General features: G+C 44.2%; 4 protein-coding genes across 5 annotated transcripts; all 4 read left to right on the forward strand.

The window, feature by feature from the left end:
* The first annotated feature begins 35,066 nt into the window (after positions 1-35,066).
* LOC125510059 (transcription factor RF2a) lies at positions 35,067-39,302 on the forward strand. Of its 2 annotated transcripts, none has more exons than XM_048675146.2 (5): positions 35,067-35,193; positions 35,414-36,028; positions 36,455-36,587; positions 38,067-38,151; positions 38,569-39,302. In XM_048675146.2, the coding sequence occupies exons 2-5, from the start codon at positions 35,487-35,489 to the stop codon at positions 38,940-38,942; spliced, it is 1,134 nt and encodes a 377-aa protein (XP_048531103.1). In that variant the 5' UTR covers positions 35,067-35,193; positions 35,414-35,486; the 3' UTR covers positions 38,943-39,302. The 2 variants fall into 2 exon arrangements, with proteins under 2 accessions (XP_048531103.1, XP_048531104.1); XM_048675147.2 differs by having other exon boundaries at positions 35,183-35,324.
* Positions 39,303-43,068: 3,766 nt separating this feature from the next.
* LOC125510060 (histone H4) lies at positions 43,069-43,643 on the forward strand. Its single transcript, XM_048675148.2, has one exon. The coding sequence runs from the start codon at positions 43,162-43,164 to the stop codon at positions 43,471-43,473; it is 312 nt and encodes a 103-aa protein (XP_048531105.1). The 5' UTR covers positions 43,069-43,161; the 3' UTR covers positions 43,474-43,643.
* A 4,244-nt stretch (positions 43,644-47,887) lies between these two features.
* On the forward strand, positions 47,888-48,401 carry LOC147972208 (uncharacterized). The gene has a single exon (XM_087521360.1). It carries the CDS (start codon positions 47,946-47,948, stop codon positions 48,393-48,395), a length of 450 nt encoding a protein of 149 aa, XP_087377486.1. The 5' UTR covers positions 47,888-47,945; the 3' UTR covers positions 48,396-48,401.
* Positions 48,402-48,886: 485 nt separating this feature from the next.
* Positions 48,887-49,517, forward strand: LOC147972209 (uncharacterized). The gene is made up of 2 exons (XM_087521361.1): positions 48,887-49,201; positions 49,343-49,517. Exons 1-2 carry the CDS (start codon positions 48,894-48,896, stop codon positions 49,416-49,418), a joined length of 384 nt encoding a protein of 127 aa, XP_087377487.1. The 5' UTR covers positions 48,887-48,893; the 3' UTR covers positions 49,419-49,517.
* Positions 49,518-72,089: the final 22,572 nt, after the last annotated feature.

The raw sequence follows: 72,089 nt of genomic DNA on the forward strand, positions 1-72,089 counted from the left end.
TGTTCTATTTATATGAGTAATATCTTTTATGGTCATGCACCCTTAAGGAGTGGTCTATTTTTATTGAATCTCGATAGTAGTGACACACATATTCATAGTGTTGAAGCCAAAAGATGCAGAGTTGATAATGATAGTGCAACTTATTTGTGGCACTGCCGTTTAGGTCATATCGGTGTAAAGCGCATGAAGAAACTCCATACTGATGGACTTTTGGAACCACTTGATTATGAATCACTTGGTACTTGCGAACTGTGCCTCATGGGCAAGATGACTAAAACACCGTTCTCCGGTACTATGGAGAGAGCAACAGATTTGTTGGAAATCATACATACAGATGTATGTGGTCCGATGAATATTGAGGCTCGTGGCGGATATCGTTATTTTCTCACCTTCACAGATGACTTAAGCAGATATGGGTATATCTACTTAATGAAACATAAGTCTGAAACGTTTGAAAAGTTCAAAGAATTTCAGAGTGAAGTTGAAATCATCGTAACAAGAAAATAAAGTTTCTACGATCTGATCGTGGAGGAGAATATTTGAGTTACGAGTTTGGTGTACATTTAAAACAATGCAGAATAGTTTCGCAACTCACGCCACCCGGAACACCACAGCGTAATGGTGTGTCCGAACGTCGTAATCGTACTTTACTAGATATGGTGCGATCTATGATGTCTCTTACTGATTTACCGCTATCGTTTTGGGGTTATGCTTTGGAGACGGCCGCATTCACGTTAAATAGGGCACCATCAAAATCCGTTGAGACGACGCCTTATGAACTATGGTTTGGCAAGAAACCAAAGTTGTCGTTTCTGAAAGTTTGGGGCTGCGATGCTTATGTGAAAAATCTTCAACCTAATAAGCTCGAACCCAAATCGGAGAAATGTGTCTTCATAGGATATCCAAAGGAGACTATTGGATACACCTTCTATCACAGATCCGAAGGCAAGACTTTTGTTGCTAAGTTCGGAAACTTTCTGGAGAAGGAGTTTCTCTCGAAAGAAGTGAGTGGGAGGAAAGTAGAACTTGACGAGGTAACTGTACCTGCTCCCTTATTGGAAAGTAGTGCATCACAGAAAACTGTTTCTGTGACACCTACACCAGTTAGTGAGGAAGCTAATGATGATGATCATGAAACTTCAGAACAAGATACTACTGAACCTCGTAGATCAACCAGAGTGAGATCCGCGCCAGAGTGGTACGGTAATCCTGTTCTAGAAGTCATGCTACTAGATCATGATGAACCTAAGAACTATGAAGAAGCGATGGTGAGCCCAGATTCCGCAAAATGGCTTGAAGCCATGAAATCTGAGATGGGATCCATGTATGAGAACAAAGTATGGACTTTGGTTGACTTGCCCGATGATCGGCAAGCAATTGAGAATAAATGGATCTTCAAGAAGAAGACTGACGCTGACGGTAATATTACTGTCTACAAAGCTCGACTTGTCGCAAAAGGTTTTCGGCAAGTTCAAGGGATTGACTATGATGAGACCTTCTCACCCGTAGCGATGCTTAAGTCTGTCCGAATCATGTTAGCAATTGCCGCATTTTATGATTATGAAATTTGGCAGATGGATGTCAAAACTGCATTCCTGAATGGATTTCTGGAAGAAGAGTTGTATATGATGCAACCAGAAGGTTTTCTCGATCCAAAGTGAGCTAACAAAGTGTGCAAGCTCTAGCGATCCATTTATGGACTGGTGCAAGCCTCTCGGAGTTGGAATAAACGCTTTGATAGTGTGATCAAAGCATTTGGTTTTATACAAACTTTTGGAGAAGTCTGTATTTACAAGAAAGTTAGTGGGAGCTCTGTAGCATTTCTGATATTATATGTGGATGACATATTACTAATTGGAAATGATATAGAATTTCAGGATAGCATAAAGGGATACTTGAATAAGAGTTTTTCAATGAAAGACCTCGATGAAGCTGCTTACATATTAGGCATTAAGATCTATAGAGATAGATCAAGACGCTTAATTGGACTTTCACAAAGCACATACCTTGACAAAGTTTTGAAGAAGTTCAAAATGGATCAAGCAAAGAAAGGGTTCTTGCCTGTGTTACAAGGTGTGAAGTTGAGTAAGACTCAATGCCCGACCACTGCAGAAGATAGAGAGAAAATGAAAGATGTTCCCTATGCTTCAGCCATAGGCTCTATCATGTATGCAATGCTGTGTACTAGACCTAATGTGTGCCTTGCTATAAGTCTAGCAGGGAGGTACCAAAGTGATCCAGGAGTGGATCATTGGACAGCGGTCAAGAACATCCTGAAATACCTGAAAAGGACTAAGGATATGTTTCTCATATATGGAGGTGACAAAGAGCTCATCGTAAAAGGTTACGTTGATGCAAGCTTTGACACTGATCCGGACGATTCTAAATCGCAAACCGGATACGTGTTTACATTAAACGGTGGAGCTGTTAGTTGGTGCAGTTCTAAACAAAGCGTTGTGGCGGGATCTACATGTGAAGCGGAGTACATAGCTGCTTCGGAAGCAGCAAATGAAGGAGTCTGGATGAAGGAGTTCATATCCGATCTAGGTGTCATACCTAGTGCATCGGGTCCAATGAAAATCTTTTGTGACAATATTGGTGCAATTGCCTTGGCAAAGGAATCCAGATTTCACAAGAGAACCAAGCACATCAAGAGACGCTTCAATTCCATCCGGGATCTAGTACCAGGTGGGAGACATAGAGATTTGCAAGATACATACGGATCTGAATGTTTCAGACCCGTTGACTAAGCCTCTTCCACGAGCAAAACATGATCAGCACCAAGGCTCCATGGGTGTTAGAATCATTACTGTGTAATCTAGATTATTGACTCTAGTGCAAGTGGGAGACTGAAGGAAATATGCCCTAGAGGCAATAATAAAGTTATTATTTATTAACTTATATCATGATAAATGTTTATTATTCATGCTAGAATTGTATTAACCGGAAACATAATACATGTGTGAATACATAGACAAACAGAGTGTCACTAGTATGCCTCTACTTGACTAGCTCGTTAATCAAAGGTGGTTATGTTTCCTAACCATGAACAAAGAGTTGTTATTTGATTAACGGGATCACATCATTAGGTGAATGATCCGATTGACATGACCCATTCCATTAGCTTAGCACCCGATCGTTTAGTATGTTGCTATTGCTTTCTTCATGACTTATACATGTTCCTATGACTATGAGATTATGCAACTCCCGTTTGCCAGAGGAACACTTTGTGTGCTACCAAACGTCACAACGTAAATGGGTGATTATAAAGGTACTCTACAGGTGTCTCCAAAGGTACATGTTGGGTTGGCGTATTTCGAGATTAGGATTTTTCACTCTGATTGTCGGAGAGGTATCTCTGGGCCCTCTCGGTAATGCACATCACATAAGCCTTGCAAGCATTGCAACTAATGAGTTAGTTGCGAGATGATGTATTATGGAACGAGTAAAGAGACTTGCCGGTAACGAGATTGAACTAGGTATTGAGATACCGATGATCGAATCTCGGGCAAGTAACATACCGATGACAAAGGGAACAACGTATGTTGTTATGCGGTCTGACCGATAAAGATCTTCGTAGAATATGTAGGAGCCAATATGAGCATCCAGGTTCCGCTATTGGTTATTGACCGGAGACGTGTCTCGGTCATGTATACATTGTTCTCGAACCCGTAGGGTCCGCACGCTTAAGGTTTTGATGACAGTTATATTATGAGTTTATGAGTTTTGATGTACCGAAGTTAGTTCGGAGTCCCGGATGTGATCACGGACATGACGAGGAGTCTCGAAATGGTCGAGACATAAAGATTGATATATTGGACGGCTATATTTGGACACGGGAAGTGTTCCGGGTGATTTCGGAGAAAATCGGAGAGCCGGAGGGTTACCGGAACCCCCCCCCCCCGGGAGAAATAATGGGCCATATGGGTCTTAGTGGAGAGAGAGAGGGGCAGCCAAAGGTGGGCCACGCGCCTCCTCCCCCCTGGTCCGAATTGGACTAGAAGAGGGGGGCGGCGCCCCCCTTTCCTTCTCCCTCCCCACTTCTTTCCCCCTCCTAGTAGGAGTCCTACTCCTACTAGGAGGAGGACTCCTCCTTGGCGCGCCATAGGGGCCGGCCGGCCTCCTCCCCTTGATCCTTTATATACGGGGGCAGGGGGCACCCCTAGACACACAAGTTGATCCACGTGATCATATTCTTAGCCGTGTGCGGTGCCCCCTTCCACCATAATCCTCGATAATATTGTAGCGGTGCTTAGGCGAAGCCCTGCGACGATAGTACATCAAGATCGTCACCACGCCGTCGTGCTGACGGAACTCTTCCCCGACACTTTGCTGGATCGGAGTCCGGGGATCGTCATCGAGCTGAACGTGTGCTAAAACTCGGAGGTGCCGTAGTTTCGGTGCTTGATCGGTCGGGCCGTGAAGACGTACGACTACATCAACCGCGTTGTGCTAACGCTTACGCTGTCGGTCTACAAGGGTACGTAGATCACACTCTCCCCTCTCGTTGCTATGCATCACCATGATCTTGCGTGTGCGTAGGAATTTTTTTGAAATTACTACGTTACCCAACATATATTTGGTAGACCCTTCTTGAATATTGTTAGTGCTAAGATAGACTGCAAAAAGGATATTGTTTCTGTTGGTTTAGGGGATATGTCTCATGATTTTAATTTTGCTAAATTCCATAGACAACCCCATGATAAAGAATTGCCTAGTAAAGATGAAATTATTGGTCTTGCTTCTATTGTCGTGCCTCCTAATGATCCTTTAGAACAATATTTGCTATACCATGAAAATGATATGTTTATGAATGAAAGAAGGGAAATAGATGAAGTATTCTTTAAACAGGGACCTATTCTGAACCACAATTTGCCTGTTGAAATTCTAGGGGATCCCCCTCCACCCAAGGGTGATCCCGTGTTTGAGCTTAAACCATTACCTAATACTCATAAATATGCTTATCTTGATGAGAAAGAGATATATCTTGTTATTATTAGTGCTAACCTTTTAGAGCATGAAGAAGAGAAATTATTGAAAACTCTGAAGAAGCACCGTGCTGCTATTGGATATACTCTTGATGATCTTAAGGGCATTAGTTCCACTCTATGCCAGCACAAAATAAAATTGGAGAAAGATGCTAAACCGGTTGTAGATCACCAACGATGGTTAAGTCCTAAGATGAAAGAAGTGGTAAGAAAAGAAATACTAAAGCTTCTGGAGGCAGGTATAATTTATCCCATTGCTGATAGTCAGTGGGTAAGTCCTGTCCATTGTGTCCCTAAGAAGGGAGGTATTTCTGTTGTTCCTAATGATAAAGATGAATTGCTCCCACAAAGAATTGTTACAGGTTATAGAATGGTAATTGATTTTTGAAACTAAATAAGGCTACTAAAAAGGATCATTACCCTTTACCTTTTATTGATCAAATGCTAGAAAGATTATCCAAACATACACATTTTTGCTTTCTAGATGGTTATTCTGGTTTCTCTCAAATACTTGTGTCAAAAGAGGATCAAGAAAAGACCACCTTTACTTGCCCTTTCGGTACCTTTGCTTATAGACGTATGCCTTTTGGTTTATGTAATGCACCTGCTACCCTTCAAAGATGTATGACTGCTATATTCTCTGACTTTTGTGAAAATATTGTTGAGGTTTTCATGGATGATTTTTTCGTATATGGAACTTCTTTTGATGATTTCTTAAGCAACCTTGATCGAGTTTTGCAGAGATGTGAAGAAACTAATCTTGTCTTGAATTGGGAGAAGTGCCACTTTATGGTTAATGAAGGTATTGTCTTGGGGCATAAAATTTTTGAAAGAGATATTGAAGTTGATAAATCTAAAGTTGATTCTATTGAAAAGATGTCGTGTCCTAAAGACATTAAAGGTATAAAAATTTTCCTTGGTCATGCCGGGTTTTATAGGAGGTTCATTAAAGAATTCTCAAAAATTTCTGGGCCTCTGACTATCTCTTACAAAAATATGTTCCTTTTGTCTTTGATGATGATTGTGTAGAAGCATTTGAAATACTTAAGAAAGCCTTGATTTCTGCACCAATTGTTCAGCCTCCTGATTGCAATTTACCCTTTGAAATTATGTGTGATGCTAGTGATTATGCTGTAGGTGTTGTTCTAGGACAAAGAGTTGATAAGAAATTAAATGTTATCCAATATGCTAGTAAAACTCTAGACAGTGCCCAGAGAAATTATGCTACTACTGAAAAAGAATTTTTAGCAGTTGTATTTGCTTGTGATAAGTTCAGACCTTATATTGTTGATTCTAAAGTAACTGTTCACACCGATCATGCTGCTATTAAATACCTTATGGAAAAGAAGGATGCTAAACCTAGACTTATTAGATGGGTTCTCCTACTACAAGAATTTGATTTGCATATTATTGATAGAAAGGGAGCTGAGAACCCCATTGCAGACAACTTGTCCAGGTTAGAGAATGTTCTTGACTACCCACTACCTATAGATGATAGCTTTCCTGGTGAACAATTAGTTGTCATAAATGCTTCTCGTACTGCTCCATGGTATGCTGATTATGCCAATTACATTGTTGCTAAATTTATACCACCTAGTTTCACATACCAGCAAAAGAAAAAGTTTTTCTATGATTTAAGACATTACTTCTAGGATGACCCACACCTTTATAAAGAAGGACTAGATGGTGTTATTAGACGTTGTGTACCTAAGCATGAACATGAATAGATCTTACGCAAGTGTCACTCTGAGGCTTACGGAGGACACCATGCTGGAGATAGAACTGCACATAAGGTATTGCAATCTAGTTTTTATTGGCCCACTCTCTTCAAGGATGCCCGTAAGTTTATCTTGTCTTGTGATGAATGTCAAAAAATTGGTAATATTAGTAGACGTCAAGAAATTCCTATGAATTATTCACTTGTTATTGAACCATTTGATGTTTGGGGCTTTGATTATATGGGACCGTTTCCTTACTCTAATGGGTATACACATATCTTAGTTGCTATTGATTACGTTACTAAGTGGGTAGAAGCTATTCCAACTAGTAGTGCTGATCATAACACGTCTATTAAGATGCTTAAAGAAGTTATTTTTCCGAGGTTTGGAGTCCCTAGATACTTAATGACTGATGGTGGTTCACATTTTATTCATGGTGCTTTTCGTAAAATGCTTGCTAAGTATGATGTTAATCATAGAATTGCATCTCCATATCACCCACAGTCTAGTGGTCAAGTAGAACTGAGTAATAGAGAGCTTAAATTAATTTTGCAAAAGACTGTTAATAGATCTAGAAAGAATTGGTCCAAGAAACTTGATGATGCATTATGGGCTTATAGAACTGCATATAAAAATCTTATGGGTATGTCTGCGTACAAAATGGTCTATGGAAAAGCATGTCACTTACCTCTTGAACTAGAACATAAGGCATATTGGGCCATTAAAGAGATCAATTATGACTTCAAACTTACTGGTGAGGAGAGACTATTTGACATTAGCTCACTTGATGAATGAAGAACTCAGGCCTATGAGAATGCCAAACTATTTAAAGAAAAAGTTAAAAGATGGCATGACAAAAGGATACAAAAACGTGAGTTTAATGTAGGTGATTATGTATTGTTATACAACTCTCGTTTAAGATTTTTTGCAGGAAAACTCCTCTCTAAATGGGAAGGTCCTTACTTTATCGAGGAGGTCTATTGTTCCGGTGCCATAGAAATCAACAACTTCGAAGGCACAAATCCGAGAGTGGTGAATGGTCAAAGAATCAAATTTTATATCTTAGGTAATCCTATAAATGTTGAAACTAATGTTATTGAAATCGTAACCCCGGAGGAGTATATAAGGGACACCTTCCAGAACGTTTCAGCCTCCGAAAAGGAAGAGGTATGTGGTACGGTAAGTAAACCAACTCCAAAACAGTTTTAATAGCAATTTTTCTCCATTTTGGAATATTTAAGAAAATAGGAAAATAAGAAGTAGTCCGGGAAGGACACGAGGCTTCCACGAGGGTGGAGGGCGCGCCCCCTGCCTCGTGGGCACCTAGTGCCCCCTCCGGACTCCGTTTTCTTGCACGATACTTCTTTTGGTCGGTAAAAATTCATTATATAATCTCCCGAAGGTTTTGACCACTATACCACGCAAATATCCTCTGTTTTTGTTTCGAGCTATTTCTACAGCAGATTTGGAGCAAGATGTCTGTTGAGGAGCGTAGTAATTTCAAAAAAATTTCTACGTACACGCAAGATCATGGTGATGCATAGCAACGAGAGGGGAGAGTGTTGTCTACGTACCCTCATAGATCGAAAGAGGAAGAGTTAGCACAACGCGGTTGATGTAGTCGTACGTCTTCACGATCCGACCGATCATGTACCAAACGCACGACACCTCCGAGTTCAGCACACGTTCAGCCCGATGGCGTCCCTCGAACTCCGATCCAGCCGAGTGTTGAGGGAGAGTTTCGTCAGCACGACGGCGTGGTGACGATGTTGATGTTCTACTGATGCAGGGCTTCGCCTAAGCACCGCTATAGTATTATCAAGGTGGACTATGGTGGAGGGGAGCACCGCACACGGCTAAAAAATCAACTTGATCAATTGTTGTGTCTATGGGGTGAGGAGGAGGCGCGCCCAAGGGGGGGCAATCCTACTCCAAGTAGGTTTTGCCCCCCTTTCCTATTCCAACTAGGAGAAGGGGGAAGGAGGAGGTGGAGAGAAGGAAGGAGAAGGGGGGCCGCACCCCCTCCCCTTTCCCAATTCGGATTGGGGCAAGGGGGGCCGCGCTCCACCTCCCGCTGCCTCTCCTCTTCCTCCAGTTTGGGCCCATGAGGCCCAATAACCCCGGGGGGTTCCGGTAACCCCCCGGTACTCCGGTATATATCCGATAACCCCCGGAACCATTCCGGTGTCCGAATATAGTCGTCCAATATATCAATCTTCATGTCTCGACCATTTCGAGACTCCTCGTCATGTCCGTGATCACATCCGGGACTCCGAACAACCTTCGGTACATCAAAACTCATAAACTCATAATATAATCGTCATCGAAACGTTAAGCGTGCGGACCCTACGGGTTCGAGAACTATGTAGACATGACCGAGACACGTCTCCGGTCAATAAACAATAGCGGAACCTGGATGCTCATATTGGCTCCCACATATTCTACGAAGATCTTTATCGGTCAGACCGCATAACAACATACGTTGTTCCCTTTGTCATCGGTATGTTACTTGCCCGAGATTCGATCGTCGGTATCTCAATACCTAGTTCAATCTCGTTACCGGCAAGTCTCTTTACTCGTTCTGTAATACATCATCCCGCAACTAACTCATTAGTTGCAATGCTTGCAAGGCTTAAGTGATGTGCATTACCGAGAGGGCCCAGAGATACCTCTCCAACAATCGGAGTGACAAATCCTAATCTCGAAATACGCCAACCCAACAAGTACCTTTGGAGACACCTGTAGAGCACCTTTATAATCACCCAGTTACGTTGTGACGTTTGGTAGCACACAAAGTGTTCCTCCGGTAAACGGGAGTTGCATAATCTCATAGTCATAGGAACATGTATAAGTCATGAATAAAGCAATAGCAACAAACTAAACAATCAAGTGCTAAGCTAACGGAATGGGTCAAGTCAATCACATTATTCTCCTAATGATGTGATCCCGTTAATCAAATGACAACTCATGTCTATGGTTAGGAAACATAACCATCTTTGATCAACGAGCTAGTCAAGTAGAGGCATACTAGTGACACTCTGTTTGTCTATGTATTCACACATGTATTATGTTTCCGGTTAATACAATTCTAGCATGAATAATAAACATTTATCATGATATAAGGAAATAAATAATAACTTTATTATTGCCTCTAGGGCATATTTCCTTCAGTCTCCCACTTCACTAGAGTCAATAATCTAGATTACACTGTAATGATTCTAACACCCATGGAGCCTTGGTGCTGATCATGTTTTGCTCGTGGAAGAGGCTTAGTCAACGGGTCTGCCACATTCAGATCCGTATGTATCTTGCAAATTTCTATGTCTCCCACCTGGACTAAATCCCGGATGGAATTGAAGCGTCTCTTGATGTGCTTGGTTCTCTTGTGAAATCTGGATTCCTTCTCTAAGGTTATTGCTCCAGTATTGTCACAAAAGATTTTCATTGGACCCTATGCACTAGGTATGACACCTAGATCAGATATGAACTCCTTCGTCCAGACTCCTTCATTTGATGCTTCCGAAGCAGCTATGTACTCCGCTTCACATGTAGATCCCGCCACAACGCTTTGCTTAGAACTGCACCAATTGACAGCTCCTCCATTTAATGTAAACACGTATCTGGTTTGCGATTTAGAATCGTCCGAATCAGTGTCAAAGCTTGCATCAACGTAACCGTTTATGATGAGCTCTTTGTCACCTCCATAAACGAGAAACATATCCTTAGTCCTTTTCAGGTACTTCAGGATGTTCTTGACCGCTGTCCAGTGATCCACTCCTGGATTACTTTGGTACCTCCCTGCTAGACTTATAGCAAGGCACACATCAGGTCTGGTACACAACATTGCATACAAGATAGAGCCTACGGCTGAAGCATAGGGAACATCTTTCATTTTCTCTCTATCTTCTGCAGTGGTCGGGCATTGAGTTTTACTCAACTTCACACCTTGTAACACAGGCAAGAACCCTTTCTTTGCTTGATCCATTTTGAACTTCTTCAAAACTTTGTCAAGGTATGTGCTTTGTGAAAGTCCAATTAAGCGTCTTGATCTATCTCTATAGATCTTAATGCCCAATATATAAGCAGCTTCACCGAGGTCTTTCACTGAAAAACTCTTATTCAAGTATCCCTTTATGCTATCCAGAAATTCTATATCATTTCCAATCAACAATATGTCATCCACATATAATATTAGAAATGCTACAGAGCTCCCACTCACTTTCTTGTAAATACAGGCTTCTCCAAAAGTCTGTACAAAACCAAATGCTTTGATCACACTATCAAAGCGTTTATTCCAACTCCGAGAGGCTTGCACCAGTCCATAAATGGATCGCTGGAGCTTGCACACTTTGTTAGCTTCCTTTGGATCATCAAAACCTTCCGGTTGCATCATATACAACTCTTCTTCCAGAAATCCATTCAGGAATGCACTTTTGACATCCATCTACCAAATTTCATAATCATAAAATGCGGCAATTGCTAACATGATTCGGACAGACTCAAGCATCGCTACGGGTGAGAAGGTCTCATCGTAGTCAATCCCTTGAACTTGTCGAAAACCTTTCGCAACAAGTCGAGCTTTATAGACAGTAACATTACCGTCAGTGTCAGTCTTCTTCTTGAAGATCCATTTATTCTCAATTGCTTGCCGATCATCAGGCAAGTCAACCAAAGTCCACACTTTGTTCTCATACATGGATCCCATCTCAGATTTCATGGCCTCAAGCCATTTTGCGGAATCTGGGCTTACCATCGCTTCTTCATAGTTCGTAGGTTCATCATGGTCTAGTAACATGACTTCTAGAACAGTATTACCGTACCACTCTGGCGCGAATCTTACTCTAGTTGATCTACGAGGTTCCGTAATAACTTGATCTGAAGTTTCATGATCATCATCATTAACTTCCTCACTAATTGGTATAGTCATCACAGGAACCGGTTTATGTGATGAGCTACTTTCTAATAAGGGAGCAGGTACAGTTACCTCATCAGGTTCTACTTTCCTCCCACTCACTTCTTTCGAGAGAAACTCCTTCTCTAGAAAGGATACATTCTTAGCAACGAATGTCTTGCCTTCGGATCTGTGATAGAAGGTGTACCCAACAGTCTCCTTTGGGTATCCTATGAAGACACGTTTCTCCGATTTGGGTTCGAGCTTATCAGGTTGAAGTTTTTTCACATAAGCATCGCAGCCCCAAACTTTAAGAAACGACAACTTTGGTTTCTTGCCAAACCACAGTTCATAAGGCGTCGTCTCAACGGATTTCGATGGTGCCCTATTTAACGTGAATGCGGCCGCCTCTAAAGCATAACCCCGAAATGATAGCGGTAAATCAGTAAGAGACATCATAGATCGCACCATATCTAGTAAAGTACGATTACGATGTTCGGACACACCATTACGCTGTGATGTTCCGGGTGGCGTGAGTTGCGAAACTATTTCGCATTGTTTCAAATGTAGACCAAACTCGTAACTCAAATATTCTCCTCCATGATCAGATCCTAGAAACTTTATTTTCTTGTTACGATGATTTTCAACTTCACTCTGAAATTCTTTGAACTTTTCAAATGTTTTAGACTTATGTTTCATTAAGTAGATATACCCATATCTGCTTAAATCATCTGTGAAGGTGAGAAAATAATGATATCCGCCACGAGCCTCAACATTCATCGGACCACATACATCTGTATGTATGATTTCCAACAAATCTGTTGCTCTCTCCATAGTATCGGAGAACGGCGTTTTAGTCATCTTGCCCATGAGGCACGGTTCGCAAGTACCAAGTGATTCATAATTAAGTGGTTCCAAGAGTCCATCAGTATGGAGTTTCTTCATGCGCTTTACACCGATATGACCTAAACGGCAGTGCCACAAATAAGTTGCACTATCATTATCAACTCTGCATCTTTTGGCTTCAACATTATGAATATGTGTATCACTACTATCGAGATTCATCAAAAATAGACCACTCTTCAAGGGTGCATGACCATAAAAGATATTACTCATATAAATAGAACAACCATTATTCTCTGATTTAAATGAATAACCGTCTCGCATCGAACAAGATCCAGATATAATGTTCATGCTCAACGCTGGCACCAAATAACAATTATTTAGGTCTAATACTAATCCCGAAGGTAGATGTAGAGGTAGCGTGCCGACCGCGATCACATCGACTTTGGAACCATTTCCCACGCGCATCATCACCTCGTCCTTTGCTAGTGTTCGCTTAATCCGTAGTCCCTGTTTCGAGTTGCAAATATTAGCAACAGAACCATTATCAAATACCCAGGTGCTACTGCGAGCTCTAGTAAGGTACACATCAATAACATGTATATCACATATACCTTTATTCACCTTGCCATCCTTCTTATCCGCCAAATATTTGGGGCAGTTCCGCTTCCAGTGACCAGTCTGCTTGCAGTAGAAGCACTCAGTTTCAGGCTTAGGTCCAGACTTGGGTTTCTTCTCCTGAGCAGCAACTTGCTTGCTGTTCTTCTTGAAGTTCCCCTTCTTCTTCCCTTTGCCCTTTTTCTTGAAATTAGTGGTCTTATTGACCATCAACACTTGATGCTCCTTCTTGATTTCTACCTCCGCAGCCTTTAGCGTCGCGAAGAGCTCGGGAATAGTCTTATTCATCCCTTGCATATTATAGTTCATCACAAAGCTTTTGTAGCTTGGTGGCAATGATTGAAGAACTCTGTCAATGACACTATCAACAGGAAGATTAACTCCTAGTTGAGTTTAGTGATTATGATACCCAGACATTTTGAGTATATGCTCACTGACAGAACTGTTCTCCTCCATCTTGCAGCTATAGAACTTATTGGAGACTTCATATCTCTCAATCCGGGCATTTGCTTGAAATATTAACTTCAACTCCTGGAACATCTCATATGCTCCATGACGTTCAAAACGCCGTTGAAGTCCCGATTCTAAGCTGTAAAGCATGGCACACTGAACTATCGAGTAGTCATCAGCTTTGCTCTGCCAGACGTTCATAACATCTGGTGTTGCTCCTGCAGCAGGCATGGCACCTAGCGGTGCTTCCAGGACGTAATTATTTTGTGCAGCAATGAGGATAATCCTCAAGGTACGGACCCAGTCCGTGTAATTGCTACCATCATCTTTCAACTTTGCTTTCTCAAGGAACGCATTAAAATTCAATGGAACAACAGCACGGGCCATCTATCTACAATCAACATAGACAAGCAAGATACTATCAGGTACTAAGTTCATGATAAATTTAAGTTCAATTAATCATATTACTTAAGAACTCCCACTTATAAAGACATCCCTCTAATCTTCTAAGTGATCACGTGATCCAAATCAACTAAACCATAACCGATCATCACGTGAAATGGAGTAGTTTTGAATGGTGAACATCACTATGTTGATCATATCTACTATATGATTCATGCTCGACCTTTTGGTCTCAGTGTTCCGAGGCCATATCTGCATATGCTAGGCTCGTCAAGTTTAACCCGAGTATTCCGCGTGTGCAAAACTGGCTTGCACCCGTTGTAGATGGACATAGAGCTTATCACACCCGATCATCACGTGGTGTCCGGGCACGACGAACTTTGGCAACGGTGCATACTCAGGGAGAACACTTTTATCTTGAAATTTAGTGAGAGATCATCTTATAATGCTACCGTCAATCAAAGCAAGATAAGATGCATAAAAGATAAACATCACATGCAATCAATATAAGTGATATGATATGGCCATCATCATCTTGTGCTTGTGATCTCCATCTCCGAAGCACCGTCATGATCACCATCGTCACCGGCGCGACACCTTGATCTCCATCGTAGAATCATTGTCGTATCGCCAATCTTATGCTTCTACGACTATTGCTACCGCTTAGTGATAAAGTAAAGCATTACAGGGCGATTGCATTGCATACAATAAAGCGACAACCATATGGCTCGTGCCAGTTGCCGATAACTTGGTTACAAAACATGATCATCTCATACAATAAAATTTAGCATCATGTCTTGACCATATCACATCACAACATGCCCTGCAAAAACAAGTTAGACGTCCTCTACTTTGTTGTTGCAAGTTTTACGTGGCTGCTACGGGCTGAGCAAGAACCGTTCTTACCTACGCATCAAAACCACAACGATAGTTTGTCAAGTTGGTGTTGTTTTAACCGTCGCAAGGACCGGGCGTAGGCACACTTGGTTCAACTAAAGTTGGAGAAACTGACACCTGCCAGCCACCTGTGTGCAAAGCACGTCGGTAAAACCAGTCACGCGTAAGCGTACGCGTAATGTCGGTCCGGGCTGCTTCATCCAACAATACTACCAAACCAAAGTATGACATGCTGGTAAGCAGTATGACTTATATCGCCCACAACTCACTTGTGTTCTACTCGTGCATATGACATCAACGCATAAAACCTGGCTCAGATGCCACTGTTGGGGAACGTAGTAATTTCAAAAAAATTCCTACGCACACGCAAGATCATGGTGATGCATAGCAACGAGAGGGGAGAGTGTTGTCTACGTACCCTCGTAGACCGAAAGCGGAAGCATTAGCACAACGCGGTTGATGTAGTCGTACGTCTTCACGATCCGACCGATCAAGTACCGAACGCACGGCACCTCCGAGTTCAGCACACGTTCAGCCCGATGACGTCCCTCGAACTCCGATCCAGCCGAGTGTTGAGGGAGAGTTTCGTCAGCACGACGGCGTGGTGACGATGTTGATGTTCTACCGATGCAGGGCTTCGCCTAAGCACCGCTACAGTATTATCGAGGTGGACTATGGTGGAGGGGGGCACCGCACACGGCTAAAAAATCAACTTGATCAATTGTTGTGTCTATGGGGTGCCCCCTCCTCCGTATATAAAGGGGGGAGGAGGAGGGGGCCGGCCAAGAGGAGGAGGCGCACCCAAGGGGGGGCAATCCTACTCCAAGTAGGTTTTGCCCCCCTTTCCTATTCCAACTAGGAGAAGGGGGAAGGAGAAGGGGGGTCGCGCCCCCTCCCCTTTCCCAATTCAGATTGGGGCAAGGGGGGCCATGCGCCACCTCCCGCTGCCTCTCCTCTTCCACCAATTTGGGCCCATGAGGCCCAATAACCCTGGGGGGGTTCCGGTAACCGCCCGGTACTCCAGTATATATCCGATAACCCCCGGAACCATTCTGGTGTCCGAATATAGCCGTCCAATATATCAATCTTCATGTCTCGACCATTTCGAGACTCCTCGTCATGTCCGTGATCACATCCGGGACTCCGAACAACCTTCGGTACATCAAAACTCATAAACTCATAATATAACCGTCATCGAAACGTTAAGCGTGCAGACCCTACGGGTTTGAGAACTATGTAGACATGACCGAGACACGTCTCCGGTCAATAACCAATAGTGGAACATGGATGCTCATATTGGCTCCCACATATTCTACGAAGATCTTTATCGGTCAGACCGCATAACAACATACGTTGTTCCCTTTGTCATCGGTATGTTACTTGCCCGAGATTCGATCGTCGGTGTCTCAATACCTAGTTCAATCTTGTTACCGGCAAGTCTCTTTACTCGTTCTGTAATACATCATCCCGCAACTAACTCATTAGTTGCAATGCTTGCAAGGCTTAAGTGATGTGCATTACCGAGAGGGCCCAGAGATACCTCTCCAACAATCGGAGTGACAAATCCTAATCTCGAAATACGCCAACCCAACAAGTACCTTTGGAGACACCTGTAGAGCACCTTTATAATCACCCAGTTACGTTGTGACGTTTGGTAGCACACAAAGTGTTCCTCCGGTAAACGGGAGTTGCATAATCTCATAGTCATAGGAACATGTATAAGTCATGAATAAAGCAATAGCAACAAACTAAACAATCAAGTGCTAAGCTAACGGAATGGGTCAAGTCAATCACATTATTCTCCTAATGATGTGATCCCGTTAATCAAATGACAACTCATGTCTATGGTTAGGAAACATAACCATCTTTGATCAACGAGCTAGTCAAGTAGAGGCATACTAGTGACACTCTGTTTGTCTATGTATTCACACATGTATTATGTTTCCGGTTAATACAATTCTAGCATGAATAATAAACATTTATCATGATATAAGGAAATAAATAATAACTTTATTATTGCCTCTAGGGCATATTTCCTTCAATGTCATCTCAAGACTCCGACGGAGAGAGCTATGTCTCACATCTCATTGCTGACCCAAATACCTATGGGGACCTATCTCCTTGTGGTCGAACTACGGATGATGAGGAGGATGCTCATTTAAGGAGGATCAATGATTCAAGTTCGGAGGAGGAGGATGTTCCTCTACCTCAACCTGGGGATATGCACGTGAAGTTCAAGAAGTCTAGTCTCCCTAAGAGGGCTAAACTGTCTAACAACCGATCTATTCCTTCTCGTTTTCGGCAGAAAACCTAAGGAGATTTATGCGACAAGATATTGACGCTGGAACTAGAGGTCGATGATTTAAAGGAGGAGATCCCTCTTCTCAATTACAATATGAAAAAGTTGAAGGCACAATTGTCATCATCATCACCATCTCCTCCATCTCCGAAGAAGGAGAACTAAGTATCGGGTATGGGAACTCCCCTTGGCAACTGCCAAGCTTGGGAGAGTGCCCCAGTATTGTATCACCATCACACTTTTTATCTTTATCGTTTTTCTTAGTTCGATCCTTTGGTAATATCTTGATCTAGTAGAATAAAGTCTTAGTATGATCTAGTTTGGAGTTTTGCTTTATGATCCTTCTATGTAATCGAGTCCGTGAGCTATATATAATAAAGATTAGTGTTGAGTCAAGGGCTTGGTTATATTGCTATGATCTTGAGGGAATAAAAGTAAGAATAAAAAGAAATAAAGATATCATATTGATCTTATGGAGAGTAATGACTTCACATATAAAGAGTATGATGAATAAAAGTTGTTGAGAGTTGTCAAACATAGTTTTGGTCATCGTTGCAATTAATAGGAAGTAATAAAGGAAGAGAGGTTCTCACATATAAATATACTATCTTGGACATCTTTTATGATTGTGAGCACTCATTAAAATATGACATGCTAAAAGTTGACGTTGGGCAAGGAAGACAACGTAATGGGTTATGTTTTCTTACATTCGAAATAAATTATATTGTCATGGATCATCCAACATGTTGAGCTTGCCTTTCCCTCCCATGCTAGCCAAATTCTTTACACCAAGTAGAGATACTACGTGTGCTTCCAAATATCCTTAAACCCAGTTTTGCCATGAGAGTCCACCATATCTACCTATGGATTGAGTAAGATCCTTCAAGTAAGTTGTCATTGTTGCAAGCAATAAAAATTGCTCTCTAAATATGTATGATTTATTAGTGTGGAGAAAATAAGCTTTATACGAACTTGTGATATGGAAGAAATAAAAGCGACGGACTGCATAATAAAGGTCCATATCACAAGTGGCAATGTAAAGTGATGTTCTTTTGCATTAAGATTTTGTGCATCCAACCATAAAAACACATGACAACCTCTGCTTCCCTCTGCGAAGGGCCTATCTTTTATTCTTGTCTTATACTTTATACAAGAGTCATGGTGATCTTCACATTTCATTTTTACATTTTATCCTTTGGCAAGCACAGTGTGTTGGAAAGATCCTGGTATATATAGCTAATTGGATGTGAGTTTTCATGAACTATTATTGTTGACATTACCCATGAGGTAAAAGGTTGGGAGGAAAAACTATAAGCCCCTATCTTTCTCTGTGTCCGATTAAAACTTCATACACATAAATATTGCGTGAGTGTTAGCAATTGTGAAAGACTAAAGATAGTTGAGTATGTGGACTTGCTGAAAAGCTCTTATATTGACTCTTTCCGATGTTATGATAAATTGCAATTGCTTCAATGACTGAGATTATAGTTTGTTAGTTTTCAATGAAGTTTCTGATTCATACTTGAAATTGTGAATGAATTGTTACTTTAGCATAAGAAATCATATGGCAATATGTGTGTGTGTGTGATGTTCTAAGAATTATCATGATGCCCTCATGTCTGTATTTTATTTTATCGATACCTCTATCTTTAAACATGTGGACATATTTTTCGATATCGGCTTCCGCTTGAGGACAAGCGAGGTCTAAGCTTGGGGGAGTTGATAAGTCCATTTTGCATCATGCTTTTATATCAATATTTATTGCATTCTGGGCTGCTATTACACATTATGTCACAGTACTTATGCCTATTCTCTCTTATTTTACAAGGTTTACACGAAGAGGGAGAATGCTGGCAGCTGGAATTCTGGGCTGGAAAAGGAGCAAATATTAGAGACCTATTATGCACAACTCCAAAAGTCCTGGAACTTCATGGAAGTCAGTTACAGAATATATATAAAATATTGGGTGAAGGAAGCACCAGAGGGGGGCTACCCACCATCCATGAGGGTGGGGGCGCCCTACCCCCTAGGCGCGCCCCCTACCTCGTGGGCCCCCTGGCAGGCCTCCGGTGCCCATATTTGGCTATATGAGGTCTTTCTCCCTGGAAAAAAATCATAAGAAATCTCAGGGGACGAAACTTCGCCGCCGCGAGGCGAAACCAATCTAGGGCTCCAGCGGAGCTGTTCTACCGGGGAAACATCCCTCCGGGAGGGGGAAATCATCACCATAGTCATCACCATCGATCCTCTCATCGGGAGGGGGTCAATCTCCATCAACATCTTCACCAGCACCATCTCGTCTCAAACCCTAGTTCATCTCTTGTATCCAATCTTTGTCTCAAAACCTTAGAATGGTACATGTGGGTTGCTAGTAGTGTTGATTACTCCTTGTAGTTGATGCTAGTTGGTTTACTTGGTGGAAGATCATATGTTCAGATCCTTTATGCATATTAATACCCCTCTGATTATGAACATAAATATGCTTTGTGCGTAGTTACCTTTGTTCATGAGGACATGGGAGAAGTCTTGCTATAAGTAGTCATGTGAATTTGGTATTCGTTCGATATTTTGATGAGATGTATGTTGTCTCTCCTCTAGTGGTGTCATGTGGACGTCGACTACATGACACTTCACCATTATTTGGGCCTAGGGGAAGGCATTGGGAAGTAATAAGTAGATGATGGGTTGCTAGAGTGATAGAAGCTTAAACCCTAGTTTATGCGTTGCTTCGTAAGGGGCTTATTTGGATCCATATGTTTCATGCCATGGTTAGGTTTACCTTAATACTTCTTTTGAAGTTGTGGATGCTTGCAAGAGGGGTTAATCATAAGTGGGATGCTTGTCCAAGGAAGGGCAGTACCCAAGCACCGGTCCACCCACATATCAAATTATCAAAGTACCGAACGCGAATCATATGAGCGTGATGAAAACTAGCTTGACGATAATTCCCATGTGTCCCCGGGAGCGCTTTACTTTATATAAGAGTTTTTCCAGGCTTGTCCTTTGCTACAAAAAGGATTGGGCCATCTTGTTGCACCTTATTTACTTTTATTACTTGTTACCCGTTACAAATTACCTTATCACAAAACTATCTGTTACTGATAATTTCAGTGCTTGCAAAGAATACCTTACTAGAAATTGCTTATCATTTCCTTCTGCTCCTCGTTGGGTTCGACACTCTTACTTATCGAAAGGACTACGGTAGATCCCCTATACTTGTGGGTCATCATAAATCTCATCCAACCCATCACTGTCCAGCAAGCCTACAATGGAATTACTCACGCACGCCGGTGAGCGTCATGAAATTGGTGATGCAGGAAGGGTGATGATGACGATGGCGACGAACTCCCCTATTCGGAGCCCCGAACGAACTCCAGATCAGCCCTCCTGATGAAGATTAGGGCTTGGTGGCGGCTCTGTATCGTAAAACGCGATGAATCCTTCTCTCTGATTTTTTTCTCCCCGAACGTGAATATATAGAGTTGGAGTTGAGGTCGGAAGAGTCTCAGGGGGGCCACGAGACAGGGGGGCGCTCCCCAGGTGGGCGCCTTGCACCCTCATGGACAGGGTGTGGGCCCCCTGATGCTGATTCTTTCGCTAGTATTTTTTATTAAATCCAAAACGTGTCTCCTTGGATTTTCAAGTCATTCCGAGAACTTCTATTTCTGCACAAAAATAACACCATGGCAGTTCTGCTGAAAACAGCGTCAGTCCGGGTTAGTTCCATTCAAATCATGCAAGTTAGAGTCCAAAACAAGGGCAGAAGTGTTTGGAAAAGTAGATACGTTGAAGACGTATCAACTCCCCCAAGCTTAAACCTTTGCATGTCCTCAAGCAATTCAGTTGACAAACTAAAAGTGATAAAGAAAAACTTTTACAAACTCTGTTTGATCTTGTTGTTGCAAATATGTAAAGCCAGCATTCAAGTTTTCAGCAAAGATTATGAACTAACCATATTCATAATAACATTTAGGCAGACTAAGGCATAGCCTAGTGGTGTGAAGGGGCTGATGCCTTCCCACCCACCCAGGTTCAAGGCATGGTACTTGCAATTTGGGTTTGTTGCACCAATTATACTGTAGGGGGTTCCCTTACAGTCTTTCTGTCAAAAAAAATATAACATTTAGGTCGCATGTTTACTCATATCAATGGCTGATGACCCACAAGTGTAGGGGCTCTATCGTAGCCTTTTCGATAGTAAGAGTGTCGAACCCAACGAGGAGTAGAAGGAAATGATAAGCGGTTTTCAGCAAGGTATTCTCTCGAAGCACTAAAATTATCAGTAACAGATAGTTTTGTGATAAGGTAATTGGTAACGGGTAACAAATAGTAAAAGTAAATAAGGTGCAGCAAGATGGCCCAATCCTTTTTGTAGCAAAGGACAAGCCTGCACAAACTCCTATATAAAGGAAAACGCTCCCTAGGACACATGGGAATTATCGTCAAGCTAGTTTTCATCACATTCATATGATTCTCGTTCGGTACTTTGATAATTTGATATGTGGGTGGACCGGTGCTTGGGTACTGTCCTTCCTTGGACAAGCATCCCACTTATGATTAACCCCTATTGCAAGCATCCGCAACTACAACAGAAGTATTAAGGTAAACCTAACCATAGCATGAAACATATGGATCCAAATCAGCCCCTTACGAAGCAACGCATAAACTAGGGTTTAAGCTTCTGTCACTCTAGCAACCCATCATCTACTTATTACTTCCCAATGCCTTCCTCTAGGCCCAAACAATGGTGAAGTGTCATGTAGTCAACGTTCACATGACACCACTAGAGGAAAGACAACATGCATCTCATCAAAATATCAAACGAATACCAAATTCACATGACTACTTATAGCAAGACTTCTCCCATGTCCTCAGGAACAAACGTAAATACTCACAAATCATATTCATGTTCATAATCAGAGGGATAATAATATGCATAATGGATCTGAACTATGATCTTCCACTGAGTAAACCAACTAGCATCAACTACTAGGAGTAATCAACACTACTAGCAACCCACAGATACTAATTTGAGGTTTTGGGACAAAGATTGGAAACAAGAGATGAACTAGGGTTTGAGATGAGATGGTGCTGGTGAAGATGTTGATAGAGATTAACCCCCTCCCGATGATAGGATCGTTGGTGATGACGATGGTGATGATTTCCCCCTCCCGGAGGGAAGTTTCCCCAGCAGAACAGCTCCGCCAGAGCCCTAGATTGGTTCCGCCAAGGTTCCGCCTCGTGGCGGCGGAGTTTCTTCCCGAAAGCTTGCTTATGATTTTTTCCTCGACGAAAGACTCCATATAGCAAAAGATGGGCATCAGAGGGCTGCCAGGGGCCCACGAGGCAGAGGGCGCGCCCAAGGGGTAGGGCGCGCCCCCCACCCTCGTGGGCGGTGGGTGGCCCCCCTCTGGTACTTCTTTCACCCAATATTTTTTATATATTCTGAAACGTGCTCCCGTGAAGTTTCAGGACTTTTGGAGTTGTGCAGAATAGCTCTCTAATATTTGCTCCTTTTCCAGCCGAGAATTCCAGCTGCCGGCATTCCCCCTCTTCATGTAAACCTTGTAAAATAAGAGATAATAGGCATAAGTATTGTGACATAACGTGTAATAACAGCCCATAATGCAATAAATATCAATATAAAAGCATGATGCAAAATGGACGTATCAATGGCATAATCAACTAGCAAGCAAAATAATAAATCTCGGATGACACCACTTTCTCAAAACAATCATAATATGATATAACAAGATGGTATCTCGCTAGCCCTTTCTGAGACCGCAAAACATAAATGCAGAGCACCCCTAAAGATCAAGGACTGACTAGACATTGTAATTCATGGTAAAAGAGATCCCATCACAGTCATACTCAATGTAAACTAATAGCAATGCATGAGAATGACAGCGGTGCTCTCCAACCGGTGCTTTTTAATAAGAAGATGATGACTCAACATAAAAGTAAATAGATAGGCCCTTCGTAGAGGGAAGTAGGGATTTGCAGAGGTGCTAGAGCTCGAGTTTATAAACAGAGATAAATAATATTTTGAGTGGTATAATTTCATTGTCAACATAACAACCAAGATATCTCGATATCTTCCATGTTACACACATTATAGGCGGTTCCCAAAAAGAATGGTAAAGTTTATACTCCCCCACCACCAACAAACATCAATCCATGGCATGTCCGAAACAATGGGTGCCTACAACTAACAACAATCCTAGGGGAGTTTTGTTTGCAATTATTTTGATTTGAGCATGGGACTAGGCATCCCGGTTACTGGCCATTTTCTCGTGAGTGATGAGCGGAGTCCACTCATCGTGAGAATAACCCACCTAGCATGGAAGATATAGATAGCCCTAGTTGATACATGAGTTATTTGAGCATACAAAATAGAATTTCATTTGAAGGTTTAGAATTTGGCACATACAAATTTACTTGGAACGGCAAGTAAATACCACATATAGGAAGGTATGGTGGACTCATTGGGGTTTTTGGAAGTGAATGCACAAGCAGTATTCCCGCTTAGTACAAGTGAAGGCTGGAAAGAGACTGGGAAGCGACCAATGCTACCTCTTGAGCATGCATTGGTTTTCCCTTGAAGAGGAAAGGGTGATGCAGCAAAGTAGCGTAAGTATTTCCCTCGGTTTTGAGAACCAAGGTATCAATCCAATAGGATACTACACGCAAATCGCCTAGTACCTACACAAACAAATAAGAACCTTGCAACCAACGCGATAAAGGGGTTGTCAATCCCTTCACGGCCACTTGCAAAAGTGAGATCTGATAAAGATATAAATATTTTTGGTATTTTTTTATAGATTGGAAAGTAAAGATTGCAAAATAAAAAGTAAACTGGAATTGTAGATCAGAAACTTATATGATGTAAAGTAGACCCGGGGGCCATAGGTTTCACTAGTGGCTTCTCTCAAGATAGAATATATTACGATGGGTGAACAAATTATTGCCGAGCAATTGATAGAAAAGCGCATAGTTATGAGAATATCTAGGCATGATCATAAACATAGGCATCACGTCTGTGTCAAGTAGACCGAAACGATTCTGCATCTAGAGTATTAAGTTCATAAGAACATAGTAATGCATTAGGCAAGATGACATGATGTAGAGGGATAAACTCAAGCAATATGATATAAACCCCATCTTGTTATCCTCAATGGAAACAATACAATATGTGTTGGTTCCCTTTCTGTCACTGCGATGGAGCAGCACAAGATTGAACCCAAAGCTAGGCACTTCTCCCATTGCAAGAAAGATCAATCTAGTAGGTCAAACCAAACTGATAATTCGAAGAGACTTGCAAAGATATCAAATCATGCATATAAGAATTCAGAGAATAATCAAATATTGTTCATAGATAAACTTGATCATAAACCCACAATTCATCGGATCTCAGCAAACACACCGCAAAAAGTATTACATTGAATAGATCTCCAAGAACATCGAGGAGAACTTTGTATTGAGAACCAAAGAGAGAGAAGAAGCCATCTAGCTAATAACTATGGACCCAAAGGTCTGTGGTAAACTATTGACACATCATCGGAGAAGCTATGGTGTTGATGTAGAAGCCCTCCATGATCGAATCCCCCTCCGGCAGATCGCCGGAAAAGGTCCCCAGATGGGATCTCATGGATACAGAAGGTTGCGGCGGTGGAAAAGTGGTTTCGTGGCTCCCCTGGATGTTTTTAGGGTATAAGAGTATATATATAGGCGAAAGAAGTAGGTCGGTGGAGCTACGAGGGGCCCACGAGGGTGGGGGCGTGCCGCCCTACCTCGTGGCCGCCTCGTGGCTTCCTTGACCTCCACTCCAAGTCTCCTAGATTGCGTTTGTTCCAAAAAAAGATCCTCGCGAAGGTTTCATTCCGTTTGGATTCCGTTTGATATTCCTTTTCTGCGAAACACTGAAATAGGCAAAAAACAACAATTTGCACTGGGCCTTCAGTTAATAGGTTAGTCCCAAAAATAATATAAAAGTGCATAATAAAGCCCATTCAACATCCAAAACAGATAATATAATAGCATGGAACAATCAAAAATTATAGATACGTTGGAGACGTATCAACCAACTAGAGAGCGACAACAGTCATGAACATGCATTAAGATTAATCAACAATGAGTGCAAGCATGAGTAGGATATAAATCACCATGAACATAAATATCGTGGAGGCTATGTTGATTTTGTTTCAACTACATGCGTGAACATGTGCCAAGTCAAGCCACTCGAATCGGTCAAAGGAGAATACCACCCTATCATACCACATCACAACCATTTCAATAGCATGTTGGCACGCAAGGTAAACCATTATAAACTCTTAGCTAATTAAGCATGGCATGAGGAACTATAATCTCTAATTGTCCTTGCAAACATGTTTCATTCATAATAGGCTGAATCAGGAACGATGAACTAATCATATTTACAAAAACAAGATAGGTCGAGTTTATACCAGCTTCTCTCATCTCAATCAGTCCATCATATATCGTCATTATTGCCTTTCACTCGCATGACCGAACGGTGTGGATAATAATAATAGTGCACGTGCATTAGACTTAGTTGGAATCTGCAAGCATTTAATACAAGGGACAAGACAAGGTAATATGGGCTCTTGGTTAAGTCAACAGTAATGCGAATGAGAGTCACTCAACATTTTCATCATGGTCTTCTCCTCTCGACCGCCAAATAATAAGAAAAGAAATAAAACTATTTACACGGGAAAGCTCCCAACAATCAAAAGAACAACGAGAAATATTTTTTGGTTTTATTTTAATTACTACTACTACAGGCATGGAAAGTAAACTAGCTAAAAGCTACAACTATTTTTTTTGTTTTTATTAAGGTTTTTCAAACACACAAGAAGAAGGCTTAGAAAATAAAATAAACTAGCATGGATAGTACAATGAAAAAGTATGAGCAACGACAACTAGAATGAGTGTGTGAACATGAATGTACTGTCGGTGAGAAATACGTACTCCCGCAAGCTTAGGCTTTTAGCCTAAGTTGGTCTATGCCCACGGATCAAAGCTACTCTCTCTGGTGTATTGAGGAGGGTCCTCAGGGTGCCACTGGTTAGTCATCTCCTCTGGAACCCACTGATAAACAAACTGTCGATAAGGGTCAAGTGGTGGCTCAGGCTCAGGCTCTGGGACTTGTGTCAACCTCCAGTATGCATAAATGGCCTCGGGTAAGATGAGGTACGCGCCTGGAAGTATGTTAAACAAAGAGGGTGCATGCAAGGTGATAATCTCACAGTGAGTTTTATCAAATATTAAATTATACTTAAGCATCTTCTTCTTATTTTTAACAATAAAATCATGTGCTACCATACTCTTATAATCTAGAAAAATAGGGGGCAACACCTTTTCCTCTTTCTCATAATGCCTAATAGGTATCTCAAAGTGTTCAGCAAGGCATGAAGCAAAGATGCCTCCGAAGATGGGGCCCTTTGTACAGTTCAAATTTAATCGTTTAGCAACAATAGCGCCTAAGATGAAAGTTGTATCACGAAACAAAGCATGGTGCAAAATAGCAATATCAGGTGCACTAAGATTTCCACTGTTCCCGCGACCAATTAAGCATCTACTAGCAAATATCGCAAAGTAACGTAGAACAGGAAAATGTATACTAGTAATTCTTGCATCTGAAACTTTTCTCATTTCTCCTGCAACAATTCTATCAATAAATCCATCCACATCACTACGATGTGGTTCCTCTATGCTGCCTACAAAGGGTATCTTGTAGACCCGACAAAAATCATGGAGTGACATCTCCTTAACCTCATCATATAAGTGAAACTCCACTGAAGGTGGTGATTTCTTAGCATGGAAATAAAAAATTTGCACGAAAATATTAGTGAGTAGGAGATACTGTTCGCGCTGGTCGTGGAGGAAGTCGGTGAACCTGCATTCTCAGCCAAGTAATAAAAGTCATCATGAATTCTGGCGGCTCTCAAGAACGCGTCACAAGGTCATTCGCACGGCCGAACCTCCGCAGTGCGAGGAAGATTGTATTTGGGCTTTTTATTCTCCTCATTCTGCTTATCCTTCGAGCTTCGGCTTGAAGAGCCTCTCAACAATATCTTCAACATTTTCTTCCTCTGAAAATTTCTGAAATTTTTAGACTCAAAATAAAAGTGAACCAAACTCAACAAGATTGATAGCAATTACTCCCACAAGTGCCTAGAGACTATATCATGCATTAAAACTACTTAATTTGGACCATATAAATTTGATATGCAAGCTCAAGAACAGGGTCACCTTAGCAGCAAAAAATTGCAATAAATAAAGCACTAGAACGCAAACTAATTGGACCATTGGGGGAGTTACATATCGAAGAACAATCTCCCCAAACAGTTTTGTGAATGGAGCTTTGAGCAAGGAGATCGAAAATGGCAGCAAGATGAGCTAGAACACGGGTTTGATCTATGGGATGATTTTTTCTAGAGGAAGACGAAGTGTGTGGGTGCTGGAATAAGTGGAGGGGGTCCACATGGGGCCCACGAGGCAGGGGGCGCGCCCTTCACTCTCGTGGCCAAATGGTGGGTCCCCCTGGTGTGTTCTCAGTGTCAGAAATTCTTAAATATTCTACAAAAAAATCATATTTCATTTTCAGTACATTTGGAGAACTTTTATTTTCGGGGTATTTTTATTGCAAGGATAATTCAGAAAACAGACAGAAAGTACTATTTTTGCTTTATTTAATCTAAATAACAGAAAGTAAAGGGTAGGTGCAAAAAGTTGTGCTTTCTAACTTCATCCATCTCATGCTCATCAAAAGGAATCCACTGACAAGGTTGATCAAGTCTTGTTGACAAACTCTTTTCGAATAACATGAAACCAGAGAATTTTTGAATAACACTAGGTTACCTCAACGGGGATATGCATGTCCCCAACAATAAGAATATCATATTTCTTCCTGACAGTATGAAGAGGGAATTCAAAACCTCCAATAGTAATCGTTGAAATTTTTTCAATAGAATTGATACTATGGACTTGAGGTTGTTTCCTCGGAAAGTGTACCGTATGCTCATTACCATTAACATGAAAAGTGACATTGCCTTTGTTGCAATCAATAACAGCCTCTGCAGTATTCGAAAAGGGCCTACCAAGGATAATAGACATACTATCGTCCTAGGGAATATCAAGAATAACAAAGTCCGTTAAAATAGTAACATTTGCAACCACAACAGGCACATCCTCACAGATACCAACATGTATAGCAGTTGATTTATCGGCCATTTGCAAAGATATTTCAGTAGGTGTCAACTTATTCAAATCAAGTCTACGGTATAAAGAGAGAGGCATAACACTAACACCGGCTCCAAGATAACATAAAGCAGCTTTAACATAGTTTCTTTTAATGGAGCATGGTATAGTTGGTACTCCTGGATCTCCTAGTTTCTTGGGTATTCCATCTTTAAAAGTATAATTGGCAAGCATGGTGGAAATTTCAGCTTCCGGTATCTTTCTTTTGTTTGTAACAATATCTTTCATATACTTAGCATAAGGATTCATTTTAAGCATATCAGTCAAACACATACGCAAAAAGATAGGTCTAATCATTTCAGCAAAGCGCTCAAAATCCTCATCATCCTTTTTCTTGGATGGTTTAGGAGGAAAAGGCATGGGTTTCTAAACCCATGGTTCTCTTTCTTTACCGTGCTTCCTAGCAACAAAGTCTCTTATCATAACGTTGATTCTTTGATTGTGGGTTATCAAGATCAACAACAGGTTCAATCTCTACATCATTGTTATTGCTAGATTGAGCATCAATATGCACATCATCATTAACATTATCACTAGGTTCATGTTCATTACCAGATTGTGTTTCAACATCAGAAATAGAAATATCATTGGGATTCTCAGGTGTGTCAACAACATGTTCACTAGAAGCATGCAAAGTCCTATCATTTTTTTCTTCTTCTTAGAAGGACTAGGTGCATCAACATTATTTCTTTGAGAATCTTTATCAACTCTCTTAGGGTGGCCCTCAGGATATAGAGGTTCCCAAGTCATTTTACCCCTCTAGTCATAACTCTAACAACATTATCGTTTTTCTTATTATTTAATTCATTAAGCAAATCATCTTGTGCTTTAAGCACTTGTTCTACCTGAGTGTTAACCATAGAAGCATGTTTACTAATAAGTTTAAGGTCACCTTTAACTCTAGACATATAATCACTCAAGTGTTCAATCATATAAGCATTGTGTTTCAATTGTCTACCAACATAAGCATTGAACCTTTCTTGTTTAACAATAAAATTATCAAACTCATCCAAGCATTGGCTAGCAGACTCATTACGAGGAATATCACCTTCATCAAGTATATAGAGAGAATTTACCTTTACTACCTGTGTCGGGTTATTAAGACCATGTATTTCTTCAATAGGTGGTAAATTCTTAACATCTTCAGCTTTAATACCCTTTTCTTTCATAGATTTCTTTGCCTCTTGCATATCTTCAGGACTGAGAAATAGAATACCCCTTTTCTTCGGAGTTTGTTCAGGAAGTGTCTAATCATTATCATTACTCAATAGCAATTCAGCTTGCTCAACAGTTCTTTCCCTGAAAACACAACCAACACAACTATCCAGGTGGTCTCTGAAAGCATCGGTTAGTCCATTATAAAAGATATCAAGTATTTCATTTTCTTGAGAGGATGATCAGGCAAAGCATTAAGTAATCTGAGAAGCCTCCCCAAGCTTGTGGGAGACTCTCTTCTTCAATTTGCACAAAATTATATATTTCCCTTAAGGCAGCTTGTTTCTTATGAGCAGGGAAATATTTAGCAGAGAAGTAATAAATCATATCCTGGGGACTACGCACACAACCAGGAGCAAGACAATTAAACCATGTTCTAGCATCACCCTTTAATGAGAACGTAAATAACTTAAGGATATAGTAGTAACGAATTTTTTCCTCATGAGTGAATAGGGTGGCTATATCATTCAATTTAGTAAGATGTGCCACAACAGTTTCAGATTCATAGCCATAAAAAGGATCAGATTCAACCAAACTAATTAACTCAGGATCGACAGAGAAATCATAATCCTTATCAGAAATACAGATAGGTGAAGTAACAAAAGCAGGGTCATATTTCATTCTAGCATTCAAAGACTTTTCTTTCAGCTTAGCTAACAGTTTCTTAAGATCATATCTATCTTTGCAAGCAAAAAGGTCTCTAGTTGTTTCTTCATCCATAACATAACCCTCAGGCACATCAGGTAATTCATATCTAGGGGGAGAATCTTCATCATCACTTTCATCAATATTATCTGTTTTAATAATTTCATTTTCTCTAACCCTAGCAAGTTGTTCATCAAGAAATTCACCTAATGGCATGGTATTATCAAGAATAGAAGTAGTTTCATCGTAAGCATCATGCATAGCAGAAGTGGCATCATCAATAATATGTGACATATCAGAATCAATAACAGGTGTAGGTGTCGCAAATTTACTCATAACAGAAGGTGGATCAAGTGCAGAGCTAGATGGCAGTTCCTTACCTCCCCTCATAGTTGAGGGAAAAATCTTGGTTATTTCATCTTTCAAGTTCCTCATAGTGATCAACAGATATAAATCCCAAGTGACTCAAAGAATAGAGCTATGCTCCCCGGCAACGGCACCAGAAAATAGTCTTGATAGCCCACAAGTATAGGGGATCACAACAGTTTTCGAGGGTAGAGTATTCAACCCAAATTTATTGATTCGACACAAGGGGAGCCAAAGAATATTCTCAAGTATTAGCAGTTGAGTTGTCAATTCAACCACACCTGAAAGACTTAATATCTGCAGCAAAGTATTTTGTAGCAAAGTAGTATGGAAGTAACGGTGACGGTGGCAAAAGTAACAGTAGTAGTTTTTGTAGCAATCGTAACAGTGGCAATGGAAAAGTAACTAAGCAAAGACCAATGTGTGAAAAGCTCGTAGGCAATGGATCAATGATGGATAATTATGTCGGATGCGATTCCTCATGCAAGAGTTATAACATAGGGTGACACAGAACTAGCTCCGGTCCATCAATGTAATGTAGGCATGCATTTCGAATATAGTCATACGTGCTTATGAACTTGCATGACATCTTTTGTCCTACCCTCCCGTGGCAACGGGGTCCTATTGGAAACTAAGGGATATTAAGGCCTTCTTTTAATAGAGTACCGGACCAAAGCATTAACACTTAGTGAATACATGAACTCCTCAAACTACGTTCATCACCGGGAGTGGTCCCGATTATTGTCACTTCGGGGTTGCCGGATCATAATACATAGTAGGTGACTATTGACTTGCAAGATAGGATCAAGAACTCACATATATTCATGAAAACATAATAGGTTCAGATCTGAAATCATGGCACTCGGGCCCTAGTGACAAGCATTAAGCATAGCAAAGTCATAGCAACATCAATCTTAGAACATAATGGATACTAGGGATCAAACCCTAACAAAACTAACTCGATTACATGGTAAATCTCATCCAACCCATCACCGTCCAGCAAGCCTACGATGAAATTACTCACGCACGGCGGTGAGCATCATGAAATTGATAACTGAGGAAGGTTGATGATGATGATGGCGACGAATTCCCCTCTCCAGAGCCCCGAACGGACTCCAGATCAGCCCTCCCGATGAAGATTAGGGCTTGGCGGTGGCTCCGTATCGTAAAACGTGATGAATCCTTCTCTCTGATTTTTTTCTCCCCGAACGTGAATATATAGAGTTGGAGTTGAGGTCGGTGGAGTCTCAGGGGGGCCATGAGGTAGGGGGCACGCCCCAGGGGGCGCCCTGCACCCTCGTGGACAGGGTGTGGGCCCCCTGATGCTGATTCTTTCGCCAATATTTTTTATTAATTCCAAAACGTGTCTCGTGGATTTTCAGGCCATTCCGAGAACTTTTATTTCTGCACAAAAATAACATCATGACAGTTCTGCTGAAAACAACGTCAGTCCGGGTTAGTTCCATTCAAATCATGCAAGTTAGAGTCCAAAACAAGGGCAAAAGTGTTTTGGAAAAGTAGATACATTGGACACGTATCAGTGTTGGTGATGACGATGACTTTGCATTCTCCCGATATGAGGTGACATGTTTGGCATGATCGATCCTGAGAGGAATAAAAGTAGGGTTCAATGATCCTCGAGCAACATAAGATTACCATGAAAATCTGATGTTTTTAAGGGGTAGACAGCGCACATATGTAGTTGGGAGCCTTGTGGATTCCACACATCCCGGTGTGACGTCTTGGGCATAGGGCACATGGTGAAGGTGTGTGGAGCCTACATGCTTTCCCAGGTCCATCTTGTGACTTCGGTGGTATTTTCCTCTAAAACAACTATATATTTTTTGCTTTATTTTTCCTTGTTTTGAAAAAGTGTTTTCCCTCATGAAACCTTCATTCTTGACTCTGTCAAACTTTTCGTCCCCCTGGGTACAACCTTGCAATAAGACTAAGAATAGTGATAAAGTAGCTCTATGATATTTGAATATCCTTTAAAATGGTGGTTGGATAAGCATTGTAAACCGGCACTTTATCTTATGAAATTGTGATGCAAATACACATATCAAGTTATCAACACACACACACACACACACAGAGAGAGAGAGAGGGAGAGAGAGATGGTCTCATAATTTTGGGTCCAACACCCAATTTGGTTTGTCAAACTATCTTAAGAGCTAGTAGGAATAAACCAACAATTTAATATTGTTCACCAACAATGTAATATTGTTCATGAACATAAAAACAATAAATCATCTAAAGGAAGCCTTAATGACAAACAACTAATGATTCCAATTTTATGTCGTGACCACCAATGAGCTTCCCCAGGCCTGCCCTACAAGTCCGGATGATCCAGACTTCCCCAAACCCGCCCCATACATGCGGAGAAATGTGGTTCATGTGCCCTTGAAAATGCCCTATGTATTCCAATCATGCAGATGCTAAATAACACTAAAAGTTTTACTACCTAGAAATAGCAACATTGCTCCTATAGAGAAGTACCAATGAACTTGTTTTTTGTTGGGTAGCAAGTTCCATGGTAGTCACTTCAATGGAACTTTTTTAAACCGTCCCAAATTGGCCATAGTCATAGGAATTGTCTTGTTGACGAACCGCTTGAAGAAATAAATAAAGCATATACACTATATAGGAAGCCTTAAAGAGAAAGAACTTGTATCCAAATTTGTTATCCTTTAATGTATTCTAATCACGTACATGCTAAATAATGGTTATAGTTTCTTATGACAACAGATAATGATTATAGTTAATTAATCGCCTCAAACAACAATATAATATTTTGGCAGGAAGCAATACTTACCGATTTCAAAGAGAAGTATATGTGAACATGTATTTTTTTCATGATAACATGTTGCATAGTAGCAACTTCTCCCAGGCAAAGCGTGCCAAAACACAACTGCAACCTATCATATTCCTCCTTCGGAATGCCCACTTGGTCGTCCTCGTCACAACTCAACCATGTCATTGCCGTCTTATGTTAGCCTTGAAGGACCATCTCCTGCTCTGTCCCCGTGATGGCAAGCATCCACTAGCATCGAATCGATGGTAGAGGCGAAACCATCCTTGGTGCTAACAGTGTCGCTTATAACAGTCATGATAAAAAATGCTTCATCCTCGAAAAGTCGTAGGTCCGGTGTATCTCCACAGCCTTCATCTCCCTTGGTGAGTGAACCATTTCTTGTTGGTGGCGTAGCCAGAAATTGAAGATGCTCAATATACCAAATGATTCAAACAACCCAACATTGTCTATACGAGGAGCCAAATTAAATTACATTGCGTTTGGATGTCTATATTGAAGACCTCCGTATTGAATTGATTTCAATTCCAATTCAACGAGGAAACTGTAATGGATACGAATACGAATTCGCTTGTTTGGATTCTCATAGAATTGGCCCATGTAATGGCAAGGAGGTTTCAATACCAAATTCGGTTTGGGTGGCAAACTATGGAATTGCATCTTCGTTATGCATCAAATAAAAATATATACAATGTGTGAGTATAATTGATAATGTAGCAATAAAATTTATCTTGCAAGAAGAAACTGTAACACTGTTACATAAGGCTGGTATTCATGAGAAGAAGAATGACTTTAAATACATGAAATTTTCTTCTTGGCGGGCAGACGAGGGGATCTGGCGGCTGGCGGCTGACCACAAAGAGGAAGATGGGGAACCGGCGGCACAGGAAGAGGGGGTCCAGTGGGGAACAGGAGAAGGAGCGGCGGCGGATGGGGAGAGCCAGGCCATGGCAGCCATGGGCAGAGGAGATACGGCGACCCTATGTTCATGGGGTGGCAGAGGAGATGACGAGGAGATGAGGAGAAGGGCCAACGAAGGGCATGAGGAAGAGGAATGGCGGCGGGGGTGAGGAGGAGGGCCGCCATCGGTTGCTTCCTAGGCGCCGCCGCCTCTCGTCGCTCGGGGTGGGGAGTGGCTGTTTCGATCGAGCGGGGAAGAAAAGACGGGTTGTGAAACGTTTTCTTTTGCGGAAGGCATGAATACAGGACAAATCGCAGGGGTTGGGCTCCGTATCGTGGGAGGCCTCGGCGCGTGGGACTGATTTCATCGCTGTATTGGATCGATTCCAGACCGTTGTTTCCATTGGCATGCCAAACACTTGAATTGGTGGTTGTGAAATACGAAATCCAATTTGAAACCCCAATACAGACATCTAAACATATCGTTACGGAATTCAGTGACACAACAAGAATTCCCCTAAAGAGAGGAAACAAACCATCATAAATATACTTTTGACGACACTCCTAAAAATCTCTAGTACAAGAGGAAGCAGACTTTTCTCACTTTACAAATGTTTTTGTATCACATGCCCTAGTATAGCTGGTCCACTCCTCACAAGGAATGAATGAAGCAGCCTAGGCACTTCTTTTTTCCCCATTTAAAAAACAAAATAAAAGTAAATATAAAAAACTGTTATAAATAAATCTCCCCTTCATGTGTTGAGTTGTATCATCATGTCATCTGCCTCCTCATGCAAATGATGCCAAGAAGTGATAAGCAGCAGGCGCGAGGGTGATAGATCAGCGAGAGCCGAACGCCGCTCGAATCTCAGGTGAGACAGCCCAAACCACCCTCGCCTCTCGCTCCCATTCCCCTTGCCCAGCTCCGTGTTCTTGCGACCCAGCTCCTAGATCTTCCTCCCCCTTTCCCTCGCAAGAATTTCCACCCGATTTCCGCGCTCTGGTCGCTCTTCTTTTAGCCAAGAATTTCCTCCGATTCTTTTCCAGCGTAATCTTAGTTCTGAGCCGTGTGTGTTGTTTTCTTGGCTGAAGCTTGATTAGCTCCGTGGACTTGCAAAAAGGCGGCGCGTTTGAGGAGATTCGGCGGGGCCCTGGTGCCGGGAAGATGAACAAGGACAGGTCCCGGATCTCGGCGGACGGCGGCGGCGGCGACGGCCTGCCGCCGCAGCCGTCGCGCCGCTCGGCGACTCCCCCGCCGGAGTACGACATCAGCCGCATGCCGGACTTCCCCACCAGGAACCCTGGCCACCGGCGCGCGCACTCCGAGATCCTCAGCCTCCCGGACGACCTCGACCTCTGCGCGCCCGGGGGCGGCGACGGGCCCTCGCTGTCGGACGAGAACGACGAGGAGCTATTCTCCATGTTCCTCGACGTGGACAAGCTCAACTCGTCGTGCGGGCCGTCGTCCGACCAGGCGGAGTCGTCGTCAGCCGCTGCTGCCGGCGGGGGCGAGGCGGCCAGGGCGGGCCACGTGATGAGGCCGAAGCACCAGCACAGCCAGTCCATGGACGAGTCGATGTCGATCAAGGCCGAGGACCTGGTGGGGGCGCCGGGGATGGAGGGGATGTCCACTGTGGAGGCCAAGAAGGCGGTGTCCGCCGCGAAGCTGGCCGAGCTTGCTCTTGTCGACCCCAAGAGGGCAAAAAGGTTCGATTTCTCCTTTAATTGCTACTATTGTGTAATGTCCATCATCTTCTATAGAGTTCAGGTAGCCTTTTGTGAAATTCCTGCATTTTTGTCTTCAACGGTATTTCACATCAAGTATTTGCTTCATCCACTGGTGAGATTATTAGCTATGGGAGGATTTAGTACACTACTTCACATGAGTGGGTGTAAAATGCGTCTGTAAAATGCTATGCTCGTACGAACTGAGAAGAGATAGGTCTCAGATAGGTTAGAGGCGCGAGGAAAGAGATCCATTTGTTGGACAAAAGTGTGATTGGAATCAGATGCCCCATTTTCAGCACCCTTATGTTTACATTCTTTAGATAGCATTTTTGTTGAAGATGAAGGTCATCTGTTTATGTGGTACACATGAGCATATGCTGATTTGTGATTCGGATGATTTGACAGGATTTGGGCTAATAGACAATCCGCAGCAAGATCGAAGGAAAGGAAAATGCGCTATATTGGTGAACTTGAGCGCAAGGTGCAAACCCTGCAGACAGAAGCAACAACATTGTCAGCCCAGTTGTCATTGCTACAGGTATGCATTATCTTCGGAGTTTTTCTGCTTATAAAGTTTTAATCCATTTATGAGATCATTTTGGATGCGGCTAAGGAAATTCCACACATGACTTCATTATCTCAAGTTAGATTGGTAGGTCCCAGATTGATATATGTGTTAAACTGGCGCGTAGGGATGTATTCTATCTGAATTCATTGGAGCTTAGGAATTGGTTGAATAATTTCATCCAAATTTTTCAAAGTAAAAACCCTCTGTTACATGCCCTTTGGTGTAAGGTTGTTTCCTGAAGATGACGTGGAGATCTTCTGTCATATTTACATAGCATTGAATGTTTTCAAGAAAAGCCATTTTAAAGATGGAAGTTCTGGTATATAATTAGCACAAGTGGCATTGAGTACAGCCACATAGTGATGATGCTGTCGGAAGCATCATGTTGTATGTTACAAGATGCAATATCTTGTCTCCCTGTTTTTGAAACTAATAACGAAATTTTGCCGTGTTGCTATGCCATGTGCATTTTGGAACGGAGTGATAATATTGAGGTACCACTTGTTGGTGGGCTAGTTGGCAGGTCTCAAGCTATATCCGTTACAGACGCACTAAAAATAGAGATGGTATGGAGCACACTTCAAAGCAATATCATAATAAACATAATATCAATATTCAATAAATAGCCAATGCATCTTACCACTTCTCACCTGTGGCCCCTGGGTAACGATCTGTGTGATAATTAGACCTTGCTTAAAGTACTTTTGCAATATTTTGTGCTTGCCTGCTTGTGTTTCTGGTTTCCCAGTCGAGAAGCTTAAGTTGAATCAAAATGCAAGTGTTTTTTCATAATCATAAGCCTTTTGGGTAGATAAGAGCATTGGATGTCAGAAGATCTTTAGGCATTTCCCGAACTTGGATTGACCGGCTACTAGTCATTGCCAAGTTCTAAAACGTAACATAAATCACCATGGCTGTACTATAGAAGTTTATAGAAAGGAAAAGAAAATGTGGTGTACCAAGGAAGGTAGCAACTATTACATGAACCAGAAGAAATACCATGCATTGTGATCTGAGAAAGAGAGCTAGTGCTGCCCATTCGTGGTGCAGTTCTTAATTGTTGGTATTACGGGGTTTCATTCATGTATCTTTAGAATGTCCATACTAGTACTACATGCATTTTCTGTGTGCAGGAAGGTAGACTTTTTTATACTGTATATCATATTCTAAATGGATGATAAAAACAGTGCAAACCATGTGTGGAATGTGTGCCAACGTACAGTAGTTTGGCACGTTGATATTTGAATGCATTGAAGTTCCTTCTGGTCAAACCTATAACTGTTAAGGCTATAACATGTTCTTTCTGCCTTCTAGCAACTGGATTTTCCCTCAACTTGCCATCAGTCAAATCTACTGCATTCACATCCATCAAAACAATGAATATCAACCAAATCATGTGTTTAATTCAGATAGCTAATGACCATTCTTCTCATTATGTTCCTATGCCAGAGAGATACCAGTGGGCTAACAAGTGAGAATAGTGAATTGAAGATACGTCTGCAGAACATGGAGCAGCAAGTCCACCTACAAGATGGTAATACACATATTTCTAACCCCTAAATTCGCTTGATTCTAGTCTTGAAAACTAGGCGTTATTTGGTGTACAGCATGGTAATAAGACTTTGCAGGTCATGTTGATGCATATAATAGAAGCAGGGTTAGAAGATCTGTCAGTTGTGGGTTAGAAGATAGTCAGTCGTTTGCAATCTGAGTACCTGTATAAAAGGAACTTTACGATGTCAATGATGATTAGAAAAAACTTTGTGCATCTAGTCTATATTGTACGCCAACCATATATGGACATCAAAATTTTTTTGTAAAAAAAACCAAGTTTCTTTCAGTTTTATCTCTCTGCTTACACCTTTATTCTCATCAATGCCTATTATGCACGTACACAAGGGAATTTTAAAGTATTGCTGTTTTCTTAACTTTCCTTTTTCCTCTGGTGCAGCTCTAAATGACACCCTGAAAACGGAGGTTCAGCGGCTGAAGGTGGCAACAGGCCAGACGGGCAACGGTGGGGGGATGCTGATGAACTATGGCGGCATGTCACAGGCGCCACACCAATTCGGAAGCAACCAGCAGATGTTCCACAACAACCAGTCCATGCAGTCTCTGCTAGCGACGCACCAGCTGCAACAGCTCCAGCTCCATCCACAGCCCCAGCAGCAGCAGCAGCCGATGCGCCCTCAGCACCACCACCACCAGCAGCAGCAGCCACTGCACCTGCTGCAGGCACAGCAGTTCCAGCAGGCAGCGCGCGACCTCAAGATGAAAGGGCCGATGTGGGGCGACGGGAAGTCGTCGGGAAGCGGCGGCATCTGAAACAACTAGGTCTGGAGATGATGATGATGATGATGCGCAGGTGTAGTGGCTTTGGTGTTGGCTTTTTTAGTTTCGATTGAACAGTTGGGACGATCGATCACAGGTGTTGACAGTGTCGTGGGAAGCGTTTGTCTGTAGTTGTTGAAGGAAGTCACTTTGGGAATTCTAGGTTGAACCTTTTGGTTTTGGTCCGGTAGAAGATGCATTGTTGCGTCCAGTTATGGGCATACTCCATGTTGTTGTTGTTGTTGTTGTTGTTAACTTAAACTCAGGCACTGATGGGTTTGCCCGTTGGGCATGTTAGGGAAAATGAACAGGCTAATTGTATGGCTGTTAGTGCTGGAACCATTTTATTTGTTATCACGTTGTCCTTTGGTTCCAATGAGCATTTTGCAGGTCCTCGGGAACTGGTGATGCTCCTATTTTCTCTACAAATGGTTTTCCTACCCTAAAGTAAAGGCCCTTCCTCCTTTGAAAGGCTGTGGGCGAGGAGCCCCATTGCTCAAAGGAAGAAATTCAGATTACTTTGTTTGATGGACAAAAGGCCTCGTGAGTTTCATGAGCACTTGATAGCTTAACTCATATCTCGCTTCTCAATAGATTGAACCAGTCATTAGATTTGCTCGTTAATATATCGCAATATATATCTTTTATCTTAAGTAACAACATTTCATGACTCCGTTTTTTAGAAGAAAAAAAACATTTCATGACACCTCAATCCAATTAATCAACTCTTAACTCGACCCATGGCAGGCAACAGCCAATGCACCTCCTGTCTCCTTCAAAATTCCAGGCACACGCCCTTCAAAATTCCAGGCACACTCCCATTCGGCTGCTGCCAATGCATGGGTATTTAGATGAAGTGCTAAGCACATTAAATAGCTTAGCAACTATACTCCCAATGCATAGGTGCTTAGCTTATGGTTGCTAAGCTTGCTTCATTTAATGATTTAACAACTAAAGCTCTTCATGTATTGGTGGGCTCCCTTCTTTTAGATGTTTTGCCTAGATTCACACGCTTAGCATTGGTTCTTCTTGGGGTCACCACACCCATCTCTCTCCTTTTAAATAACTTGCCACATCAGATTTTTTGCCTACGTGGAAGGCTTAGCACCTGTACAAGGTGGAGCATTGGGAGGGGCCTTTCATTGACGCGACACCTCACAACCAAAAGAAAAAGAAGAAAAGAAGATATGATGGTGGGGTGGCTGGCACTTTGAGGCATGGTCGGTGCTGAACGAGTCACGTTTTGATTAGAGCTCTAGGCTATCATTTACTTATGTGGTGAAAGTCATTAGAATTTGTATGCATCCTAGGGGGAAATGTCTGGGATGATGTCTGTTGGCGAGGGCTCGTGAGCCATAAACAATTTCCCAATCTATCTCATGTCGCTCGACACAATTCGACTCTAAAACCCACTCTCTCTACTATCTCAACCCTTCATAACAAGCTCGGCAAAAAATCATTGGTCAACAAATAGTATCAAAGTTAGGGAAAAAATGGTTTAAATGTTTCCTTATTTTGAATGTGATTGTGCAAATGTTTCATTAAAGCAGGCTCGCGGGTACCGCAATCCATGGCGTCTCATGAGCTCGATGGCAAGCCTGGCCGTGCCGCCTATCTCCTGCCTCGGCACCATGCATTGTACGACTTCAGCTTCATGTGAGGGTCTGATGGCATCCCCGTTCCCCTCCAAGGTGCTTCACCATTGGTCTTGGGCGACTGGCGTCTCTGCTACCACTGTCTCGGCAACCCTGTCCGAAGTGGTCTTGCATCCCGCTCTGGCTGCAAACTGCGTTGCTGTGAGGCCGTCTGGCGTGGGTTGGGAGCTTTTTGGAGCGAGCGGAGGCTGCTCTGAGGGGACTCTCCCATGTGCAGGCTATGTTGTACACCACTATGGCGCCGCACCCTCCTAGTGCAGTTGATTTCGTGGGGTAGACGGGAAGTAATCCTCTTTGGTGGTTCTCCCCTCAAGCTAGGCCCTGCCCATCACCGTTGTTTGATGTGTTGGCTGCCTTTAGGTGCGAGGACATCACCGACGTTGTGGCTCCGGTGTTGCAGATCATGCCTGAGCTATGGATGATGGGTGGAAAGCACGCTTTGCTTCTGTTGATGGTACATGTGCACTCGCTTGTGGCCTCGGCCGCGGTGTTGCCACCACCCACAACACCACCGTCAGAGAGCAGTCATGCTGTTGTCACTGTGGAGTGTGGAGGTTTGGGCACAGTTGCTTTTCACTCGCTTGAGTCCTTCAGCCAAGTGCTTCCTGGGAGCGACGAGGTTGTGGCACTGGTGCATTTGCACCTATTTCTGAGGCTATCTTTGCTAGAAAGTTTTGAGAATTGATCGCCAGATTGGAGATTGCTAACCCTGGATCTAGCAAGGCGGTTCGGTTGCCACCTAAAGGAGAAGGCAACCAGGGGGACAAGAGCAAGAGGGCATGCGCTAGCCATCGTTCTGGCATTCCGAATGATAAATCATTTGGGAGCAAAAGCAAGAAGATGGCGTCATAGGGAAGGCGCCCGTGGTTACTTGGTAGATGGTTATCTTCTTTTCAGGTTGTTGTGCATGATGTCTTTGTCGATGTGTTTACGATGGGGCTTCTTTGCGTTGTTGAGTTTCCATGGCCCGCCAGGTTATGCTTGTAGCGGGATGGGGGCGTTTGTCCGTATGCTCGGGTGGTTGTCGAGATTCATGCTTTGGGAGTAGTCTGCGGGTGGTCGTGTTGTAACGGTTTTCATTCGGTTTCTATCAATTAACCGGGCAATTATCTTCTGCTTAATTAATCGATGAGGCAAATCTTTTGCCTCTTATTTCTTTTTTGAGCAAACTTGGCCTCTCTTTTTTGATTTTTTTTGGAGAATTGAAAATATCTTTTTAGTCTAAACACACTCCACTTTATTGATCATTAAGCAAATTCATAGGGATACAACTCAGGTTTGGAGTATTAAGGAGCCACACATGACGTCCTAAAGAAAGGCCTAAAGTGTGTCAGCGAGACTATGTGCCTAAATATTTGTCTCTCTTCCTTCGAAGATGAAGGAACATCGAGGTATACGTGTAGACGTAAAGTTGATCTCCTTGATAATACTAGCATGCATATCGCCCATGCTTCTTAGAATGTCATTCACAACAACACATTTGCAGTCGGAGGCAATTTATACATTTGTTACAGAAAGGTCTAGAGCTAAAGCTAGCGCTTCCCGTCATGCCAACGCCTCCAAGGTAGAGGGATCGGTGACACTGGAGCACTTAATCGCCGAAGCACCCAAATACTTGCCGTGGAGTCTCTGCAAATAGCACTAAAGGACCCTTGAAACAATTCACGAGCCACGACACCATCCACTCGAATTTTAGCTACTCCATCAGTCGGTGGGATCCATCTTCTAGCCTTGAACATGAGCTACATGGGGTTGTCCCAACTGTTTCTTCGGTTTACTCAACTCAAGTTCCATTATATACCTCTTGACAAAGCAGCTTATGGCCAAAGGCCCCTGAAATATTTGCTCATGTAGAGCCTTTATGCGTAAGTGCCAAGTTGCCCAAAGTGTCATCAGTAGCTTGGTGAAATCTACATGTGGTAAGGCCTAGATGAGAGAAAATATAAATCACTTCGTATTAGGTTCTCTATTCTCCATCATTACTTCCACCAAGTCTTCGTCCTCAATCGCCCAAACACAAAATGCCATGTTACACTCAATCAGAGAATGTTGCCAAGAATCCGGTGTCCCCCAAGGTCCGCACACTGCTTGAGTCGCCATGTTTTTGGTGATGTAATAAATCTGCCGTAGGCAAAGATTGCCGAGCAAGCCTCCAGATAAAGATTTTTTATCTTGAAAGGGACATCAATTTTCCACATTTTTGCCCAGCCCCTTGCCGCCCTTGCACAGTGGCCACCAGCAAAAAACGCAACCGAAAAGCACGCGCGCAAATCCCCGGCATCGAAAACCATTCCGCGCCTACCCCTCACTACACCCTCCGCCACGTCATCGATCCGTGGCTCCCTCCTTGCCCACTCTCCACCATCGATCCGCCATCCAACGGCGGAAATCACGCGTCACGCGGATCGCGGCCTCTCGCCAGCCCCCCGAACACCGCGGCTATATTAACCCACCTCACCCCACGCTCCACCACCATCCTCCACCTCCACCTCCACCACTCCCAACACAAGCCAATCCCACCGGAGAGACAACAGAGAAGCGAATCAGCGGCGGCGAAGATGTCCGGGAGGGGCAAGGGCGGCAAGGGGCTGGGGAAGGGCGGCGCCAAGCGCCACCGGAAGGTCCTCCGCGACAACATCCAGGGGATCACGAAGCCGGCGATCCGGCGGCTGGCGCGGCGGGGCGGCGTGAAGCGCATCTCGGGGCTCATCTACGAGGAAACCCGCGGCGTGCTCAAGATCTTCCTCGAGAACGTCATCCGCGACGCCGTCACCTACACCGAGCACGCCCGCCGCAAGACCGTCACCGCCATGGACGTCGTCTACGCGCTCAAGCGCCAGGGCCGCACCCTCTACGGCTTCGGCGGCTAGGCCACCGACGCCGGGATCTTCAAGCAAGCAAAGAGATTAGCAGTATTTGTCTAGGGTACGTGGTCTCTTCGGTGTTGTTTGCTCTGCTCTGTTCCTGCTTGATGTATCGGGACCGATGTACTAGTACCAAGACTGAATGAAATGGAATTTGGAAATTACAGTGCCGTTTACCCTTGAGTTCATCTGCACTCCCTTCCCCGGTTCGTATTGATTTGTGCACGATGCTCAATCTATCAGTGCGTCCCCGATTCCTCTTTCAGTGGCTCTGTATCAAACTGCCCCCAAATCGAGCTGTCCGTGTTTATTCCTGAAACCTCCCTCCATTTTTATTCCTCACAGTACAATTTCACATCCTGTGTTTGCCTCTGAGGAAGTGAACCTAGTTCCGCCCATTCATGTGTGGTTTGCCTCTGAGGAAGTGAGCCTAGTTCCGCCCATTCATGTGTGGTTTGCCTCCGAGGAAGTGAGCCTAGTTTCATCCATGTATTTATCAGCGTGAAAATACTTTTGGACAGCTATACTGTACATGTCAAAATGCGTGTTATTAGGTGTACACCATTACCAAGAATGTGATGGAAGATTGCAGTGTGGTTTGCCCCTTAATTCACCTTCAATCTCTTGCTCAGTCGATTTCTATTTCTGCAAGATGCTGAATCTTATCAGTTCGTTTCAATTACCCTTTCCGTGGCTATGTATCAAATTGCGCCCAAATCAAGCTGTCTGGTTTTTGCCTTTACCTGCTCTTGTGTAATGACCATCGCCTCCCATAGAGTTCAGGTAGCCCTCTGACCGGCCTGGATTTTGTGTTTGCCTCTGGTATTGCTGCGTTTCATCCATGTGTTTTCAGAACGAAAATACAGTTGAGAGTTCTGCAAGCTTTTCTGTACTGTACATGTACTCCCTCCGGTCCTTTTTACTCTGCACAAAGTTTGACCAAATTTATATTAGAAATTATTAGCATCTATAATATCTAATAAATATAATATGAAAGTATATTCGAAGATGAATCTAATGATATTGGTGTTGTTATGTGAATGTCTTTAATTTTTTATATAAACTTGGTCAAAGTTGGATGAGATTGACTTCGAACAAACCTAATATGCAGAGTAAAAAGGACCAAAGGGAGTAAAAAATACCGCGTTATTAGGTGTACAACATGAGTGATAAACTTTATAGTTCGGCTTGATGCATACAGTAGAAACATGGTTAGCAGATCTGTCAGTTGTTTGCAATCTCAGACCTCATTTGGTTTGGAGGATTTTCATAGAAAAAACATAGAAACAAAAATTCCAGAGAAAAATTTTCTATAGATGCATTCGGTTTGTAGGAAAGGCGTACGGGAATATCGTAGGAATACTACTCATTTCCTGTGTTTTTGAAGGAAACTAGATATCCACTCAAAACTTATTTTGCATGTAGGAACGAGGCAAGTCAATTTTTTAAGATGACAACTGCCATTCTATCAAATTCCTATACTACTCCTGATTCCTACGTTTTAGTTTCCTTCAAAACGAATGAGCCCTCAGTGATGATAAAATAACCTTTCTGCATCTAGTACAACATACTACTATCATTATCATGGACACCAACTAATTCTGTATCTCCTTTTATCTCTGAATACTTCTTTATCCTCGTCCATGCCCTACTGCACACAGGGGGATTTGTACGAGTATCAGCAAATTGTTACTAGAACTTCTTTCGTCCTGGCGTTGCTGATGGCAAGCAATCAGGATTCAGGGGGCAGTGGCATACAGCGTACTGGCATCTGAAATAAGTGCTGGGTCCAAAAGTTTCTGGTGTGAGCGGTGTTGCCTAGGTTGGAGATGATTATGCTTTGGAAGCGTTGAAATAATGTCGAATGATGAGCAGACGTGCGGACAGTCTCGTGGAAGGCGCTTATTTGTTGTAGTTGAAGGAAAATGGCTAGGTCGTTGAGAATTGTATTTTTTTGGACAAATCTAACCCCTTTAAGCAATTTTAGACACGTCTGGTCATTGGCAAAACTATTTGGAATCTGTCCCCTGGGGTCAGCGCCACACCACATGACTCCGGAGCTGTACATCTCGGTGGCATCGAGCAAATCTGTCTCTAGGGTTTCTGTTGGGCTCCGCTCACCAGAGCCGCACAACATGGCGCTGAACATGTACATCTCGGCACCACTGTTGTGGGGCCCCGACCTTAGGGGCCAGATTCCAAAATAGTTTTGCCCATAGACCAGCCAGACGTGCCTGAAGTCGCTCAAAGCGGCTAGATTTGTCAAAAAAAAAACACTTGAGAATTTCAGGTTCAGTCTTTGGTTTTGGTCAGATAGAAATAAGTGTTGGCTTTAGTTCAGTATTTTTGTATTTTTATAGGGGTGGAAGGGGGGGGGGGGGGGGGGGTTAGCTCAGTTAAACAACCAGTTATGCTTGTAGCAACGTGTTGTTGTTAACTTCTACTCCCCAGTTGCTACCTGGGCAGTGCCGCTGGGCAATTTTGAGGAAATGAACAGTCTAATTGCACGTTATTGTTAAAGTCAGTCAACTTGAGCACTAGATGCTGCAACATTTTAATCTTGTGCAGCCAGACCGCTGCCTAGAAGGCACTGGAACGTAGGCCCAAGGTTGAAAACACAATGCGGCCCGCTTTCGGTTTTCGTCCTGGTTCCGTCATTTAACCGGATAATTCTCTTCTGTTTAATTAATCAACGAGGCAGTTTTTTTGCCTTTGTTTCAAAAAAAGATGCAGGCCCGCTCCAACCTGTTTATGTTTGCATATTTTTTTCTTTGGGCAAATGCATAGGGCGCTTATAGGCGCCGGCCGAAAGTTTCGGCCGATCGAGCCCGGGCCGTTGGATCTGAGCCACGTGGACGTTGGATCCAAGCAAACAAAAAAAAACGAATCACCCCCAACTCTCTTTCTTCTTCCTCAGGCAGTCCTGTTTGGGGGAGCGCGGCGCCGCGCCTCCTGTCCCCTCTGGTGATTGTCGGTTCCTACCCTCGCCGGTCTTCCTCGTCGCCGCCGGACCCCGCCCTTGCCGGTCGTCCTCGTCGTCGGTCCCCGCCCTCGCCAGGCGTCCTCGTCGCCGGTCCCCATGCAACAAATCCACCTGCTTTGCAGCTCTTGACGGCGGCGGTTGTAACTCGGCGGCCGCCCCTCGCCATTGATGCTCGTTGCAGGAAATTATGTCGACGGCGGCCGTCAGTCAATCAACGCCATTTTGAATGGATGTAACAAAAAACTTCACCCGTAGTAGCAAAAATAAACTACGGTTGCAGCAAAAAATCAAACACTGTCGCCGTCTTCGCGAGGTCGCAACTCCGCCTTACATGGATGTAGCAAAAAACTTCAACGGTAGTAGCAAAATTCTACTATGGTTGCAGCAAAAATCAAACACTATCGCCGTCTTCGCGAGGTTGCAACTCCGACTTACATGGATGTAGCAAAAAACTTCAGCGGTAGTAGCAAAATTCTACTACGGTTGCAGCAAAAATCGTCGTCGCGAGGTCGCAGCTCCGCCTGATGGATGTAGCAAAAAGCTTAGCCGGTAGTAGCAAAATCCAACTAGGGTTGCAACTTCCCCTTGTTATCAAGTGCCATTGAAGTTTTCTCTGTCTATGGTTGAAACTTTTTTCAATAGCTGTTGAAGTTTTTCTAGGTGACGGTTGCAACACTTGAATACGCGGTGGATCCGGCCATGTCGGTAAGCAACCATGGCGGCTGACGAGGGAACGCCTGACTGTCGGCGATGGAGCTTGTGGTGGCTCAGCCGTAGCCCGATAGGAGAGGGGGAAGGGATGTGCGCGCGTGAAGGATGTAGGTAGGGGATGGATCTGACCATGGCAGCAGGCAGCCATGGCGGGTGGCGAGGGAACGCCTGGCCGCCGGCGATGGAGCTTGTGGTGGCCCCCGTCGCAGCCCGGGGGAGGGGGGAGGGTGCGCGCATGAGGGCTGGAGGTAGGGGATGGAGGTGCTATAGGGAAGGAGGCGGGGCGCGCGGGGACCACTATGTATTGCGTGTTGGGCCAGCGTGGCACTATGTATTGCGTGTTGGGCCAGCGTGGCGAGCGAGACGGCCGAAAGTTCGGCTGGTGCACCGCGCCCAAACGTTTCCCGAATGCATACTAGTACTTTTTTTCTGCTTTTTTTTGAGCTGTTTTTTCTGCTTTTAGTGGCGAACCGACCTAGCGAGGCTATGGAGCAGGGACGCAACCAACCAGCCAACCGAGCTAGTGCCCAGCAGTGTATCTCCTGGGTCGGGTTGGTGCGTCCAGGTGCAACCATCAGCACCAAACAGACAGAGCCGTTGCTTTGCCACTTCTGGTTCAACCACTCCTAGCTCCCGTCACTCTCACTGCACTGCCGCCCCACCTGAGCTGATCACCCCCATTTAACTGATCCCACTGACACCGTGACACGGCAACGCACTCACTGACTGACCCCCAAGCACGTACGCGAAACAGCCAGCTCGCGCGCTAGCTCGGGTGCCAGGCATGCCGACGCCGGCGCCCGCGGGGACCGGCTGGCCGCGCCAGGGCGAGCACGCCGCGCGGTGCCGGCAGCGCGAGGAGTACGCGGCGCGCCGGGCGCTGTTCCTGCAGACCTACCGGCTGTCTGCCCCCGGCGAGGACGGCGACGAGGAGGCGGCCGCCACGGGGCTGCGCGGGCGGGCGGCGCGTCTGCTGCGCGAGGCCAGGGTCGCCGGGAGGGCCGCGGCCGCGCGTGCGGCGTGCCGGGCGTGGGTGGCCGGCAGGGCCTCGGCCGCCGGCGCGGCGTCCCGTGCGCGGTCGTGGCTCGGGGCCGGGCTGGGCAGGGCGTGGCGCGGGTGGACGCGGAGGCCCCTGCCGCGCGCGCGCGCCTACGGGCACGGCCGCCTCCGCCACCGGTCCTCCTTGCTCGGGTGCTTCGGCGGCAGGTACCGCTACCTGCAAGGCTTCGCGTGACAGCGCACTGTGCTGGCGCGCGCGGCGCGCTGGCGTGCACACGTACACAGCACTGTGCGGGCTAGACGACGGCAGCGACTTGTTGCTACCCGCGTAAAATATTTGAGACGGCTTTGCACGTATGGGCGACTAAATGCCCGCCGTTCAACATTGTAGCCCGTGCATACACGATGATGATCAGATGATGTACAAACTCTTGCTGGTTTATTGGGAAAAACCGATTGTTTTTCTCCACAACCACCGCGTCGGCCGGCAAACGGAAAGCTAATTTCGCACTCGCATTCAGTCTAGTATCATGAAGACCAGTAGCCTATCTGTGAGTCTCTGGTCTCACCACCGGACGCATGTTTGACTCGTGGTTGGCCCGAGCTTACACAAGCCTGAAGCCTCGATCAACCCAGCGCTTCCCACTGTCTCATCCCACGCACGCGCAGTAGCACCCCAGTGCCCAGACACTGCGACCGCGCGTACGTGACGTGCCGGCCGGGTCGGGTGGCCATGAGCACCAGCGCGGCCTCCTCCTCCTCCTCTCCGCCGCTGACGCCGCCGTCCCCGCTGCCGGTCAGCGTCGGCCCGGGACGCCGGCCGTACGCATTCACGCCGTCCCCGTCCGCGTCGCCGCCCTTCTCTTCGCGTGACTTCGACGCCTCGCCGTTGCCGTCGCCGTCGCGGTCGCCGCTGCTAGCGCAGCGGGCGGTGCGGTCCGAGCCGCGGCTGCTGCATTACTCCGCCTTCTCCATGGACGCCGCCGCGTCCGCTCGTCGGGAGCAGCCGCCGAGAAGACGATTTGATCTCGGCGCATGGTGGTAAGTGCCTAACGGACAAGCGTTCGAACACCTTGACCTACCATTGTCGTGTTAATTTGGACTTTTGGATTAGTAGTTGTTAAATCACGTCGCAGGGCAGGGCGATCTCATTAACTGATTTCGTGTGTATTGTGGTTGCAGTTTTGAGTGGGTGCTGATGCTGGTGCGCTGCTGCTGCTGCTCCTGGAGGCCGGCGTCCACGCAGCAGCTCTGCTAGTCGATGATGAGATGCGACTGCGATGCTGGTCATCCATGCAAATATGTGCCAAGCTTGCTGTGACTGTTTATTCACGAGTGTTATGACTTTGTGTTTGTCGTTGTTGCGTTTGCGTCACTATCCGTGCACAAAATGTTACGGGACTGTAGTCATAAGCAGCGAACATTCGCCGCAGTTCACGAGGACGTCAATTTTCGGCGAAAACACAACTATGGCGGAGTTGTCATGCCCACTAAGGCCTCCTTTGGTTCATAGGATTGGAAAATAATAGAAATAAAAAAGTCATAGAAAATGAGATGACATGCATCTTAAATCCTATGCATAGGAATAGAAAAGGAGATGCCCTTTGATTCGCACCATAGGATTTTTTTCATTGAGTCTAGACTAATGTTTATTTTTCTATGAAATGTGAAGGATAAGAAGAATTCCTCCATAGGAAAAGGATTTCATTCCTACAAACCAAAAAAATCTGAAGGAAATTTTCCTATAGAAATCCTATCCTATGAAAATCCTATAAAATTCCTCCAAACCAAAAGAGGCCTAACTAAAATCGTCATGCTCGCTAGCACAAAATGCCGTAAAAACATTCACAAATGTCATCATTCTCAGTGCAAGTTCGCTGGCTATGGCTATTGGGGTCCTACGGGAAATGTATTGACCAGATATTCAGACACCGTTGAGCGAAGTGATCCACAATGCTCAACTTTTTTGTTTGGACACTAATCCCTTGCTTTACTAAACTGACAAGAGGTTACAATCTAACTGAATAGTTCTAGTAAGAGAATCCAAGAATTACATCAAAGCGTGTACAAGAAGAGAAGCTAAGAGTTTCTTTAGGGCAAAGGTGGGCGCCAGAGAAGAATGGTGTCTTCACGGTACGCAATGCGTACAATCTGGCCTTAGAGGAACGTCTACGACCATCTTCAGTCGCGGCGAGCAGGGCACCGGACGGGCGGCGAGCCGTCTAGGCTTTTATATGGAGGTGCCTGCTCCTCCTAAGGTTTGAACATTTACATGCGTCTTGTTACTGATTGCTTACCAACTTGGCAAAAGAAACATGAACGTGGATTGGAGATTTCTAATATCTGTCCTCTCTGTGCTATGGAGCAGGAGAATACTCTTCATGCATTTTGCAGATGCCCGAACACGGTGGCGCTATGGCAGGCCATGCAGGAACACTGGGCACTGCCAGACGTGAAATCATTCATGAGCACGGGCGTGGAATGACTCGTCCAATCCCTGTGCGACTTGTTGGAGTTCCAGCGGATGGCGTTGATGATGACATTGTGGCGCATCTGGTATGTTCGCAATGAGCTAGTGCACCACAACCTGGACCCTCCCGTGGACGCGTCGCGATGCTTTCTCCTGAGCTACATGGATTCGCTGATCGGCGTTCAGATCAATCCCAATGCTGATCCTGTGAAGGGCAAGCAAGTAATTAATGCAAACCTCACCATACAACCATTAGCACATGTGAAGAGGCCGTCTGCTACGGCCAAATGGGAGGCACCGCCAGTAGGATGGACAAAACTGAATGTTGATGGCTCCTTCTCCGAGAGATTGGGCACGGCAGGTGCAGGGATGGTGCTCCGCGACCATCATGGCGATATCATTTTTTCTGCCTGTCACCAATTGCGTTCGTGCTCTGAGCCACTGGAGGCGGAGCTTGCTGCTTGTGAAGAGGGGTTGTCGCTCACCCTACAGTGGACAACACTCCCAGTACAAGTGGAGATGGACTGCTTGATAGCAACGAATATGGTGAAGGCCTCGGAGCAAGACAGGTCTAAGTTCTGTATGCTCGTTCAGGAGATTAAAAGACATGTAAATGATGCCAGAGTTATTCAGTTTGCCTTTGCTAGGCGTGAGCAAAATAGAGTTAGTGATTTTCTTGCTACTTTCGATAGAGTGCAGGAACGCACTGTTGTGTGGCTTAGGGACGGACCAGGTGATGTGCCGGCCTTGTGTAAGCAAGACCTTGATGCTGGCTAAGTAATAGAAACTCTAGTTTACCCCGCAAAGAAAGGTGTGCCATCCAGTTTGCTTCATGACGAATCCAAAGAAGCTTGGAACCCTGGAAAGATTCGGACATCTGCTTGATTGCCTTCATCATATGATCATCATTTACCCGGAGGGCACCAATATCATGCCAGAGGTACACTATATTAGAGTAGTCTATTGATACATCTCCATCGTATCTACTTTTCTAAACACTTTTGATCTTATTTTGGACTCTAACTTGCATGATTTGAATGGAACTAATCCGGACTGACACTGTTTTGTAGCGACCCGACCTCAAACAGTCAAGTCTCTGTGCTTTAGTGTCATCCCTGGATCGATAATGCTGACACACACAGTACTCGAAGGATTTCTAACAGAGTAGCAATCACACACTTATTACATCGAGTGTCTCAAAAAAGAACTTATTACAATAAATATGGCATAAGGCCATCTAATACGATAACAACGGAAGGCTTGGAAGATAAAGTGAGTCCATCAACTCCAACATCATAGCTGAGTTGCACGGCAACGACCTAACAAACCTTACTTCTCGTCTGAAAAGTCTGCAACATAATACGTTGCAGCCCGAAAACGGGTCAACACATGGAATATGTTGGCAATGTAACACAGTAGAGCAAGAACAGAATAATGCTATCACTACATGCATATTTGGGCTGGTAGAAAGGCTCTATGGTTATAGTTTTGTGAAAAGCCAATTTTTTCCTACAACAAAGGAATAGATTTTATTTAACTATCATGGTAGTTGAAACATCATTGAGAAGGTTCCTCCAACTCAATCCCAATTAAAAAGTAATTATCAACCCAACAATATTAAATTAGAGTGATGAGATACATATGATAATCCAAGTACTAGATACTCAAGATGTCCTTAACCGGGGACACGGCTAACCATGATTAGATTGTACGCTCTGCAGAGGTTTGCGCACTTTTCCCCACAAGACTCGATCTCCTCCATTGGATTTCTCGCACTACATGGTGTTTGAGAAACGGATGACCAAGGCACAATCTTTCAGAAGCATTAACTCTAACCCCGGGTAGACAGTATCAATCTACATCCCTCTACATCTGCTAGCCTACCACTGAAAGAGGTCATGCAACTTACTCAACTATGCTAGAGCCCATAATAGCTTCTGGCTGCACACGGAAGTTTCTAGCATGAAATATCTCAGTTCCCTTTGAGCCTGGGTGGCGGACCTTAGGATTATCACACGGGTACTCCGAGATATCCTAGGACAACGCTGGATTCTCCAAGTGCCCGACAAGCAATCCACCCAGATGTGTATTAAAGTTGCCACCTTAAGTTGAACCATTAATTAACAATCTCACATCTGTCATGGATTCACTCAGCCAAACCACGTCTACGAGCATAGCATAGCAATATAAGCAATACGTAGAAGTAACTCCCAAGGGTTTGATAATAACAGGGCAATAGGTTCTACCTCATCAACTACTTCCCAAACCCACAAGTTAATCACAACCTAATCATGCAATGTTTGAGGATTGGAACTAATGCATAAAAACTGGGTGATAAAGGTATGATCAAAGTGTTACTTGCCTTGCTGATGATCCGTGAAACCTAGAGACTCGTAGTAGCACGCTTCGCATTCTGGGTGTTCTATCGCAAACAAACAAACAATAGCATACATAAGCAATCAAGCAAAGATGCACGGGTAAAACTCAAGTAAGAAGATCTAACCAGATAGTTCAACTTAAGAACTCTGGTTTGAAAAAAGAATCAAATCGAACGGAGCAACGAAACTCAAACTACGAAAGAAACAAGATCCGATTACTAATCTGTACTAAAGTCAAATTTTACAATACTAAAATCTTGTTCAAGTTGGTTAAACAGAAAGAGGGCTTCGAGACGAAGATCTAGGCGCTTGAATCGCCTAATTTCGATAAACGAGCGAAAAGATAAACTAAAATGAAAATCGGATTGGAAATCGCGATCGAAAATAATCGCAAGAAATCCAAGAAAAAGAAAAACTGACGAACAGGCTAACGAATGAACGTTTGCTGTCAGCGGGTAACGGGTGAAAACCGTTCGTTAAAACGAACGAATGGACATGCGTTCGCTAACTAAATAAACCGACGGGAAAAACCGATCTAAAAGAATAAACCGGGATTAAAAAACGGATCTAGATCTAGGGTTTACCAAAATAAACCGACGAGAGAAAAAAAGAACGGCGGCGGCTCCGGCGAAGCCGGCGGCGGCGCGGGCGGAGCTGCGGCTCGGGGCGGAGGGGCTAGCGGCGGTGGTGGTGTGGGGGGTCGAGGCGGGGCCGGCTCGGCCTTTAAAGGGCCGGGCGGGGCGGCGGCTTGGGCAAGGGGCCGGGGGAGGAGGAGTCCTCCCCGGACTCGGCGGCGTGCGCCGGCCGGACTCCGGTCGGAGTCGGTCGGGGCGAGGGGTGGGCTGGCGCGGCTGGCCAACTGGGCCTTGGCCCAGTTCGGTCCGGCGGAAAAACCTTTTTTTTAAATAAATTCCGCGCAGAGAAACGCCAAAATAAGTACTAAACGGATGCCAAAAATCCCGAAATAAATTTTCTCGTCCTCTAAAAATCTACCGGACAAGGTGAACATTTATTTGGGCCTAAAATGCAATTTTGAAAAACGCGAATTTTTCCTATGCAAATAAAATAGCAATAAAATCCCACATAAAAAATTTATTTGTTTTTAATATTTTCCTCCAATATTCCAGTGTTTTTGGGGAAGTCATATTATCCCCTCTCATATTTTTTTATATGAAATATTTTTGGAGAGAAAAATAATAAAATAAATTGATCCTCGTTTCGATATTTGACAAAATTCAAATATGAAAACAGTGAAATCCCCAACTCTCTCCGAGGGTCCTTGAGTTGCTTAGAATTTCGAGGATCGCGAAACGAATATGCAATAAAATATTATATGCATGAATGATGTATGTATAACATTCCAAATTAAAAATTTGGGATGTTACAAACCTACCCCCCTTAAGATGAATCTCGCCCCCGAGATTCGGGTTGGCTAGAGAATAGGTGTGGAGTATCTAGGTGACATTAGGGTTTTGGTTGATTTGCGTCTTAAGATGTTTTTTTACTACAAACTCTAGGGATGTTTGTGACACTTATAGGGATAGCCCAATGGATTGATCGGAAAGAATAACTTTGAGGTGGTTTCGTACCCTACAATAATCTCTTCATTTGTTCTCCGCTATTAGTGACTTTGGAGTGACTCTTTGTTGCATGTTGAGGGATAGTTATATGATCCAATTATGTTATTATTGTTGAGAGAACTTGCACTAGTGAAAGTATGAACCCTAGGCCTTGTTTCCTAGCATTGCAATAACGTTTGTGCTCACTTTTATCATTAGTTACCTTGCTGTTTTTATATTTTCAGATTACAAAAACCTATATCTACCATCCATATTGCACTTGTATCACCATCTCTTCGCCGAACTAGTGCACCTATACAATTTACCATTGTATTGGGTGTGTTGGGGACACAAGAGACTCTTTGTTATTTGGTTGCAGGGTTGCTTGAGAGAGACCATCTTCATCCTACGCCTCCCATGGATTGATAAACCTTAGGTCATCCACTTGAGGGAAATTTGCTACTGTCCTACAAACCTCTGCACTTGGAGGCCCAACAACGTCTACAAGAAGAAGATTGTGTAGTAGACATCAATCAGCTTTGCTCTGCCAGACGTTCATAACATCTGGCGTTGCTCTTGCAGCGGGTTTGGCACCTAGCGGTGCTTCCAGGACGTAATTCTTTTGTGCAGCAATGACGATAATCCTCAAGTTTTGATACGTCTCCAACGTATCTATAATTTTTGATTGTTCCATGCTATATTATATTTTGTTTTGGACATTATTGGGATTTATTATACACTTTTATATTATTTTTGGGACTAACCTATTAACCGGAGGCCCAACCCAGAATTGATGTTTTTTTCCTATTTTAGGGTTTTGCAGATAAAGAATATCAAACGGAGTCCAAACGGAATGAAACTTCGGGAACGTGATTTTCGGAACGAACATGATCCAGAGGACTTGGACCCTACGTCAAGTAATCATCGAGGAAGGCACGAGGTAGGGGGGTGCGCCCACCCCTTGGGCGCGCCCTCCACCCTCGTGGGCCCCCTGTTGCTCCACTGACGTACTCCTTCCTCCTATATATACCTATGTACCCCAAACTACCAGATACAGAGCCAAAACCCTAATTCCACCGCCGTAACTTTCTGTATCCACGAGATCCCATCTTGGGTCCTTTTCCGGAGCTCCGCCGGAGGGGGCATCGATCACGGAGGGTTCTACATCAACACCATAGCCCCTTCGATGAAGGGTGAGTAGTTTACTTCAGACCTACGGGTCCATAGTTATTAGCTAGATGGCTTCTTCTCTCTTTTTGGATCTCAATACAAAGTTCTCCCCCTCTCTTGTGGAGATCTATTCGATGTAATCTTCTTTTGCGGTGTGTTTGTTGAGATCGATGAATTGTGGGTTTATGATCAAGTTTATCTATGAACAATATTTGAATCTTCTCTAAATTCTTTTATGTATGATTGGTTATCTTTGCAAGTCTCTTCGAATTATCAGTTTGGTTTGGCGTACTAGATTGATCTTTCTTGCAATGGGAGAAGTGCTTAGCTTTGGGTTCAATCTTGCGGTGTCCTTTCCCAGTGACAGTAGGGGCAACAAGGCACGTATTGTGTTGTTGCCATCGAGGATAACAAGATGGGGTTTATATCATATTGCATGAGTTTATACCCCTCTACATCATGTCATCTTGCTTAAAGCATTACTCTGTTCTTATGAACTTAGTACTCTAGATGCATGTTGGATAGCGGTCGATGTGTGGAGTAATAGTAGTATATGCATGCAGGAGTCGATCTACTTGTCTCGGACGTGATGCCTATATACATGATCATACCTAGATATTCTCATAACTATGCTCAATTCTGTCAATTGCTCAACAGTAATTTGTTTACCCGCCGTGAATACTTATGTTCTTGAGAGAAGCCACTAGTGAAACCTATGGCCCCGGGTCTATCTTCCATCATATTAATCTTCTAATACTTAGTTATTTCCTTTGCCATTTATTTTACTTTGCATTTTTTATTTATCTTTATCATAAAAATACCAAAAATATTATCTTATCATATCTATCAGATCTCACTCTCGTAAGTGACCGTGTAGGGATTGACAACCCCTTATTGCGTTGGTTGCGAGGATTTATTTGTTTGTGTAGGTGCGAGGGACTCGTGCGTGGCCTCCTACTGGATTGATACCTTGGTTCTCAAAAAGTGAGGGAAATACTTACTCTACTTTGCTGCATCACCCTTTCCTCTTCAAGGGAAAACCAACGCAAGTGCTCAAGAGGTAGCAAGAAGGATTTCTGGCGTTGTTGCCCGGGAGGCTTACGCAAGGTCAAGTCAAGATTTGGACTCCCGACAACGAGCCATTTCTGGCGCCGTTGCCGGGGAGGCTTACGCAAGGTCAAGTCAAGATTTGGACTCCCGACAACGAGCCATTTCTGGCGCCATTGCCGGGGAGGTCTACACAAAAGTCAACATACCAAGTACCCATCACAAACCCTTATCTCCCGCATTACATTATTTGCCATTTGCCTCTTCTGTTACAGAGGAAGACATTGCAAAGCTTCGGGCGGCGAGGTACCTGACCGCTGAAATCCATCATCGGCTTCCTGCCGAGGGGCAGATTATTCCCACCCCCAGATCTAGCGAGAGGGTCGTGTGCGTGTCCCACTTCCTCCGCGGGTTGGGGTTTGCGCTTAACCCCTTCGTCCAAGGGCTCATATTCTATTACGGGCTAGACTTTCACGATTTGGCCCCGGACTCTATTCTTCTTATCTCGGCGTTTATCGTTGCGTGCGAAGCCCTCCTCCGAACTCCTCTGCACTTTGGCTTGTGGCTCAAGACCTTCGATGTGAAGCCGCGAGTGGTAGAGGGGGAGTAGGTCGAGTGCGGCGGCGCTACAGTGAGCAAGCTTGCTAGCACCGTTTGGCTGAAAGGATCCTTCGCCAAATCTTCCGATCTGTGGTAGCAGGGGTGGTTCTATATCACCGAGCCCCGCAGCTCCAAGTGGGCAACCGCGCCCGCATTCCGACCCAGCCCTCCAACTCAGCTTGCATTGTGGATTAACAAGGGGCTAGATTGGGGATCAACGAATGATGTGCGAACTCTGCAAAGTCGCATCCGAAGCCTCATTGAGAGGGACATCGACATAGCCAACGTCGTTCATGTAATGCTAGTTCGTCGGACCCTGCTGTGCTAGCGACGGCCTCTCCGCCTATGGGAGTTCAATCCAGAAGGGCCGTGGACTCTTTAGAACTTCTTCGGCACAACGCATGAAGGAATGTGGAGATTATTTTTGGGAAACGAAGGCAATGGCCGGACACCACCGAAGATGTCGGCCTAGACGGTAACCACCCGGACACCCCGGTAAGTACTCGTTTACCGAATACCTCATAATCAGATACCCAGTGGCAAGATACCAACAGTATCATCCTTTTTCAGGGCTAGATAAAGAAGGTGTAATTGATTAGGTGTCCGGCTCTCCTTCCCGAAGACTCAGCTACTCCTGTGTTAACAAGGATGCTGGCCTCGGCGCCATACCATGCATCAGCAGGGGAGGCCGAAAAGACCCAAGATGACCTTGGTTCCGGAGGTAAGTCGGACACTGAGTCCGAAGAAATCGAGCTTTCCTCGCCCGAAGACGGAGGCGGAAAAGGACCCAGTATCCCTTCTCCAAATAGGAGGAAAAGGGCCGCCTCCGAAGATTGGGAGGGGCGGTCTTTCAAGAAGGGCAAGATGCCGCCGTCGACCGGCTTGGGTTTGGAAAGTGACGCCATTGAGCAGCTCCAACAAGGGGGCAAGCCCTCGGCCAAACCATAAGAGAATCCGGAGTACTTTGATAGAGTCCCGCTCCGTTGCTGTTACCGAAGATATATGTAATGCATTCATGCATTTTTATAGGTCGGCATAGAGTTTTTCTGGGCCATCTTCTTCTTCGGGGAGTCTTCTTCCAGAGATGATGGAGAGCGAGACGCCTCCTCCAACCTCCTCGCCCAATAAGGCGGATGACTCTGAAGTGTCATCGCGAAGGGTCCCTTTAGACCAGGGGATAGAAGAGGCAGTACCCAAAGGTGGACCTCCGACCATCTGAGATTTCGGGGCTGATGGTAACAAAGGCCCCGGACTGTCTGGTTCACAACCGACAGCGATTTTGGAGACGGGCGAGCAGATTCCTTCAAAGGATGATTGTGCTTTTGGAGCAGCTTCTGGAGACCCGGAGACTCCGGATATATTGCGGGACATGTTGCGTAAAGCATCTGTCTCGGGGGAACATCATACCTTAATGGGTACAGTGATTGAGAAGATTTCGTTCGCGGAGAGCGGATTAAATGAAGCCTTCATGAGCCTACTGAAGGGCTTCGAGGTTTGTGACATAATGTTTTCAGCTATGTTTCATTTGCAAAGATGCGCCTGTGTACAAGTAGTAGCCCCTGATACTCGGGTTGGCTTCCACTGGGAAGCAAACGGAGGATCGAAAAGGATTGTTTGAGGACTAACCTGATGAACTTTGAACGCAGGCTGTTCCCCCCTTGGCCACTTCCCGGACTATGGAGATTGCCGGTTTGCAGCGGAAGCTTTGATGTAGCAGGGGATGATCTTGCTTTAATCAATACGCGTCTAGACAAGTCGCAAGGTATGTATTCGGGGCAATCCTCATACATTTTTGTGGTATAAGCATGATGCTGAGATTTGGCTGCAGATGGTGCTGCCGCCGTTGAAGTTCTCCGAGCGGAGCTGGCCCGGGCCAAGGAGCAGGCGCAGCGTAACAATGCTGCTGCCGAAGAGGCATCAACTGAATTAAAAACCGAACAAGATGCACGGTGCCAAGATGAGGAGAAGATATCCATGATGACGCTCGAACTGGAGAATGCTACCTGCCGCTGTGAATTTCTGGAGAAGGAGAGTAAAGCCTTAACGACTGATCTGGACAAGGCCTTACAAGAGGCGAGAGAAGCGCGGTCGGAATGTAGAGCAGCCCGTGAGGAGGTTCGACAGGCGAGGGAGATTGCGGCTGGAAAGCCCTTTCTGCTGCAAACTAAGTTCGGCGACCCGAACTATGCCCAGCTTAACCAAGTATGGAGTTCTCCGGACAAGTTCTTGGACTTGCCGAAGAGTTTTGCCAATGCGGCGCAGTATTACCAAGCGCGAGATGGATATGCAACGAAGAAGATTTTTTGGTCGCAGTTTGGCGCATCAAAGCGCCCTCTGTTGCTCAATGAACAGATGTCCCAATGGGCCGAACTTCATAGGATATCCGGCGCTGCCATGAAGGATGTAGTAATAGCTATATCGGTTTAGTGCAAAGGCTTGTTGACGCGGTGCCGCGTATCGACGCTGTGAAGCAGTCAACGTGCATTGAGGGTGCACGAATGACTTTTTCCCAAGTCAAGACGTTCTGGGGGAAGATGAAGGCCATCGATGTTGCGACGAAGGGTCTACCCAAAGGCAAGGACCGCCCGGAACCGGAGCATTATTTTGAAGACGTCCTAGAGGCCGCCCGCTTGATAGAGGGTCAGTGCTCGAAAGACATAATGTTCGAGTGAGGTGTATGCAAGTTGTAAAAAACAATTTTATAGTTAATCTATTTATGTTTTGCTTGAAAGCTTGAATTCCTCCTGTGCGGCCGTTTTGATATAATCTGAAAGTTTTCCAGTCGTCGGCTTCAACCCCCTCGTAGGAAGTACGGGGTGTTCGGAAAGGCATTTAATCACTCTTTATCCAACGTCTCGGTCCATGAAGGAGGTGATAATGCGGCGAACCAGGCAATCAGACTATAAGGCGTTAACACTTTCACTTAGCCATAGGAGTTTTATGGTGGGGCTATGACATAGCCCCTGGTATGTATGCGGCATATGGTGCCTTACATATTTGATCTGAAAAAGATCCCTCATGTGACACGGAGAATCGCTAAAGATTCCAAGAAGTCATCAAGTGGTTGACCAGCTCTCGCCGCATCATGACAGTCAGTTTTCAGCTTTCTCTACTGAGGTGCTCATCCGGTTTAGACCAGGGCACAATCGCAGTAGTTCTCCCTTTACTACCCTAGCCGATAGAGCGGAACGTAGGGTAGCAAGCACAGGAGCCGGGCAGCCCAACTATTGACCCAAGACAATGATTCGGAGCTGATGCATATAAGGCCAAACTTGCGACGCCGAAGTATGCTATAGAGATGTTCGAACTTTTACTGGCAACTCATTTGTTCCCACACCAAGCCCCTGGCGGGTTATGCCAAGGTGTTCCTGTGAAGCAACCATGGGAGCCATATTTGTTGGGGAAACAATGCGGGTGATTAGTTCAGATATTTGTTTGATGGGAACCGAGTGATATGCCAATGATTACTTAAGATATATATATATATATATATATATATATATATATAAGCCATCCTCCCGGCTATTTGACATGCTCGGGGTTGGAGGCGGAGGAACAGGCATAATACATGCTCGAGAAATAGAGAGTGCGGTCTACAAAAGGTTATTTTGGATCTCTTGTCGCACGTCTGCGCCGCCAGTCCTCAGTGGGGGGAATCCTTGACGAAAATGACCCCTTGGGTGAGTGTACGGATCTGGACTCCGATAGAGCCGGTTTCCGATGTTTATCCTGTTCGTCACCTGTTTTTAAAGGATATCGAAGGAAGAAATAAAAATAAATTAAATAATTATAAAAAAAGTTACTAGAGTGCTTGCAGGCTTGTCCGTATTGTGCTTCCGCCAATGCCCATGGTATCTTGAGTGCGTAATGATGTATGCGAGGTACAAACTTTGTAGGTGTACGGAGTGGGCGGCGGAAGCCGGGTTGCTATTTCCGTTCTAGGGGTAGTTGATCCTCGGGTGGAGACTGCTTCATACCCCCGGTTTTTTGTTGGCGAACCTTTCCGTCATACCTGTCGCTTGGCGGCTTCCTTCCCCTGTGTTCGGCGTTGAGCTTGCCGGCCTGTTTAAAGACCCAGCAATTTCTGTTGGTATGATTAGCTGGTTTATCGGGGTAGCCATGAATCTAGCAGGGTCGGTCCAATATCCTGTCCAGGTTGGATGGTTCATCTCGATTCACCTTGAATGGCTTCTTCCGCTGGCCGGGCTTGGGGTTTCTAAATCCGGCGTTGACCGATGTGTTGCCCGATCTTTCATTGTCATTGTGACTGTTGTTTTTGCTTCCTCGTGGCTTACCGTTGGCGTATCGGATTTCGAGGTGCCCTGGTTGCTGGCTCTATTGCTTCTACGAGTGAGCCAGCTGTCTTCTCCCGCGCAAAAGCGAGTCATCAGAGCAATGAGGGATGTCATGGATTTAGGTCCTTCTTGGCCGAGGTGGCGTGCAAGCCATTCGTCCCGGATGCTGTGTCTGAAAGCCGCGAGGGCTTCCGCGTCCGGATAGTCGACGATTTGGTTCTTTTTGACTAAGAACCGGGTCCAGAGCTCCCTGGCTAATTCGCCGGGCTGTTGGACAATGTGACTTAGGTCATCGGCATCCGGTGGCCGGACATGTGTTCCTCGGAAGTTATTGAGGAAGGCCTCTTCCAAGTCCTTCCAGCTGCCTATGGAATTTTCAGGCAGGCTGTTTAACCAGTACCGAGCTGGTCCTTTTAGTTTTAGTGGGAGGTATTTAATGGCATGGAGGTCGTCTCCACGGGCCATATGGATGTGGAGGATGAAATCTTCTATCCATACTGCGGGATCGGTTGTCCCGTCGTATGATTCAATATTGACGGGTTTGAATCCTTCGGGGAATTCGTGATCCATTACTTCATCAGTGAAGCAAAGCGGGTGTTCGGCGCCTCTATGTTGGGCCACACTGCGGCATAACTCCGAAGGAGTCCCATTGCGGTTTTCGGCTCGGTCGCGGCGAGGTGTGACACGTCCGAATAGGTAGCCATCGTCGCGTGTCGAAGCATGTTTTCGCGATCCGTAGATCAGTCTTGCGTTTCCTACTCTATTGTCCAAGTCCCTGATACGTCTCCGTCGTATCTATAATTTTTGATTGTTCCATGCCAATATTATTCAACTTTCATATACTTTTTGGCAACATTTTATATTATTTTTGGGACTAACATATTGATCCAGTGCCTAGTGCCAGTTCCTGTCTGTTGCATGTTTTTGGTTTTGCAGAATATCCATATCAAACATAGTCCAAACGGGAGAAAAACGGACGGAGCTTATTTTTGGAAAATATGGAAAATTCGGAAGGAAAATCAACGCGAACCAGTGCCCGAGGTGGTCACGAGGTAGGGGGGCGCCCCCCTTAGGGCGCGCCCCCTACCCTCGTGAGCCCACCGTAAGGCGGTTGACGCTCTTCTTTTGCCGCAAGAAAGCTAATATTCGGAAAAAAATCACGGCGAAGGTTTCAGGCCAATCGGAGTTACAGATCTTCATATATATACGAAACGGTGAAACAGAGCAGGAGAGCACGCAGAACCAGAGAGAAACAGAGAGATAGATCCAATCTCGGAGGGGCTCTCGCCCCTCCCACGCCATGGGAGCCAAGGACCAGAGGGTAAACCCTTCTCCCATCTAGGGAGGAGGTCAAGGAAGAAGAATAAGAAGGGGGGCCCTCTCCCCCTTGCTTCCAGTGGCGCCGGAGCGCTGCCGGGGCCATCATCATCACCGCCATCTTCACCAACAACTTCACCGCCATCATCACCAACTCTTCCCCCCTCTATGCAGCGGTGTAACCTCTCTCTTACCCGTTGTAATCTCTACTTAAACATGGTGCTCAACGCTATATATTATTTCCCAATGATGTATGGCTATCCTATGATGTTTGAGTAGATCTGTTTTGTCCTAATGGCTATTTGATGATCAAGATTGGTTTGAGTTGTATGTTTTATTATTGGTGCTGTCCTATGGTGCTCTCCGTGTCGCGCAAGCGTGAGGGGTTCCCGCTGTAGGGTTTGCAATATCTTCATGATTTGCTTATGGTGGGTGGCGTGAGTGACAGAAGCACAGACCCGAGTAAGTAAGTTGTTTGCGTATGGGATAAAGGGGACTTGATACTTTAATGCTATGATTGGGTTTTACCTTAATGAATCTTTAGTAGTTGCGGATGCTTGCTAGAGTTCCAATCATAAGTGCATATGATCCAAGTAGAGAAAGTATGTTAGCTTATGCCTCTCCCTCAAATAAAATTGCAATAATGATCACCGGTCTAGTTATCGATTGCCTAGGGACAAATAACTTTCTTGTTGACAAAAGCTCTCTACTAAAACTAATTTAGTTGTGTCTTTATCTAAACAGCCCCTAGCTTTTATTTTCGTGTTCTTTACTTTCTTGCAAGCTTACCCAAAAACACCTACAAAGTACTTCTAGTTTCATACTTGTTCTAGGTAAAGCAAACGTCAAGAGTTTGTAGAGTTGTATCGGTGGTCGATAGAACTTGAGGGAATATTTGTTCTACCTTTAGCTCCTAATTGGGTTCGACACTCTTACTTATCGAAAGAGGCTACAATTGATCCCCTATACTTGTGGGTTATCAAGACCTTTTTTCTGGCGCCGTTGCGGGGGAGCAATAGCGTGGGGTGAATATTCTCGTGTGTGCTTGTTTGATTTATCACTAAGTAATTTTTATTTGTTGTTCTTAGTTGTTTTCTATCTTTAGTTATGGGTAGGAAACGCAAAATACCAAAAAAAATAGTTGTACCTACTGAACCGATGGTTGAAGAACCACTCAAAATCTATCACACTGCTGAAGCTTATTACTTGGACCATCTTCGATCCCTATGTGCTCGTGCTGAAACCCCAACTAGCTTAGTTGAGGGAAAATCCTTAGATGAGCATGCTTGTTATGTGCGACACCGCATATCTGAAAAAGGGAAACTTTTACATTATCAAATTAATCGCTTGCAATGCTATGCTTGGAATTTATGTGAAATATATGATGTTACTTGTTGTTCTGAAAACCCTAAGAAACACCTTCCCTACCAATGTGAGTTTATTGATAATGGAATCTTATCTTCTTATGCTAAAGGTGTTTATAGTTACTATGATATTCAACAAATTGAAGAATTTGTTGCTTTTAAGGGTGCTTACGAAATTGCTTCTTTGATTGAAACGTATGATGCTACTTTTCACAAATCTGAAAATTTTGCCATACTTAAATATTGCTATGATAATTATGCTTCTAATGCTTATGTTAAACTATATATTGAGGACTACTCCGCTGCCCAAGAAGAGACTAATATTTTGCAGGAGTATATGGAAGAAGAAATTGATGAAACTGTGAGCTCATTGGATGAAAAAGATGAGGAGGAGAGCGAAGAACAAAAGGAGGAAGAGCGGATTGATCACCCGTGCTCACCTTCTAATGAGAGTAACTCTTCAACTCATACATTGTTTAATTCCCCTTCGTGCTTACCGAAGGATGATTGCTATGATGACTGTTATGATCCCATTGATTCTCTTGAAATATCCCTTTTTGATGATGCTTGCTATGCTTGTGGCCAAGATGCCAATATGAATGATGCTTATGGAGATGAACTTGCTATAGTTCCTTATGTTAAACATGAAATTGTTGCTATTGCACCCACACATGATAGTCCCATTATCTTTTTGAATTCTCCAAACTACACTATATCGGAGAAGTTTGCCCTTATTAAGGATTACATTGATGGGTTGCCTTTTACCGATGCACATGATGATTTTGATGAGTATAATATGCATGTGCTTGCTGCTCCTACTTGCAATTATTATGAGAGAGGAACTATATCTCCACCTCTCTATGTTTCCAATATGATAGAATTGCAAGAAACTGTTTATACTATGCATTGGCCTTTACTATGTGTGCATGAATTGTTCTTTTATGACATGTCGATGCATAGGAAGAGAGTTAGACTTCGTCATTGCTTGATATATGTTACTTTTTGCTCACTACTAAATTACAAATCATTGTTGATTCAAATTGGCTTTGATAGATATACCTTGGGATCCGGGTGGATCCATTACTTGAGCACTATATGCCTAGCTTAATGGCTTTAAAGAAAGCGCTGCCAGGGAGACAACCCAGAAGTTTTAGAGAGTCATTTATTTCTGTTGTGTGCTTTTATAAAGTTTAGAAATAAAAATAGTGTTCCAAGGTTTGCCTTTAGGATGTTTACATTTGCTTGATGGTTTGTACGGTGCAGGACAGAAACTTTGGCTGTAGTGCGCGATTTTACATTTTTAGCTGGAACGTCAAATGGTTCTGATTCTTTTTGCACTGTCTTCCTATACAAATTTTTTATTTTTCCTAATTTTGGTAGAATTTTTCAAGTATCAGAAGTATGGTGAATGTTCAGATTTCTACAGACTGTTCTGTTTTAGACAGATTCTGTTTTTGATGCATACTTTGCTTGTTTTGATGAAACTATCAATTTATATCAGTGGATTAAGCCATGAAAAAGTTATATTACAGTAGACACAATGCAAAAACAAAATATGAATTGGTTTGCAATAGTACTTAGAGTAGTGATTTGCTTTATTATACTAACGGATCTTACCAAGTTTTCTGTTGGAGTTTTGTGTGGGTGAAGTGTTCGATGATCGAGAAGGTCTCAATGTGAGAAGAAGGAAGAGAGGCAAGAGCTCAAGCTTGGGGATGACCGAGGCACCCCAAATAAATATTCAAGGAGACTCAAGCGTCTAAGCTTGGGGATGCTGGGGAGGCATCCCCTCTTTCTTCAACAAGTATCGGTATGTTTTCGGATTCGTTTCGTTCATGCGATATGTGCAAGTCTTGGAGCGTCTTTTGCATTTAGGTTTTTATTTTTCTTTTTATGCACCATGCTGGTATGAGATAGTCCTTGGTTGATTTATAGAATGCTCATTGCACTTCACTTATATCTTTTGAGTATGGCTTTATAGAATGCTTCATGTGCTTCACTTATATCATTTGAAGTTTGGATTGCCTGTTTCTCTTCACTTAGACAACCGCCATTTGTAGAATGCTCTTTTGCTTCACTTATATTTGTTAGAGCACGGGCATATATTTTGTAGAAAGAATTAAACTCTCGTGCTCCACTTATATCTATTTAGAGAGATGACAGGAACTGGTCATTCACATGGTTAGTCATAAAATCCTACATAAACTTGTAGATCGCTGTGTTGGAAATATGCCCTAGAGGCAATAATAAATTGGTTATTATTATCTTTCCTTATTCATGATAATCGTTTATTATCCATGCTAGAATTGTATTGATAGGAAACTCAGATACATGTGTGGATACATAGACAACACCATGTCCCTAGTAAGCCTCTAGTTGACTAGCTCGTTGATCAATAGATGGTTACGGTTTCCTGACCATGGACATTGGATGTCGTTGATAACGGGATCACATCATTAGGAGAATGATGTGATGGACAAGACCCAATCCTAAGCCTAGCACAAGATCGTGTAGTTCGTATGCTAAAGCTTTTCTAATGTCAAGTATCATTTCCTTAGACCATGAGATTGTGCAACTCCCGAATACCGTAGGAGTGCTTTGGGTGTGCCAAACGTCACAACGTAACTGGGTGGCTATAAAGGTGCACTACGGGTATCTCCAAAAGTGTCTGTTGGGTTGGCACGAATTGAGATTGGGATTTGTCACTCCGTGTAACGGAGAGGTATCTCTGGGCCCACTCGGTAGGACATCATCATCATGTGCACAATGTGACCAAGGAGTTGATCACGGGATGATGTGTTACGGAACGAGTAAAGAGACTTGCCGGTAACGAGATTGAACAAGGTATCGGGATACCAACGATCAAATCTCGGGCAAGTATCGTACCGATAGACAAAGGGAATTGTATACGGGATTGATTGAATCCTTGACATCGTGGTTCATCCGATGAGATCATCGTGGAGCATGTGGGAACCAACATGGGTATCCAGATCCTGCTGTTGGTTATTGACCGGAGAGTTGTCTCGGCCATGTCTGCATGACTCCCGAGCCCATAGGGTCTACACACTTAAGGTTCGATGACGCTAGGGTTATAGGGAAAGTATGTACACGGTTACCGAATGTTGTTCGGAGTCCCGGATGATATCCCGGACGTCACGAGGAGTTCGGGAATGGTCCGAAGGTAAAGATTTATATATGGGAAGTCCCGTTTTGGTCACCGGAAAAGTTTCGGGTGCTATCGGTAACATACCGGGACCACCGGGAGGGTCCCGGGGGTCCACCAGGTGGGGCCACCAGCCCTAGAAGGCTGCGTGGGCCAAGTGTGGGAGGGGACCAGCCCCAGGTGGGCTGGTGCCCCCCCTCCCACCAAGGCCCAATGCGCAAGGGAGAGTGGGAGGGGGCAAACCCTAGGTCCAGATGGGCCTTAAGGCCCACCCTAGGTGCGCCCCCTCTCTCCCCCATTGGCCGCCACCCTAGATGGGTTTTGGGGCTGCCGCCACCCCTAGGGAGGGAACCCTAGATGGGGGCGCAGCCCCTCCCCTTCCCTATATATATTTGAGGTATTGGGGGCTGCAAGACACACGAGATCATCTCCCTCTTGGCGTAGCCCTACCTCTCTCCCTCCTCGTCTCTCGTAGTGCTTGGCGAAGCCCTGCTGGAGTTCCGCGCTCCTCCACCACCACCACGCTGTCGTGCTGCTGCTGGATGGAGTCTTCCCCAACCTCTCCTTCTCCCCTTGCTGGATCAAGGCGTGGGAGATGTCACCGGGCTGCACGTGTGTTGAACGCGGAGGCGCCGTTGTTCGGCGCTTAGATCGGAATCAACCGCGATCTGAATCGCTGCGAGTACGACTCCTTCATCCGCGTTCTTGCAACGCTTCCGCTTAGCGATCTACAAGGGTATGTAGATGCACTCCCCTTCCCCTCGTTGCTATATTACTCCATAGATTGATCTTGGTGATGCGTAGAAAATTTTAAATTTCTGCTACGATCCCCACAGTGGCATCATGAGCTAGGTCTATGCGTAGTTTCTATGCACGAGTAGAACACAAGTTGTTGTGGGCGTCGATATTCTCAATTTACTTGCCGTTACTAGTCTTATCTTGATTCGGCGGCATCGTGGGATGAAGCGGCCCGGACCGACCTTACACGTACTCTTACGTGAGACAGGTTCCACCGACTGACATGCACTAGTTGCATAAGGTGGCTAGCGGGTGTGTGTCTCTCCCACTTTAGTCGGATCGGATTCGATGAAAAGGGTCCTTATGAAGGGTAAATAGAAATTGGCATATCACGTTGTGGTTTTGGCGTAGGTAAGAAACGTTCTTGCTAGAAACCTATAGCAGCCACGTAAAAAAATTTGCAACAACAATTAGAGGACGTCTAACTTGATTTTGCAGCATATGCCTTGTGATGTGATATGGCCAAAAGGATGTGATGAATGATATATGTGATGTATGAGATTGATCATGTTCTTGTAATAGGAATCACGACTTGCATGTCGATGAGTATGACAACCGGCAGGAGCCATAGGAGTTGTCTTAATTTATTTATGACCTGCGTGTCAACTTAAACGTCATGCAATTACTTTACTTTATTGTTAAACCGTTAGCCATAGTAGTAGAAGTAATAGTTGACGAGACGACTTCATGAAGACACGATGATGGAGATCATGGTGTGATGCCGGTGACGATGATGATCATGGCGCCCCGAAGATGGAGATCAAAAGGAGCAAAATGATATTGGCCATATCATGTCACTATTTGATTGCATGTTATGTTTATCATGTTTTACATCTTATTTGCTTAGAACGACGGTAGCTTAAATAAGATGATCCCTCGCAATAATTTCAAGAAAGTGTTCCCCCTAACTGTGCACCGTTGCGAAGGTTCGTTGTTTCGAAGCACCACGTGATGATCGGGTGTGATAGATTCTAACGTTCGAATACAACGGGTGTAAGCCAGATTTACACACGCAATACACTTAGGTTAACTTGACGAGCCTAGCATGTACAGACATGGCCTCGGAACACGGAAGACCGAAAGGTCGAACATGAGTCGTATAGAAGATACGATCAACATGAAGATGTTCACCGATGATGACTAGTCCGTCTCACGTGATGATCGGACACAACCTAGTTGACTCGGATCATGTATCACTTAGACAACTAGAGGGATGTCTATCTGAGTGGGAGTTCATTAAATAATTTGATTAGATGAACTTAATTATCATGAACATAGTCTAAATTATCTTTGCAAATATGTTGTAGATAAATAGCTCACATTGTAGCTCCCTGTTTCAATACGTTCCTAGAGAAAGACCAAGTTGAAAGATATTGTAAGCAATGATGCGGACTGGGTCCGTAGTCCGAGGAGTGTCCTCATTGCTACACAGAAGGCTTACGTCTTTGATGCACCGCTCGATGTGCAAACCCTTACAACGTCGTCTGTGGATGTTGTGAACACCTGACAGACACATCCTGATGACTACTTGATAGTTTAGTGCACCATACTTTACGGCTTAGAATCAGGATTCCAATGACGTTTTGAACGCCATAAGACATATGAGATGTTCCAACAGCTGAAATTGGGATTTCAGGCTCATGCCCGTGTTGAGAGGTATGAGACCTCTGACAAGTTCTTTTGCCAACAAGATGGAGGAGAATAGCTCAGCTAGTGAGCATGTGCTCAGAATGTCTGGGTGCTACAATCACTTGAATCAAGTGGGAGTTAAACTTCCAGATAAGATAGTGATTGATAGAGTTCTCTAGCCACTATCACTAAGCTACTAGATCTTCGTGATGAACTATGACATGCAAGGGATGGAGTTGATCCCGGAGCTGTTCGCGGTGCTTAAGACCGCAAAAGGTAGAAATCAAGAAGGAGCATCAAGTGTTGATGGTTTAACAAAACCACTGGTTTCAAGAAGGGCAAGGGCTAGAAGGGAAACTTCATGGATGGCAAACTAGTTGCCGCTCCAGTGAAGGAACCCAAGGTTGAACCCAAACCCGAGACTAAGTGCTTCTATTGTAAGGGGAACAGTCACTGGTAGCGGAATTACCCCAAATGCATGGTAGATAAGAAGCCTGGCAACTTCAACAAAGCATATACGTGTTATTAATGTGTACCTCACTAGTACTCCTGGTAGCACCTGGGTATTGGATACCGGTTCAGTTGCCATTATTGGTGACTTGAAGCAAAAGCTACGGACTAAACGGAGACTGGCTAAGGGCGAGGTGATGATGTGTGTTGGAAGTGTTTCCAAAGTTGATGAGATCACCATCGCACGCTCCATCTGCCTTCGGGATTAGTATTGAACCTAGATAAATGTTATCAGGTGTCTACGTTGAGCATGAATATGATTAGATCATGTTCATTGCAATACGGTTATTCATTTAAGTTAGAGAATAATGGTTATTCTGTTTACATGAATAATACCTTTCATGGTCATGCACCCTGTGTGAATGGTTCAGTGAATCTCGGTCGTGGTAATACACATGTTCACGCCAAAAGATGTAGATAGTACCACTTTCTTGTGGCACTGCCGCTTAGGTCATATTGCCGTAAGATGCATGAAGAAACTCCGTGTCGATGGATGTTTGGAGTCACTTGATTTTGAATCGCTTGACACATGCGAGCCATGCCTCATGGGCAGGATGACTAAGACCCCGTTTTCAGGTACAATGAAACGGTCAAGTGACTTGTTGGAAATCATACATGCTGATACGTGTGATCCAATGAGAATTGAAGCGTGCGGTGGATATCGCTATTTTCTCATCTTCACTGACGATTTGAGTAGATATAGGTATATTTACTTAATGAAGCACAAGTCTGAAGCATTTGAAAAGTTCAAGCAATTTCAGAGTCAAGTTAAGAATCATCATAACAAGAAGATCAAATTCCTACGATCTGATCGATGGAGAATTTCTGAGTTATGAGTTTGGCAATCACTTAACACATTGTGAAATTGTTTCACAATTGACACCACCTGGAACACCACAGCGTAATGGCGTGCACGGATGTCGTAATCGAACCTTATGAGATATGGTGCGATCTATGATGTCTCTTACCGATCTACCGCTATCATTTTGAGGTTATGCATTAGAGACAGCTGCATTCACTTTAGATAGGGCACCATCTAAGTCTGTTAAGACGACGTCATATGGACATTGGTTTGGCAAGAAACCAAAGTTGTCGTTTCTTAATATTTGGTGCTGCGATGCTTAAGGCTTCAGCCGAAAAAGCTCGAACCCAAAGCGGACAAATACATCTTCATAGGATACCCAAAGGTAATAGTTGGGTATACCTTCTATCTCAGATCCGAGGGCAAAGTGTTTGTCACTAAGAACGGGTCCTTTCTCGAGAAGGAGTTTCTCTCGAAAGAATTGAGTGGGAGGAAGATAGAACTTGATGAGGTTGTTGAACCTCTACTTCAACCGGAAAGTGGTGCAACACAGAAAGATGTTTCTGTGGTGCCTACGTCGATCGAAGGGGAAGTTAATGATAGTGATCATGAAGCTTTGGATCAAGTTGCTATCAAACCTCGTAGGTCGATAAGGATATGTACTACTCCTGAGTGGTACGGTGATCCTGTCTTAGATATCATGTTGGACAACAATGAACCTACAAGCTATGGAGAAGTGATGGTGGGCCCATATTCCGACAAATGGTTAGAAGCCATGAAATCCGAGATAGGATCCATGTATCAGAACAAAGCATGGACTTTGGTGG

Source organism: Triticum urartu, chromosome 5A (genome assembly GCF_056163025.1).
Source record: "Triticum urartu cultivar PI428250 chromosome 5A, HENAU_Tu73, whole genome shotgun sequence".
In the NCBI taxonomy this organism is placed as follows: Eukaryota; Viridiplantae; Streptophyta; class Magnoliopsida; order Poales; family Poaceae; genus Triticum; species Triticum urartu.

Bases quoted from the DNA above. Each gene is read 5' to 3' on its own strand.
- LOC125510060 (XM_048675148.2), top strand. From the start codon at position 43,162: ATGTCCGGGAGGGGCAAGGGCGGCAAGGGGCTGGGGAAGGGCGGCGCC.
- LOC147972209 (XM_087521361.1), top strand. From the start codon at position 48,894: ATGAGCACCAGCGCGGCCTCCTCCTCCTCCTCTCCGCCGCTGACGCCG. The intron at 49,202-49,342 runs GTAAGTGCCTAA...TTGTGGTTGCAG, and splicing joins TTTGATCTCGGCGCATGGTG to TTTTGAGTGGGTGCTGATGC.
- LOC147972208 (XM_087521360.1), top strand. From the start codon at position 47,946: ATGCCGACGCCGGCGCCCGCGGGGACCGGCTGGCCGCGCCAGGGCGAG.
- LOC125510059 (XM_048675146.2), top strand. From the start codon at position 35,487: ATGAACAAGGACAGGTCCCGGATCTCGGCGGACGGCGGCGGCGGCGAC. The intron at 36,029-36,454 runs GTTCGATTTCTC...ATGATTTGACAG, and splicing joins GACCCCAAGAGGGCAAAAAG to GATTTGGGCTAATAGACAAT. The intron at 36,588-38,066 runs GTATGCATTATC...TTCCTATGCCAG, and splicing joins CCCAGTTGTCATTGCTACAG to AGAGATACCAGTGGGCTAAC.